Here is a 72,089-nt window from a genome sequence, read left to right on the forward strand (position 1 = left end):
ATATATTCATTCTTCTTAATAATCTTTTTGTTATGCTATTTCCAGTATCATGGAATATTGAACATATCCCTGAGCTATACAGTAGGATCTTGTTTATCCATTCCATATATAAAAGCTAACATCTGCTAACCTCAACCTCCCAGCCCATCTTTCTCCCAACCTTCTGCCAGTTGGCAACTACAAGTTTGTTATCTATGTCTGTGAGTCTGTTTCTGTTTTGTTGATAGGTTCTTTTATGTCAGATTTTAGATTCCACATATATAGGTATTTGCCTCTTCAAAATAGAAATTCTTAATGCAACAAAACTCTTATTTTTAATGTAGAGCACTACTTCTTGTCTTCAAAAAATCTAGGAAAAACATACTGAGTATTGACTGTAAAGTCAATCTAAGTTTAATTCTGCATGAAAGTGATTGAAAACCATGTTATGATGCTACAGGAAATGTCCGCTGCATTTTAAAATGTCTTTAAGAAGGTAAAAAACTGTCCTTGGGACATAGGTACAGTATGGTTGAATGGTTGAATACATATTTTGTTGAAACCAAGCCACTTACTTCCTATTTTAACTAGGAAGATTTTGTTTCAGCTTTAGTGTATTTTTAAATATGGTCTTGAAAAATGCAGTTGTTCATAGGCATTATTTATGTTTGAGCTGATGACCTCCTTAAGTGGGTGCCTTAGGAAAGCAAGTAGGCTATGAATCTAATTAACGTGGATATGAATTGAAGAGTTTTAAGGGTTTACTAGTTCAAATGTATAGAAATCATGCAACAATGGAAACTAGACAGAAATTACCCAGGGATAAAAATGTAGCAGGGAGGACAATACTGGCTGAATTAAAAACTCTTTCTACCAATCACATCACTTTTCACAAGACTTTTCAAACTTTGAAGATGCCAAGCAATTATCTAAGTTTTCAGACCCTGGACTGAACTGGTGGACTGTCATTTAGCTTTGGGCATTGCTAGGGCCTGAATGGATGAGGGAGACATGTTTCGATTGTACTCAAGACCAGTCATATGTTTTGTACAAAAAAAAAAAAAATTGTCTTTTTTTTTTTCTTTCTCATGAGACTACATTTTGGAAGAGCAGATCTTGACTTTACTGAGTCTTATACTCTAGCGATCTAAGTGAGTAAATGCTAAAGCTCCCTTACTTCCCTCCATACATTCTGAGTAATTGTTTTAACTTCTTTTTTAGCCCTATACAAGGAAACTTTCAAATACTAACCACTAAAATCCCAATAAAGTAAATAGATAATAAAAACAAATGAAAATGTTTCCATCTGGAATCTCTTAGATTTCAAGGTGAATAAATTGGCACATACTTGGTGGAGCTCTGGGGCCAAAATATGAGCTTATTCTGTTCTGTTTTCATTCCTTCCTTTCCCCCCTTGTCAGTTTACTACCCTCTGCTGATTTTCTGGGGACCCAAGTCTTCCTGATGGCCATTTGTCACCTCCTCAGCTTCCGTGGCTGTTGGCTATGGATACCCCAAAAGCATCAAGGTGAAGAAAAAAAAAATCAGGAAAGAACGATTAGCTGAATGTTGTCTTCCAGAATTTCAACTAAATTTGGAAACAGAAGCCAAGTGGCAAAGTAAAGATTTTCTTCCCATGGATCTTCTAATTGCCCCCCAGAGGCAGCCCTTGGGATCACTGAGGATGTTAAGCATTCAAGGTGTGTTGACTGCAGGCTGATAGTCTTCAGGCAGATGGCAAGGAATCTGCGGGAAGGCTGAATTTTCTCTGAGGAGGGCTGACTGAACAGTAGTTAAGTGGGGGTAGCTGTCAAGGAAAGACGCTTTCCCTCCCCTACAGGGACAATTGAACCACACACTTCCCAGTTTCCAGTTGCCCTGGGCGTTTTTCTCTGTTACAGCATTTCACTCCTGAAATGAATGACACTTAGCAGGGAAGGTGTCTTTGGTAAGTATTTTACAACAGTGCAGGAGTTAACAGTTTCTTTTTTCATTAAAAGTGAGTTTTGGTGGCTTTGTGACTGGCAGCCTAGAAACTTCTTACTTCCTTTTGATGCAGTGATCTCATAAAGGGTCTCCTTTTCCCAGACATCTGCCAAAGGGAAGGTTATGCTTCTTTCTTCTCTTCCTTCTGCCTTTGTTCCCTGTTTCTCTTCCCTCCCAAGTGTCATAAGAGGGATTTTGGCAACACTGATAGATACTAGATAATACCATAAACACAGCCAACAAATGATTTATTTACTAAGATATGTGTGTGTGTGTAAGAGAGAGAGAAAGTTTCAAAAAGAGCTTGGGTGACATGTGAGGTAAAAATTATAGCTCATTGAAAAAGATAACATAAAGGAGAGGAGAAGAAAAAGAATAGTATTCAGTTACAACACCAGTGAACATACCAATTGTCATTTTAAAAAACGTAGATCTGCTGCTCTTACTATTCCACTCATAGAGAAGTCTCTCAGTTGTGTCCAACTCTTCGCGACCCCATGGACTGCAGCCTACCAGGCCCCTCCATCCATGGGATTTCCCAGGCAAGAGTACTGGAGTGGGGTGCCATTTCCTTCTCCAGGGGATGTTTCCAACCCAGGGATAGAACTTGGGTCTACTACATTGCAGACAGAATTTTTACCGTCTGAGCCACCAGGGAAGCCTCAGAGTTAATTAAATTAAATATTGTCAAGGTAATTCTGTTGCAAGCGCCAAGGTAATTCTGTTGCAAGGAGGATAATACAGTGTTCCAAATTCAGAATGAGTCCTCCTTAAGAACCGACACTATATCACTCTTACGGCTGCCCAGAGCTTACCTTGGGACTTGGCACAAAGAAAGCACTAGATGAGGATTTGTTAACTGGTGTTGAATAAAAGTTAGCAGATTGCTACATCATGAACTCTGCAAAAGTATCTGTGAGAATTAGGGTAATGATTATGTGTAAGTGGAAGCTGATCTATATGTTATTCTTCTGACCTACACTTCATTAGCACAATCACTCTTCTGTTGGATGATGCACCTGAGACGTTACCAGTACGTAAAGGATCATCTCAAGCATCCAAGAAAAATTTGATTATGTTCTGCATAATTTAAGTATTTTTAATCTTGAGGATATTTCTGTACTTTAATTCTTTGAAAACTGGCAATCTATTAAGGATCCAGAGGATAAATTGCTAGAATCAGAATCTTTAATTAACCAAAGCACCGAATATGCATCAGTTAAAAAATTATTATGAGGTGGACAGAGTGGGGCTGGAAGGCTGATTTCGCAGTTGCTAGATTTGTGATCTTGCGGAGGTCCTTGACTCTATCTAAACTTTGGATTCCTCATCTCTATAAAAAGAGAAGAGTAGCATTTCCTCCCTCCAGGAGCTGTGGGGAGGATGGAAGGAGGTAACGACTGTGCTCAGCACAGTGACAGGTACTCGATAACTACTTCAGTAAGTAGCAGGAGTAGGCGTCCGTAGCCGCCCTGGTGTCTGTACCGGGTTTCACATTGGCTGTGCCCTGTGATTATTTTGTAGAAGATATACTCAGAGAGAGGAAAGCCTGGGTGTGTACCAGCAGGCTTTCTGTGTTTCTGCTCTAGGGTTTGAAACTTCATACTAAAGAGGAAAGTGATAGGTAGAGGGAAAGCTTTCCCAGTGTTTGGCAGCATGTTATTAGTATCAGGGGTGGAATTAGTCTGGATGTATATTTTTCCAAATATAATATGTTACTTTCGAAGGTGGATCTATACACACCTCTGTGTTTTCCCTCCAGTCCCACAAGCAGTTTGAGATCAGTTCACTGAAAATGCTATCTGCTCTTTGTAGTCAGAAATGAAAAGAAACTGAGTTTTCAGTCTCACTCAGAGATTTGCATTTGAATAATAGGTGTCAGGTTTATATTGGTACCCACTTCTTCGAAGTGTGAAGTTAAATGCCTGTGGCTTCACTCAGTATTGGAAGCAAGGCATTAATATCATAATTATCTTTTTCCTTTATGAGATGATACTGAGAAGCAGCTTTAGGAAAACTTATTGAATAAGATGTTGAAAATGAAGAAAAGATGAGTTGACTGCCTTTTCTTTCTCTCTCCTTGTAGGCCTTAAGTTGGAAAGAGGAAGAAGAATCCACATGTTGTTGCTTGAAAGCTTAGGCTACTTTGCTTGGATGCCTAGATGCTTTTCTGTGAGCTAGATAAAGGCTGAAAGTCCGAGGGGCTCTGTCTTCTGACGACAGTTGGCATTGTAGGGCTGGACCACTGAAAAAAGTCACTGCAGAATTTCTAAAGTATTGAAGATTCTCCCCATCCCCCCAGCCTTCTTCACCTACAATTTCAGGGGTCTGTAAGACTGTCCTTAGGTTCAATAATTCACTGGAAAGACTTGGAGAAGTCAGAATAGCTGTGATATTCGTGGTCTGCATTTGTCACAAGGAAGGGTGCAGATGTGGTCAGCAGAGGGAAGAGCTGCAGACAAGGGGGTCCAGGACTCAAGAGCTGGAGTGTCCAGTGGTCCTCTCCTGGTAGGGCTGTGTGGACAGGGCCTATTTCTCTCAACACTGTGTCTCGACAAATGTGCTCCGCCAACAGTGATGCTTACCCAGTCTTTAACGTCCAGAGTGTTGCTGGGACTCAGTTATGTGACAGATGACCATCCCTGTGGCTCACCTTTGTCTCCAGCCCATCCAGAAGTTGAGCTGACGCCACGTGGACAAGGTTCCCCACCACAAGTCATTTTGTTAGTGTAGATCACCTAGCATGGCCCTACACCCTGTCCTCACCCCCAACAAAGATACTCTCATCAGTGGATATTCCTAAGGCTTACAAATTACCTCCTGGTGCTGAGGTCAATGGCCAAACCTAAATCTGGGCAGAGTTAATCCTGTCCTGCATACCACACTCTGACTGCTTCCAAAACAGAAGCATACTTTTGATGCTGATACAGAATTAAATGAAGTGGCTCCACAGGGCGAGCTGAGAAGCAGCATATCCAGGGTAGGTTCAACTTATTTCTGGCCCCTTGATTTTCTGAAGGAACTTGCAGTTGTCAGTGATGCTTTCTATGTAAGATTCTGCTGGAATTAAGGATATGGACAAATTGTAATCTCACTGCCCTATGTACTCAGGCATTACTTCACCATACCATAAAAGTGCCTGATAACCTACACAATTTTACTTAAGAGATTTCTTATAAACATTATTTTCCTGATCCTGAAACCAAAGTTAGTGATGGAAAGCAATATCCCCATGTTTGGAAGAAAGTTCTTATTCCCGCCAGCTTCAGCTGCATGAGAATTCTTTGCAGACCCACTCATCCCAAACACTGCATAAGGCTCTTTTGGGACTTATCAAGAAAATAGTAATTTTTCACTCATATGAAGAAGTTGTGGGAAAGTGAGCCCTAATCAAAGTTTACATTTCCCCACGACATTTCAGGCAAACCTGTTGTTAGGGTGTATTGAGCTATTAATTATCAAAAGTTCATGTCCCTCCACATCTCACCTCCCTTTTTATACTCAGTTATGAATTATAAATAAAAATGCCTATGGAACTAGGTGAGTTATGTGTGAAATAGGGCAGTAGATGACTGGATATTACTGGAGAGAATGGCAAAGTGGCAATTACCAGTCTGCTATAGAATTCATGTTCAGATTTTGCAAATATTTTACAGGCAAGTGAAACACATTTTTTGACAGACATGGCTCATGAACTACTAGTTTGGGACCCCTATAACAAAGGGATACAGGAGCAAATGCCCATATATTAGTAGGGCAGAAGATAGAGTTTACTTTTTGGCTTAGCAATTCAGATATTCTCAGATTATGCAATCTGACTTGATGTTGGCTGTAAAAAATCAATTTACCAACTTTCCTGCAAAATGTAAAAATAAAAGCTCAACAAAGAATTGTGCTACATGATGGATGGAGGCATCAAGCAAAAAGAATTATGATTTCATCCTATTCATTTTTCACTCTTTGTGGTAGGGACTTGACCAGGAAAGGAAGAAACTGAAACCAGGCAGGACCCTGTGGAACTCGTGGGTCAAATCCTTTCTGTGTCCCATTTCTTATTTGTAGGAAATAGGCTTTATTTAGCTTCCTTGACTTGATCTTGATCTTCCTTGATCTTCCAAAGGGCAGGTTCAAATAGTTATTAATCGTGGAAGGGAGGGGATGCAGAGACAAGGGAGGAACAGTCAAGAAAGAGTGCTGCTTTGGGCTGGGTTCTGATGCCACCCAGGGGAGTATGTAATATATACCCACCCGGGGGAGTATTATTATATACCCGAGAAAGTATATAATAACACTTCTGAGTTATTTTGTAGACCTAAGGCCCTCATCCAGGTGGAGGAGGACAACTTCAGGCTGAGCACAGGATTCCTGGGATACTTCTCTACTACCTCACCACCAGCCAATCAGAAGAAAGTCACACACTCTGCACCCCACACCCCACACCCCACATTTTGCCCATAAAAGCTTCTCCCTCACAAAGCATCAGAGAGGTAGGTGTTTTTGAGCATTAACTACCTGTTCTCCTTGCTTTGTCCCACAATAAGGCTTCCTGTGCTCTAAATTCCTATGTTTCAGATAATTTGGAATATTGTATGTTAGGCACACAAACTGTGTTTGGTAACAGAATGAGGGAAAACTTTAGATTTAAAAGTACCTAAGCTGCTGTGTACTCTCTAACACCCTCAAAAGATGTCCTTTTCATTATAGGGGACTGGAATGCAAAAGTAGGAAGTCAAGAAACACCTGGAGTAACAGGCAAATTTGGCCTTGGAATGTGGAATGAAGCAGGGCAAAGACTAATAGAGTTTTGCCAAGAAAATGCACTGGTCATAGCAAACACCCTCTTCCAACAACACAAGAGAAGACTCTACACATGGACATTACCAGATGGTCAACACCAAAATCAGATTAATTATATTCTTTGCAGCCAAAGATAGAGAAGCTCTATACAGTCAACAAAAACAAGACCGGGAGCTGACTGTGGCTCAGATCATGAACTCCTTATTACTAAATTCAGACTCAAATTGAAGAAAGTAGGGAAAACCGCTAGACCATTCAGGTATGACCTAAATCAAATCCCTTATGATTATACAGTGGAAGTGAGAAATAGATTTAAGGGCCTAGATCTGATAGATAGATGCCTGAAAGCTATGGAATGAGGTTCATGACATTGTACAGGAGAAGGGATCAAGACCACCCCATGGAAAAGAAATGCAAAAAAGCAAAACGATTGTCTGGGGAGGCCATACAAATAGCTGTGAAAAGAAGAGAAGGGAAAAGCAAAGGAGAAAAGGAAAGATATAAGCATCTGAATGCAGAGTTCCAGAGAATAGCAAGAAGAGATAAGAAAACCTTCTTCAGCAATCAATGCAAAGAAATAGAGGAAAACAACAGAATGGGAAAGACTAAAGATCTCTTAAAGGAAATCTGAGATACCAAGGGAACACTTCATGCAAAGATGGGCTCGATAAAGGACAGGAATGGTCTGGACCTAACAGAAGCAGAAGATATTAAGAAGAGGTGGCAAGAATACACAGAAGAACTGTACAAAAAAGATCTTCATGACCAAGATAATCATGATGGTGTGATCACTAACCTAGAGCCAGACATCCTGGAATGTGAAGTCAAGTGGGCCTTAGAAAGCATCACTACAAACAAAGCTAGTGGAGGTGAAGGAATTCCAGTTGAGCTGCTTCAGATCCTGAAAGATGATGCTGTGAAAGTGCTGCACTCAATATGCCAGCAAATTTGGAAAACTCAGCAGTGGCCACAGGACTGGAAAAGGTCAGTTTTCATTCCAATTCCAAAGAAAGGAAATGCCAAAGAATGCTCAAACTACCACAGAATTGCACTCATCTCACATTCTATTAAAGTAATGCTCAAGATTCTCCAAGTCAGGCATCAGCAACACGTGAACTGTGAACTTCCTGATGTTCAAGCTGGTTTTAGAAAAGACAGAGGAAACAGAGATCAAATTGCTAACATCCGCTGGATCATGGAAAAAGGAAGAGAGTTCCAGAAAAACATCTATTTCTGCTTTATTGACTATGCCAAAGCCTTTGACTGTGTGGATCACAATAAACTGTGGAAAATTCTCAAAGAGATGGGAATACCAGACCACCTGACCTGCCTCTTGAGAAATCTGTATGCAGCTCAGGAAGCAACAGTTAGAACTGGACATGTAACAACAGACTGGTTCCAAATAGGAAAAGGAGTACATCAAGGCTGTATATTGTCACCCTGTTTATTTAACTTATATGCAGAGTACATCATGAAAAACGCTGGGCTGGAAGAAGCACAAGCTCGAATCAAGATTGCCGGGAGAAATATCAATAACCTCAGATATCCAGATGACACCACCCTTATGGCAGAAAGTGAAGAGGAACTCAGAAGCCTCTTGATGAAAGTGAAAGAGGAGAGTGAAAAAGTTGGCTTAAAGCTCAACATTCAGAAAATGAAGATCATGGCATTCGGTCCCATCACTTCATGGGAAATAGATGGGGAAACAGTAGAAACAGTGTCAGAGTTTATTTTTTAGGGCTCTAAAATCACTGCAGATGGTGACTGCAGCCATGAAATTAAAAGATACTTACTCCTTGGAAGAAAAATTATGACCAACCTAGATAGCATATTCAAAAGCAGAGACATTACTTTGCTGACTAATGTCCATCAAGCCAAGGCTATGGTTTTTCCTGTGGTCATGTATAGATGCGAGAGTTGGATTGTGAAAAAAGCTGAGTGCTGAAAAATTGATGTGTTTGAACTGTGGTGTTGGAGAAGACTCTTGAGAGTCCCTTGGACTGCAAGGAGATCCAACCCATCCATTCTGAAGGAGATCAGCCCTGGGATTTCTTTGGAGGGAATGATGCTAAAGCTGAAACTCCAGTACTTTGGCCACCTCATGGGAAGAGCTGACTCATTGGAAAAGACTGTGATGCTGGGAGGGATTAGGGGCAGGAGGAGAAGGGGACGACCGAGGATGAGATGGCTGGATGGCATCACTGACTCAATGGAGGTGAGTCTGAGTGAACTCCGGGAGTTAGTGATGGACAGGGAGGCCTGGTGTGCTGTGATTCATGGGGTTGCAAAGAGTCAGACACAACTGAGCGACTGAACTGAACTGAACTGAACTGAAGCTGCTCTGTGATAAGGATAATGGAAATATGTATTTTAAGGTGACAGTGACCTGGGAATCCAAATTCCTATTTGTGGAGCTGAGGAATGAACATCATGGACACACAAAGGCTCATGGTAGCAAGTGATTAGGATTTACTAGAGAGCAGGAAAGTACAAAGGTCTCAGCATAGACACTGTGAGGGGGTAAAGAGTCCCCCAAAAGTCAGGGATTGCAGAAATTTCATATCGTTACCAGTTTTAATCTGTACATTTTTGGTTGGCTTCTACCCTTAAAATATGTCATTTTTAACCCATCAGTTTAAAGGTCAAGATGCTTAATTTTACATCTTTATGGCTTCTTTTGATCCTCAGATTAAGTCACCACCCTTTTTCATTTTACAGTGAACCAGATGTATGGACTTAAGATTAATGATCACCAGTTGTTTTTCCCTCAGGCATATGGTACAGAAGTGAATTACTCCCCTTCCCTGGATCTGAGTGCTGATCATTTATCAGACCAAGGACACATTCCAGGAATTTGGGACAAAGGGTATAGTTTTAGGTTAATGGAGCTGAATGTTTACTGAAAACAAGACCGAGGTCTCAGAGTTCAACACTGACTACTTAGCAATTCCTACTTCAACAGAAAGTAAATAACAATGGTGGTGATAGTTTCGTCACTAAGTTGTGTCTGACTCCTGAGACCCCCATGGGCTGTACACTGCAGGGTTCCTCTGTCCATGGGATTTCCCTGGCAAGAACACTGGAGTAGGTTTCTTTCTCTAGGGCATCTTCCCAGCCCAGGTATCAAACCGGGTCTCCTGCATTAAGTTGTCTCCTGCATTGCAGGCAGATTCTTTACCACTGAGCCATCAGGGAAGCCCATAAATAACAATATCTAATTTTTAAATTCTGGACATTGAAATAAGAGTGGTAGGGAGAAATGGTGTAATATTTATTACATTTCCTATATAATTCATGGTTACAATATATACAGTTTATAAAATGTATTTATGGAAAGTCAATCTATGATTATTTCATTGAGATTGAAGTATAGCTTTGTGCATTTCTAGCATGTACGGTGGAGCCTGGTGGGCTGCCGTCTATGGAGTCACACAGAGTCGGACAAGACTGAAGCAACTTAGCAGCAGCAGCATGTAGTAGGCGTTTAATAAACCTATATTGAATGAATCTAAAAAAGTGCTTGCTTGGGTTCCTTCTCAGCACCCTTCAAGGTTTTCTAATCTTGTATAGAGCCCATGTCCAAAGAAGGATGATACACCATGCACAGTGAACAACGGGCACCTTCTTGTCTTTGTACCCAGAATTAGAAGCAGAAAGGCTGGTATTTGAGGGGAAACTATTCTCTTGATAAAATTCTGAGTACATGAACTTTTATAACGCTGACCTTCCCAGTGAGATTTTTAGATCCAGAGTTTTAGTAAAGAATTGGCATAAGCACTCACAAGTTTGGGTGCTTATCCAAACTGAAATTAATCTCTGAACTGTTAAAGGTATTCTGAGTTCTAAAGCAAGCAGAGAAAGCCAGAGAGGGCAAAGAAATCAGAGAAAAATCAAGGAAAGCGATCACAGCAAAATCTTCTCGGGTCAGAAAGATCACAAGAGTGATTGGAGGGCAGGGGGGGAAAGGGAGCCCACCGAAAGGGTTACTGAAGTAGAAGAGGATAACGGAGGAGCAGGGCAGCTTAGAGGGAGCCACGGGGGGCAGAGTAATCAGAGCAGAGGTGCGGAGGGCAGGCAGAGCACCAGGAAGACCGAGCTGAGGGAAGCAATTACGGCGAGGAGAGCAGGGGTGAAACCGTGCACAGAGCAATCAGCATGGAGCAGGAGGGGCCAGAAACACGCTCTCAAGACAGGCTAGCCTCTCAGCGTCCTGTGTTTACAGGGAAGGAGGTTTGTAAGCACTTTATTTTGATTGTGATAGTTCAAAGTCTGGAAAAGCGTTGTTTCTACTTTCCTTGTTTCTCCTCCCCTCCCTCTGTTACATTTCTTCTAACAGAAGGGTAGAGGAGAAAAGAGGGGTAATTTGATTTTTTCCTAGATACTTTGCAGTTTGATGATCAATACATCATGTGAGACTTAAAATGCCATGTATTGCAAGCCTTAAAAGATGAAACTGACTTGAAACAGAATATAAGCTATGTTTATTCCTTCTGAAAATTCAATGTGAAGAAACTACTATATTTGATGACAAGGAAAAAAACATTTTTAAAATATAAATAAAATGCAAGTAATGATACAGCAAAAATAAATGTGAGTTCAAGTATTAAACAATAGTATTATTTTCTGGAGAGAATCTCTTTATCACACAATGAGAGAAGAGCTGGCTGAAGCATGCTCAGTTCAGTTCAGTCACTCAGTCATGTCTGACTCTTTGCGACCCCATGAATCACAGCACACCAGGCCTCCCTGTCCATCACCATCTCCTGGAGCTCACTCAGACTCACATTCATCGAGTCCGTGATGCCATCCAGCCATCTCATCCTCTGTCGTTCCCTTTTCCTCCTGCCCTCAATGCCTCCCAGCATCACAGTCTTTTCCAGTGAGTCAACTCTTCGCATGAGGTGGCCAAACTACTGGAGCTTCAGCTTTAGTTAGCATCATTCCTTCCAAAGAAATCCCAGGGCTGATCTCCTTCAGAATGGACTGGTTGGATCTCCTTGCAGTCCAAGGGACTCTCAAGAGTCTTCTCCAATACCACAGTTCAAACACATCAATTCTTCAGCGTTCAGCCTTCTTCACAGTCCAACTCTCATATCCATACATGACCACAGGAAAAACCATAGCCTTGACTAGACGGACCTTAGTCGGCAAAGTAATGTCTCTGCTTTTGAATATGCTATCTAGGTTGGTCATAACTTTTCTTCCAAGGAGTAAGCGTCTTGTAATTTCATGGCTGCAATCACCATCTGCAGTGATTTTGGAGCCCCCAAAATAGTCTGACACTGTTTCTACTGTTTCCCCATCTATTTCCCAGGAAGTGATGGGACCAGATGCCATGATCTTCGTTTTCTGAATGTTGAGCTTTAAACCAACGTTTTACTCTCCTCTTTCACTTTCATCAAGAGGCTTCTGAGTTCCTCTTCACTTTCTGCCTTAAGGGTGGTGTCATCTGCATATCTGAGGTTATTGAAATTTCTCCTGGCAATCTTGAATCCAGCTTGTGTTTCTTCCAGTCCAGTGTGTCTCATGATGTACTCTGCATATAAGTTAAATAAGCAGGGTGACAATATACAGCCTTGACGTACTCCTTTTCCTATTTGGAACCAGTCTGTGGTTCCATGTCCAGTTCTAACTGTTGCTTCCTGACCTGCATACAGATTTCTCAAGAGGCAGGTTAGGTGGTCTGGTATTCCCATCTCTTTCAGAATTTTCCACAGTTTCTTGTGATCCACACAGTCAAAGGCTTTGGCATAGTCAATAAAGCAGAAATAGATGTTTTTCTGGAACTCTCTTGCTTTTTCCATGATCCAGCGGATGTTGGCAATTTGATCTCTGTTTCCTCTGTCTTTTCTAAAACCAGCTTGAACATCAGGAAGTTCACGGTTCACGTGTTGCTGAAGCCTGACTTGGAGAATTTTGAGCATTACTTTACTAGTTTGTGAGATGAGGGCAATTGTGTGGTAGTTTGAGCATTCTTTGGCATTTCCTTTCTTTGGAATTGGAATGAAAACTGACCTTTTCCAGTCCTGTGGCCACTGCTGAGTTTTCCAAATTTGCTGGCATATTGAGTGCAGCACTTTCACAGCATCATCTTTCAGGATTTGAAATAGCTCCACTGGAATCCCATCACCTCCACTAGCTTTGTTTGTAGTGATGCTTTCTAAGGCCCACATGACTTCACATTCCAGGATGTCTGGCTCTAGATGAGTGATCACACCATCGTGATTATCTTGGTCATGAAGATCTTTCTTGTAAAGTTCTTCTGTGTATTCTTGCCACCTCTTCTTAATATCTTCTGCTTCTGTTAGGTCCAGACCATTCCTGTCCTTTATCAAGCCCATCTTTGCATGCGATGTTCCCTTGGTATCTCTAATTATCTTGAAGAGATCTCTAGTCTTTCCCATTCTGTTGTTTTCCTCTATTTCTTTGCATTGATCACTGAAGAAGGCTTTCTTATCTCTTCCTGCTATTCTTTGGAACTCTGCATTCAGATGCTTATATCTTTCCTTTTCTCCTTTGCTTTTTGCTTCTCTTCCTTTCACAGCTATTTGTATGGCCTCCCCAGACAATCGTTTTGCCTTTTTGGATTTCTTTTCCCTGGGGATGGTCTTGATCCCTGTCTCCTGTACAATGTCACGAACCTCATTCCATAGTTCATCAGGCACTCTATCTATCCAATCTAGGCCCTTAAATCTATTTCTCACTTCCACTGTATAATCATAAGGGATTTGATTTAGGTCATCCCTGAATGGTCTAGCAGTTATCCCTACTTTCTTCAATTTAAGTCTGAATTTGGCAATAAAGAATTCATGATCTGAGCCACAGTAAGCTCCTGGTCTTGTTTTTGCTGACTGTATAGAGCTTCTCCATCTTTGGCTGCAGAGAATATAATCAATCTGATTTTGGTGTTGACCATCTGGTAATGTCCATGTGTAGAGTCTTCTCTTGTGTTGTTGGGAGAGGGTGTTTGCTATGACCAGTGCATTTTCTTGGCAAAACTCTATTAGTCTTTGCCCTGCTTCATTCCACATTCCAAGGCCAAATTTGCCTGTTACTCCAGGTGTTTCTTGACTTCCTACTTTTGCATTCCAGTCCCCTATAATGAAAAGGACATCTTTTTTGGGTGTTAGTTCTAAAAGGTCTTGTAGGTCTTCATAAAACCATTCAACTTCAGCTTCTTCAGCGTTACTGGTTGGGGCATAGACTTGGATAACTGTGATATTGAATGGTTTGCTTTGGAGATGAACAGAGATCATTCTGTCGTTTTTGAGATTGCATCCAAGTACTGCATTTCGGACTCTTTTGTTGACCATGATGGCTACTCCATTTCTTCTGAGGGATTCCTGCTCGCGGTAGTAGATATAACGGTCATCTGAGTTAAATTCTCCCATTCCAGTCCATTTTAATTCGCTGATTCCTAGAATGTTGACGTTCACCCTTGCCATCTCTTGTTTTACCACTTCCACTTTGCCTTGATTCATGGACCTGACATTCCAGGTTGCTATGCAATATTGCTCTTTCAGCATCGGATCTTGCTTCTATCACCAGTCACATCCACAGCTGGGTATTGTTTTTGCTTTGGCTCCATCCCTTCATTCTTTCTGGAGTTATTTCTCCACTGATCTCCAGTAGCATATTGGGCACCTACTGACCTTGGGAGTTCCTCTTTCAGTATCCTATCATTTTGCCTTTTCATACTGTTCATGGGGTTCTCAAGGCAAGAATACTGAAGTGGCTTGCCATTCCCTTCTCCAGTGGACCACATTCTGTCAGGCCTCACCACCATGACCCGCCCGTCTTGGGTTGCCCCGCAGGCATGGCTTGGTTTCATTGAGTTAGACAAGACTGTGGTCCTAGTGTGATTAGATTGACTAGTTTTTTGTGAGTATGGTTTCAGTGTGTCTGCCCTCTGATGCCCTCTTGCAACACTTACCATCTTACTTGGATTTCTCTTACCTTGGTGTGGGGTATCTCTTCACGGCTGCTCCAGCAAATCGCAGACACTGCTCCTTACCTTGGACGAGGGGTATCTCCTTACCCACACTGTTCATGACCTTCAATGTGGGATAGCTCCTCTAGGCCCCCCTGTGCTGAGCAGCCACCACTCCTCAGGTTGCTCCTCCCGGCCCTGGCCCTGGCCTCAGGCGTGGGTGGCTCCTCCCAGCTGCCGCCCCTGGCCTCGGGCACGAGGTGGCTTCTCCTGGCCGCCCCTGATCTCGGATGCGGGGTGTTTCCTCCCAGCCGCCACTGGCCTTAGATGCGGGGTAGCTCCTCTCGGCCGCCGCCCCTGACCTCGGATTCGGGGTGTCTCCTCCCGGCTGTTCTTGCACTGTCACAGCCTGGCGCTCTAGGCCATTGCCCCTGACCTCGGACGTGGGGTAGGTCCTCTCGGCCGTGCTTAGGGAGCCGGCTCGCAGCCGCCTGCACTTGCTAAGGTAACACAATGTGTTGAAAGATCATTTCTGCATGTCATATGCCTAGAAGTGCAGTTTTAGCTGATTTGGGAGTTTATATCTTTTCCCAGTTCAATCCCATCCTTTACAGATAAAGAAATAGACATTCAGAGAAATTGGCATAGTGTTTTAAGGCCATACACTGCTTAACAGTAAGACTATAAGGCTTGTAGTAAACAAAATTCTGACAAGATGTGTAACATTTTATACCTTCTCAGGTTCTAAATTTATCTGTAGGTTATGTTGAGGTAAACTGTCATATGTAATTGGAATTAAAAGCAGAAATGCAGCTGTTTTGGTGTGACCTCGAAATAATTCCTGGGTCTAGCTCCTGGGTATTTGTGGTATGTCTGCCCGGTTCTGTCGTAACACACTGATAAGAATTGGCTCTTTCTTTTCCCCAGTCAGCTCTCACATGTACACCTTGACCCAGTCCACTGGAATTTGTTTTACTTCATTATCATAAATGTGTGAAGTTTATTGCGAGTAGGAGGGTAGGAGGGAGGGGTCAAATAAGAGAGACGAATAAGCTATGTCTTTCGAGGGCTTCCCTGGTAGCTCAGTTGGTAAAGAATCTTTTGCAAGCCTGCAATACAGGAGACCCTGCTTTGATTCCTGTGTTGGAAAGATCCCCTAGAGAAGAGATAAGTTACCCATCCCAGTATTCATGGGCTTCCCTGGTGTCTCAGAGGGTAAAGAATCCACCTGCAATTTGGAAGACCTGGATTCAATCCCTGAGTTGGGAAGATACCTTGCAGGAAAGCTTAGCAATACACTCCAGTATTTTGGCCTGGAGAATCCCCATGGACAGAGAAGCCTGGTGGGCTCTAGTCCATGGGGTCACAAAGAGTTGAAGCAATGAGCAACTCAGCACAGCACAACAACAGTCAAAAACATGCAACCAAGTTCACAACAGGTAAAGGCAGTAATCTTCAAATTTGAAATAGAGTATAGAATTTTTATCATCATAAAACTCCTTTTATGCAACACAACCTTACTGCCGAACAAGAAATCAAGAGTGCAGTGCTTACTCTTCCTACATGCTACCCTCAAGATCCATCATTTCCTGCATTTCAGATCTCAGTCCTGAATTCACGCAATACAAACTTTTATTAAAGTGACTCCTGACTTCCAGCAGCAAGCAAGTTACAACAGCTCCTCTACCCATCAACGTTAAATCCTCTCCATCCTTTCGAGAATCTTACCCAGTGGTTTCACTGAGCTATTTATTCTTCCCTCAATAATAGCTTTAACAATTATCCTGTAAATAATCTAGTGGATATTTGATGAGCAGACAGGCACTTTTTTCAAGTATTTTATCAGGAGATAAAATGGAGCTGTGTTGGGAATTCCCTGGAAGTCCAGTGGTTAGGACTCTGTGCTTCCAGGTCTGGGGACATGATTGAGGAACTAAGATCCCAAAAGCTGTGAAGTATTAAAAAAAGAAAGAGAGAGAGATGGAGCTGTGTTAAATATTTTTCTTCTTTACATGGACTTAAGTGTGTATCTCTTCAAATTATAAGTCTTTGAAGATTAAAGTTTGGTTTCTCCTTACATAACCACAGCCCATGGAATGGTATTCAGAACACAATAGTCTTAATGGGCTTACAGACTTCTGCCTAGCCTCCCTAGTATCTTAAGCAGTTTATCTGACTTATTTAACAGTTGTTATGGGCAAACCAACTTCATTAATCACTACATCCATCATTTTCCTTCTTGTATTTCTTGGAACTAATCTGATTGATTATTGTCTTTGATCTTTGCTTTTCACTCTGAGAAAATAACACCTGTGTTACTTCATGAACTTGCTGTGAGGACCAAATGAAATGCTCTACACATTTGAACAGTAGGTATAGGATACATTACAGGCAGATGTTACTTTCAGAGAGTTCTTTCCTTTAGTGTGAAAGTATATAGGCAATTTACTTGTGAAACAGGGTATAAATATATTATCTATAAATTTGGCATGGGAAATGTTATAAATTCCATACTTTATAACAATTAGAAACCCATTTTTATCAGGCCAACTATCAGCAGCAATAGTCATGAAAAACAACAAGTAATAGAAAAGCAATTTTGTTTCACTGTTCCACTGGCCAGAGATATACAATTAAATGTAAGCACTACTTACAGGGTCACGTGCTGCCCACTCGGGCTCAGTGTGGACTCTGGAGCAAGATTGCCTAGGTCAGAATCCAGCTCTTTTACTAAGTAGATGAGACTTCTTTCTGTCCCTTGTTCCCCATCTGTGAGAGGGGAGAGGTGGAAATGAGCCCCTAACGTTTGTGATGATGATTAGATGAGCTGTCTGTAAGGTGCGTAGGAAAGTGCCTCACATAGAGAAAACTTTATCTAGTTGTTAGCTGGTGGTGGTGGTGGAGGTTTCGTCCCTAAGTTGTGTCCAACTCTTGCAACCCCATGGACGGTAGCCCATTAGGCTCCTCTATCCATGGGTTTTCCCAGGCAAGAATACTGGAGTGGGTTGCCGTTTCCTTCTCCGGGGGAATCTTCCCAACTGAAAGACTGAACCAGCGTTTCCTGCATTGCAAGCCAATTCTTTACCATTGAGCCACCAGGGAAGCCCCTGTTAGCTGGTTTTACTCTGTTATATCAAAATGTATGATTGAAAGGTGAGAAGTATAACCAGCTGCTCTGGGCTTTGTTGTCCCCGAGATCTAACACCAGGCTTTGTTTGTGAAGATGTATACGGTGGGCAGTGCTTCTCGCTCACTTCCAACTCTGCCAAGTTTTTTTGGTGAACACCTCAGCATCTGCTCAATGAAGAGGGCAAAGAAGATAGCAGATAAGTCACAAGGAATCAGACACAACTGAGCGACTCAGCATAGCACAGCTCAGCAAGTGAATATAAGATGGAGTCAAATTAGATCACCGGCCATCACCAGATGGCGAGAGCACAGTCATGGGAGTCACTCTGGGGTCCTTACCCCAGCTCTGCCTTCGACCAGCCGGGTGGGTGATGAGTTCCAAGCTGGGAGGCTGTATCATGACACCGAGCTGAGTGCTGGGATGGCCGGTGACTCGCTCTGCACTGATGTTAGTTTCTGTTCAGTTCGACACATGGTTCTGTTTTATTTAGGCTCTCTGGCTTTGCTTTAATGACTTGTGAGAAACAGCAGATTTTCATTCCGTTTTGCAAATATTTTAACACTTCAAGATTGTCATTCGCACAGTTTTACATCAGTAACAAAGCAAGCCTGAGCTGGGGCAGGGTGGGTTCCTGGGAAATCGCCTGTCTGTTTCTTCTTTGCCTCATCTGCCATGTATATTTTAGTTGTTAACTGGAGATGGAAATGTTTCCAAGTTTTCTTCTTCCAGAAGTATTGATCTCTTGGGCAGAACATAAAGTCTTCACCCCTTAAGCTTTATCGCCATGCTTTCTCTACCTTATCAATTCAAATGGATTTAGCATGCATTATCAGTAGTTAGATCTTGACTTTCTTTCTACTTCTTTCTCCTTTTAAGCAATCTGTCTAGTTGCAAATCTCTTGTTAGAAGAGATTATATGATTGTTTTTGGGTCTGTAATCTGTTTGAAGAACTAGTAGCATACTTGAGGATTTAAAATAATGTCTTAACAGGAAACAGCTTCTCTGCTGAAAACCTGATTTCTCACAGAACTGCTTTTACTTGCTTTACAAAAATTTTTCTACATTTGATCATCTTGCTACCAGGATATTTGGCTTTATTTAAATGTAGCAACACAAATATCACTAATCTGATTTAGGCAAATTCATTTGTGCACTCCCTGTCAACAATGGCTTTATCAGCCATCAGAATCTAAATGAAATGGTAGTGCTGCTTGTAGTCATCCAATAATTAGAAAATAAACAGATTGAAAATTCAGAGGCATTTGAACAAAAGCCATCAAAGTAACATAAACAGGAGAAAAGGTAATTAAAGAGCTTCCTCTCTTCACCGTTCAGCATTACAGGTTTATTTAAATGCAGCTGTAGCAGGAGACCTGAGCTGGATTGATTGGCCAAATTTGTTGGCTAATGCTGTTCTGAAATATGCCCCCATTGAAAATGTGGCAAAGAAATTAAACAAAGCATGATAATCATGGCACCTCAAAGCACACTTTATTTGCCCTCTGAGAACCTCCATGGCAATGCACACATTTGACAGTTAATAGATGACCAAAGGCACTGCGCTTTATCATCTAAACACCACATCTTCAGAGACTTGGGGAAAAAGAGCAGTCTGGTCCCTGACTATAAAATTGTGACGTCAGAAGGTTGCTCTACACAGGCTACAAACCTCCACTTGGGCTTTTCTCCTGCTGGAGAAAAGGAAGCTCTCTGATTATCACAGGCGGTAATGCACGAATGCAAGCAGTTTAGCAATAAGCAATTCAAACTTTTGAAAGGGAGGTAACAAAGCCCGAAGAATAAGCCCTGGTCATGAATGTATATATGGTCCCAGGGCTGGTTGGCATAGCAACTATTTCTGAGAACCCTGGTGCTGCTTAAGCAAACAGCTGAAGCACAGAGTATGCCTCAGCTAAGCTGGGTCCATCTGTAGTATTAGTATGCAAGGGTCAGAACAGGAACATTTTCTCCCACGAATCAATGATATTTTGGTATTTCCTCCTAATAACTCTACTATTCTCAGTGTCTCATGGCAAGGCTATAGTTCTCTTTGTTTTTTCATACAGGCATTTTGTTGAACAGTCTCAGTATAGGTGAATCTGACTGAATCGGTTTGGGAATGACTAAAAGAGTCTGGGGCACCCCTGGTGGCTCAGATGGCAAAGAAACCACCTGCAGTGCAGGAGACTCCAGGTTTGATCCTTGATTCAGGAATATTCTCTGGAGAAGGGAATCTTCAGTATTCTTGCCTTGAGAATTTCGTGGACAGAGGAGCCTGGTGGGCTACAGTCCATTGGGTCGCAAAGAGTTTGACACAACTGAGTGACTAACACACACTCACTCAAAAGTGTCCAAGATCAATATCTTTCACCTGCTATTTGCTAAGAACCCCAAAGAAATGGAATCAATGATTCAACAGCAACTCATTATGATGATCCAACAAAAACCACATCTACTGAAGGTTTTACTGCAAACTTCAGCACACAAGGTAATTGCAAAGGTTTTGGAATCAGAAAAACTTAGGTATAGTTTCTGGCTCCACTATGAAAAATGATGTGACATTGGGCATATCACTGATCTTTTAGGAATATTGATGATTTTTCCCACAACTGTCATATCATGGATAAAATGAGAATAGTAATAAACACCTCATGGGTATTTGATGATTAAATAAAACATTGTATTAACATGCTAAGTGCAGTACTCAGGAAATGACACTGCTAACAGACCCTGCTGGGTTCCTACCCAATGGCCGTTTTAGAACTTAAAATGTGTGCCCTGCCAACCCCTTCACACATGATTCAGCAAAAAGTCCTGACTTGTCTAAGCCAAGTGCGCTTGTCTAATGCCCCTCACCAGTGACTAGAAGTGTCACCAGAAGTGAGTGTGTCACTATTACTCAGTTCAAGCTCATTCTGCTGGCTCCATGACAGGCCAGTAAATCAGGAAATGAGGTGTTGGGGAAAGGAATAACGACTTTATTTGGAGAGCTGGAAGTCTGAGAAGATGGCCAGCTAGTGTCCTAGAGAACCATCTTACCCAAGTCAGAACTCAGGCTTCTATGCTAAAGAGAGATGGTGTTTGTTTGTTTGGTTTGTTATTGCAAACCTCTTAGTGTCAGAATTCTTTGTTCTTACAGCTGTCCAAGTAGGTCAGGTCATGAGGTTCCTGTAAACCTGCAATAAGACAAAAATGATTCTCTATTTTGCAATTTTGTATCTCTATATGAATGCATAAGTGTTATATCCTTAAAGGTCAGAAGCTTGAGAATGGGCTATCCTGTATATTTGAGGATATAGGCAATATTCTTAAAGTAAAAGCAATATGGTACAAAGGTTAAAGTAAAAGAAATAGATGTAATATGGAGTCAGATTTGTTCTTTCCTATTATCTGGCCACTGATATAGGAGGAGTAAACAGCTGAGTGGTAAGAGAGTACATGCACTCGGACTAGGGTACTGGAAGGTTTCCAGGAGTTTCAAGGTTACAGAGTAGGCAAGTGAACACATGATGACAACTTTTTTGCATTTGTAAGTGGATACTGTTAAATATTTGGGATTTGTAAGTAATGAGTGGAAATTTATGTTTGGGATGGACTTCATTAGTATCAATTCTTTGGGAACTGTGCTATGCAGACTATTGCTTCATAAGCATTTAAAAAGTGTACACACTGTGGTGCTTTGAAAAAATAGAGTAATTCACTGGTCTTGTTTCTGTGGAGAAAAGACACAAAAGAAAAGCTCTGTCTCTTGGAAACGTTTGAGGTCTTCGTGGAAAACCCTTTTCAGCATTTGAGAGAATGTGAACAAGGGTTTTAACTGACAGACATTTTCCTTCCTTGGGGGTCTGCTCTACCACCCTTTCTGAAGATGGAAGGGATTTTAATGAGAAAGACTCAGTTGTGGGGCCAATTTGAGTCTCTTTTATTGATATCAAAAGCAGGGTGCTTCCTGAAAAAAAGGAATTGAGAATCATTGAGAACTTCTGAAGTCTGGAAAAGAACTCTGAATGTTTTATAGTCAGACTCCCACTCCTCGATACCCCTTATAAATCTTTGCCCCCAAAGTAGTCCTTCTAAGTTCAAACTGATTTATTTTTATCTTGCTTTTACTCCTGATAACTTTAAAGTTTTGTGTTTCCAAGAACTTGCAGTGTTTTCATGAATCATGTCTTTTTCTGATTATTTTAAGTTTTTTTCTTACTCTGTGAAACTCAGGACTTTACAAAGAAGGATGAGTTAACAAAGGATGAAACCTAGCATCTGTCTGTGAGCTGAGAGTTCCTTTCCTTGGGAGTTTCACTGAATAATCTGCCAGTAATATGATGCATGAGATTGTCTTGGCAGTTTATTATTTTGAGGCAATAGAACACAACACATTGGAAGGAGTTATTCTGATCTATCATATCAAGAATCTACAATTTATAGCTCTGTCTATTTGGTAGTAAAAAGACACTCCCTGAGAGCTAGAAGGATTGTGTGTATATGTAGCAATAAGACTATGGTCCTTTAAAAATATTTTGATATCATTCCATTTATGTAATATCTGTGACTAGGGTGAAAATTAATTTGTTAACAAGTATATATTTAATGTAAGCATGAAATATGTGTATTTGTTAAATATACATTATTATATTTAATCTCTACCACAGTCTTATGAGGTGAATTATATGAATTCTCAATGCACAGTACAGAGGAAGTTAAATAAATTGTCTAAGGCCACATAACAAATGAGTGACAGAGACTCAACCCCAGGCTTTTTGATTCTTGATGGTGTTATTGTTTTCATTTATTCACAGCTGCTTCTGTGTGTACCTGTGGTTTTGATGCAGGATAATAATTTTTTTCATTACCACTTGTAACAAATATTTCAGAGGTGGTTTGCTCACTCAACTTTAAGGCTATGGTTAAAGGCTGGTGAGTTTCCCTTCTCAGAACAATTGGCAAAGTCCACATCCTATTTCCCTTAGAGAGCTCCCACACTCCAGGATTATTATTGTTGTTCAGTTGCTAAGTCATGTCCGATTCCTTGCAACTGCATAAACTGCAGCACCTAGCCTTCCCTGTCCTTCACTGTTTCCCTGAGCTTGCCCAAACTCATGTCCATTGAGTCAGTGATGCCATCCAACCATTTCATCCTCTGTTGTCCCCTTCTCCTCCTGCCCTCAATCTTTCCCTGCATTAGGATCTTTTCCAGTGAGTCAGCTCTTCATATCAGGTGGCCAAATTATTGGGGCTTCAGTTTCAGCCTCAGTCTTTCCAATGAATAATAAGGATTCATTCCCATTAGGATCGACTGGTTTGATCTCCTTGGAGTCCAAGGGACTCTCACGAGTCTTCTCCAGCATCACAACTTGAAAGCATCAGTTCTTTGGCACTCAGCCTTCTTTATGGTCCAGCTCTCACATCTGTACATGACCACTGGAAAAATGGTAGCTTTCCCTGGCTATTAGGCACCCACCTTAATTTCCCGAGAGCCAGATGGCACAAGGGCAGCCCCTATGTCCTGGAACCTGTTAATTCAAATTCACTGATCCACAGGTGGCTTGAGAAACCTAGCTCAGCCACCCCACTCGCTATACTTTCGGCCTCCAGTCCAGCTGGTTGTGGTTCTTCATCCGTCCAGCCCTGACCATGGCATTCTGTCATTTGGAGCTGAAGTGATAGGATTTGTTTTTCCTCTCATCTGTGATGGTTGGTTGGCATCACCAATTCAATGGACATGAGTTTGGGTAAACTCCGGGGGTTGGTGATGGACAGGGAGGCCTGGTGTGCTGCAGTCCACGGGTCGCAAAGAGTTGGACACGACTGAGTGACTAAACTGAACTGAACTGATCCAAGTTTCATTGCCTTATGCCTCACCTTCAAAAGATTCTTTACATCTTACACAGGACCACTTTGCAGTTTAAATTTGTCTATCACCTTCTTAGTTGAACTGTGGTGTAGCTGGAAGAGATTTGGATGGAGACACAGGTGACTGCAGGCTTTGACTGGCCTTGAGCAGGCTTGTCTGACCTCTCTCAGTCTCAGCTCTCTCACCTGTAAAATAAGTAGCAACTCTCAATGCAGTAGTTCCTGTTTTGGGTAGGATCCTAATGTTTTGTGGTAAAAATCAGGGTTGCAAAAGTACAAGGGTATCTGGGAACAAATTGAAAGAGAAATATTCAACCAGAAGGCAATGCCTACATCCTGTAAATGCTTTCAGTATGGCTCATCCACACTTAAGTCATGATAAGAATTTCTTTTGTCAAAATGACAGGATGGCACACAAAACTGGACTGTAGCTAATAAAGCAATCATGGCCAGTATCTCCTCAGTATCTCCTCCTGGTTGGTAGCCCATCTTTAGAGTACCAGATGCTTGTTGTAGGGTTCTGAGAGTCTCCTTTCCACAATGCAACCTATGAATTTTAAGACAACTTGTTGTAGTTCCTTTGCATCTGTGTTTTTTTCATTCTCTCTGTTTTATTTTTTTCTGGTTAGGAGCTTTAGAAGCTGCTGAAGCTGCAGATTTTGGTATCATTGACCTGCCTTTCTCTTTGTTTGGCAGTTGATGAATCCTTGGGGAGAAGTGTCTGCAATCCTGCTGGAAAGCCAGAAAATAGAGCTTCTGTGAACAGCATCCCCTGGATGCCTGATTTTTCTGAAAGATAAGCTCTTGATCAGGCAAGCAGGGGCTTAATGATTTATGCCTTCATGCCCAACTCCAGATAAAGTTAGACTATATCCTAGAATGTATATAGAAGGAAAAGCTATTGGAACACTTTACTAGTTGGTGATACATTCTAAAAAAAAAAAAAAAGAGAGAGAGAGAGACATATTATTAAACAGCTTGTATTTGAAATGGTTTCCAAATTTCAGCAGCCCAGGGATAATGATAATAATAGAAGAGGGAGTCTTAAAACACTTTAGGGAGTCTCATCCTCTTTCACCAGGCTTTCTTTTTATTTAAGATTTAGCTTAAAGCTTTGTTCTGTATTTGTATTTTAGAAACAGAATGGGTGAAAATATAGCATTGCTAAGGTTTAGAAGAAACATGAGATTTTTTTTTTAAACCTCTCCCTACCTTTTTGCTAAAGAACATGATTGTATTTTAATAACCTAAATAAGAGATAGGCTTAAGATCCCACCTTGGAATTAAAAATAAGGTGAAAAATAAATAAAGTCAAGAGTCTAAGTTATAATACCAAATCATTCTAGAGTGCCTGAGAGGTTTTGCCTCTTTTGTCATTGATTAGTTGTCATACTTAGATCCAACTCTTTGCGACCCAATGAACTGTAGCCCACCAAACTCCTCTGTCTATGGAATTCTCAGGCAAGAATACTGGAGTGGATAGCTGTTCCCTTCTCCAGGAGATCTTCTTGACTCAGGGATAGAACTTTGATCACCCGCACCATGCATTGCAAGTGGATTCTTTACCATCTGAGTCGCCAAGCAAGTATTTTACCAGTAAGATTCTGTAATGCTTTCTCCTTCATGTCTGTCCCAATTCGATGTATTCCATGAGGTTCCTTACAGGTCATGAGCCACTCCTTGAATGGAATTTTCCCTAACAGAACAGACCTTGATCCTCCAGGCAGTTGCCCTCAGATCGCTTCAATGTTTCTGTGTCCTCGTTTGGTTTCAGCGTGCTCTTTCTTTGGACCACTGACAGCTTCTGGGTCTCTGGAGGACTTCCCTCAAGCTGCTGCAGCCCCTTTGCCTGCGTGTTCAAGGGGCCCTAAGAGTGGGTGTGCTGGGAGCGTCCCTGTCCTTCAGAGGCCCTGGGCCAGTGGGTGACCGGTAGAGAAGCATGGGAGCTCAGGACTCTTTCTGAAGTGTTCTCACATTCCAGCCTTCTCATGAAGGACCTGGTTGGAGTCATCTTCCAGGAGACTTTGAAATAGTTTCTTCCTCTTCCCTGTCCTAGTTTCCTCATGTCCTTAGCAGTTTATTTTGAGAGCTTTTTCATAATGCACATCCTATCTCAAAGTCTGCTCCTGGGGAACTTGACTGAAAATACAACTTTCCTGGTATCCCTTTAATTCTAACAGCAATCTTTGGTTGAACACTAGGTGTACTGTGCCACATTGCTTGATTACTTTTCACTCCAGTGAGATTGTGATCCCTCTGAGAGTGCTTGGAACCCTATCTTAATATCTACTGTTCTTGCTTGGCTGTTTTACCATGTGTCTATATCCAAAAAGATTTTAGGAGCTTTACAATAAATGAGTAAGAAGGATAAACTAAAAGCCAGTGGGCAGAGGACAGAGGATAGGAAACAAAAAATAAAAGGAGGTGAAAAGAAGGTAAATCAACAAGTATTGACTGAGAAAAGCAACCACAATCAGAAATAACATTTAGCTTATATCTCTTAGCAGCTAGGACAAAAATGGAAACACGATTCCCTTGCTTAGTTTTCAGCGTTTAGTAGTATAAAGTTGCTTTGGTTATCTATTGCTGTGTAACAAATTACCCCCAAATTTAGCAGCTTGAAACAGCAAACATTTATTCTCTCTCACAGCTTCTCAGGGGCAGGAAGCAGGGAGCTGCTTAAGTGGCGAGGGGGTTCAGGCTCACAGTCTCCAGCTGCAGTCAGGCTGTTGGCAGCAGCGGCCGTACAGCAGGGCTTGACTGGAACCAGATAATCCAGTTCTAAGCTCACCGGTGTAGTCGTCAGCGGGCCTCAGCTCCTCGCTGGCTGTTGTCCAGAGGCTTCCCTTCCACTCCAGGTACTTCTTCACAGGTGGCCTGAACGCACTCATGACACAGCAGCTGGTTTCTCCCAGAGTGAGTGATCTGAGGAAGGAGAGAAAGCCAAAACGGAAGACGCCGTTTTTTATGCGTCCTCTGGGAAATGCTAAGCCGTCAGTTCTGCCCTGGTCACTGGTTTCCCAGTCCATCCCCAGCGCGACAGGGAGGGGCCTACACAGTGCGTGAACTGGCGGAGCAGGAGATCGTGGGGGTCATCGTGGAGGATCATGACCACAGACGTATATCACATGCATGCATTTCTCCTGAAAGCGAGGAGTAAAACTGATAGTGCGAGAGAGGATTACATATGTACGTTTTTTGTATGCTCCATGTACTTGTCATATGAAGGGTTTTCAATCAATATTTGTGGATACGTAAAGCCTACTAGTCTTCCAGGATGCCTTTTCTACAAAGAAGAGTAAGTCAAATGAAGCTATTCCGAATAAAACACTCTGTGCCTATCCTACCTGGATGCTGATTTAGGCACGTGTAAATCGATCTTCTTTCATAAAATGTGGTAGGTATGTCACTTCCTCTTTAATTCTAATGCTGACACTCTAAAGCACGTGCTTAGATTTCTTCATCAGTTTCTCAATGAACCTGCCTTTGTCTAAATTCTCTTCATCCTATGTCTCCTTTTCATCATGTCACTGTTGCTTAATGACTCATTACTAATAGAATAAAGTCCAATCTCCTTGACTTTTTCAAAAGCAGAATTCATCTATCCAAGTTTTTATTCCATTGCTTCCATCATGAGCCCTTTATTTCAACCTGGAAGTATTATCACTGTATTCTAGATATTCATGCCTTTTTTCCACTCAACTAATTTTTGTAGCTGTTTAATCCCCTGGGAATTTCTTATTCTAATATATGTTACCGCCAAGTGCTTGTTGAGTTGCCCTCCTCAGTATTTCTTTTCTCTATCCCTCTGTCTTAGTTTGAGATCTCAGTGTTTCTTAGCTAGATTATTAATTTTTTTTTTTTTTAAGCTTTCTGGCTTCTTTTTTAACCAATCCATCCTCCCTATTGCTCTATTATTTTTATAACACGTCACACCAGTCATACCATTTCCTTGCTTAAAATGAGCTCACTTAGATCTTTCGCTCTTTTGAAGCTCTGTGATCATCTATATTGTCTGGGTTACTCATTTTGATGTTCTGTAACATGTTTCCTCCTATTATCACTTAACTTTTCTCTTTCAGTTACTTATTCATTTATTAATTAACATATCCTTTGAATAGATATGATATACCACATACCGTGCTAAATCCTGGGGGATATAAAGATTAAGAAAAACAGACCCACTTTCTGCTTTCATGGTCTTTAGAGTCTTGTGACGAATAGGGACAAAATTACATTAATCACATTAAAGAGAAAGTGTTATAAAGGGAGGACACATGGTTGTAAAAGATACATACGCAGAAACCAGCCTGAGACCGACTTCAGAGAGGTTCCTCTGAGGACTTCTGAAGTGGGATCTGAACAGTGGACTGAAAGCACATAGTGAAGAGGGCTGGGGGGAGAGTGAGGGTAAGAGAATGTTTTACGTGATGCAGTGACATGGGTAAAGGCCATATGATGGGGCAAGCACATAGAAGAAGGGTGGGGTGATTGGACCCACGAACAGAAAAAGGACATTAGTAGAAAAACTGGTGAAATCTAAATAACGTATGGAGTTTAGTTGATAGACAGGGAGGCCTGGCATGCTGGGATTCATGGGGTCGCAAAGAGTCGGACACGACTGAGCGACTGAACTGAACTGAACATACTAATGTCAGTTTCTAAGTTGTGAGAAACATATCACAGTAACAGAAGATGGTAACATTAGGGGGAAGTGAAACTGAAGGGGCTGGGTATGGAAACTCTCCACTACCTATTCAACTTTTCTGCAAATCTAAGATTATTCCAAATTAAAAGATTATTTAAAGAAGAAAGAAAGATGGAAATTCCCAGGGACCTTGTGCACCATCTTAAGAGTGTTGGTCTTTATCTTGCAGTGAGTGTAAAGCTGTGATGGTTTTAGACAGTGGATGACACAGCAGAGCTGCATTTGAAAATATCACTGGTATGGGGGCAGTGTGAATGGATTAGAAGGGTAATTGGGTGGGCAAAAGAGGCCAGGTGGGACACTGTTACAGTCATTCGACAAGAACTAGATGAAAGTGGGACAGACTCTCTTTGGTGATGTGCATGTTCATCAGACATATTTCGTGGATGAATAAATGAATAGACAAATAGATGAACTAGTGAAAAAGGATCAGATCAGGTGAAGTCAGCCTTGCAGGAGCGTGGGGACACTGTCCCAGGCTTGAGGACCGGGACCTGTGAATTCTGACAGAATCAACAGACTCTTCCTCAGGGTTTTTCCTCTTACTTGGCAGGACCTTACTCCAGAAATGGGTGGTTCCTTGTCTTATTTTCGGAATGCACAGTGCTTGCCCAGAGGTTCTGGGAGGAGCACTGAAAGTAAAGGCAGAGCTTCAAGACACACTTGGAAAGATTTGAAAGTGATCAATACCAGAAAATGTAAGTAAGTCAAGGTGTGGCGAGACATCTGCACAGCGGCTCCTTTGGAGCAAGTTCATTCTGCAGATAATCTGTATTTTGCTCTTTTGGCAATAGAAGCGATCTTAGCTTTCTTAGAGCACCTGTGATTACAAGATCTTCATCTCCTGAGGGAGTTTCTAATTTCCCTACGGAGAAAGGAAGCCGGGGGAAGGGCCGTGTATAGGGAAAGTGCCATACCAAGAGTTCTGTTTTCTCCCTTTGGTGAGATCCAGCAGTTTGGGCAGGGGCAGGTCTGCCTTTTCTGCAAACTTTTCTCATTTGAAAAGACAGTTTATGGTTTTTAAAGAATTATCTCTTGAACTAATTAGCTTGAAGATCAGGAGGAGACTGCTGAGCTGCTTTCAATCTAGAGGAAGAAGGAACTAAGAATGATTAATATTCCAAGATTATTTCAGCCAGGCAACCCTGAAGATCCCAGTTTCTCTCCTAGAACCTTTCTTCTAACATCTGAGCTCAGGGTATAGAGAGAGTTATCGCTATCTGTGTTTGTTTTCTAACACATGACCAGTTTTAGCCAATGGAGTATATATCATGGATCTCAGAGGTTAATCTTTCCCCTTTCTTGTCTCCTCTCTGCCCCAGACATGCATTCATTTGACTGGCAGCCTGGAAAATTGAAAAATGCCACCGGGGTTATTAAGGTTGAAATCGTTTCTGCTCCTTGAAGCTCTGCAAGCTTGTTATTGCTGCACCTCTAATATTCAGGCATCAGAACAGCACGTATTGTTCTTAGCTTGCTTGACACAGGCCCATCTCAGCTGTAACACCCAGATAGAATGAAGGGGTCTCAAGATGTCATTTCTCTACTCTGAAATAGATCCTTTTAGTCGATTAAAACAGAGTCCCCAAAGTTATTAGAATATATTCTGTGTCTTTGTGCATACACATTTGATTTACTTTTGTTCTTATTAAAAGGGTAAACCTGGAGAAAAGGAAAAAAGAGAATCTTCCATAATCCATATTTTAATAATTGCCTGTGCACACACTGAGTCTACAGAGACTTTTCCTGTTTCTGTAACTGTTTACTTGGCTCCTTTATGAAATGCATATTCCTTACCTGGCCTGGTGGACCATGACACAGCTTCATGCCTCTCCTGAATTTGAATTTGGCTCCCTGTGAGCCATTTCCACGTGTTGAGTCTGTCTGTAAGATGGAGATATTATTTTAGTGGCTCTTTTTTTCACAATAATGGCTCCAAGTTGTATAATTTCTTTTGAGTCATTATAATGTTAATATATAAATATTAAGAAAACCATTGGGAAAAAGTTACCTTGCAATTGAGAAAGCCTATTTTCCACTGTTAATAACTTCTTCATTCATTTTTTTCCTCATAAAAATATTGAAGGACCTTAATCTATTAAAAAAAAACCTACAAACTTTTATTTAAAAAGAAGAAAGCATTTCTCACCCCACGTTAGAAACAGGAAACAATACCACCCCTCCACTGGAAAACTTCCATGTGTGGTTTAAACACAACAAAGAAACAAAATAAAAACACTCCAAAGCCAGAGTACCCCATGGTAACAAGAAACTTCAGAGAGATTCTTCAGGAGAGAGAATTTGCTTCTATTTAGCTTTAGGGCAATAACATTTTTATCATGTTGCCCCAGGCAAACAATTCAATATTAACAGTACTGTCTGTTTATGACTAAGAATAGGATGGAATATAATCTACAATAACAAAAAACCCTGATCATAAAACTGAACTTAAATCTATGTCCTTCAAAAATTTCAGCATGTAGTTGGCTTACTACTACGTTGGTGTATCAATCAGGGTTCCTGCAGAATTCATTACTGATGGTTCAAATGAGAAAACTTTAATAAAAGGAATGCTTAAAGGAATGTGCAGGCTGGGATCAAAGGAGAATGAATGAAGGGTGAGCAGGTGGTCCACTCAGGACTGAAGCAGGAAGTCATTACCTCACCCTGACTGGGAGGCTGAGGAAAGGAAATACATAAACCAGACCCCAGTGAGCCCTGAATCTGTGGAAGGAGAGGGTTGCTGTCAGAATGAATGGATACAGTTGCCACCATAGAAAACAGAATGAGTGTGGAAGAAACATGCCCAGCTTCTTCTCCCGCCAACCATCTCCTGCGTCTCTCTGTTGGCCAGCCTTGCTCAGAAGGCAGCCAGCAAGACAGCCCAGGAGTGTGGTGGGCATGGACCACATTCTGAGCCCAGAGCAAGAAAGGCAGGGGGGAAAAGGAAGCATATCCAGAACAGTTGATCTCTGGGTCGCTAAAGGATTAGCATTACTGATGTCTACAGAACTAAATTATTATACAACCCACTCCAGTATTCTTGCCTAGAATATTCCAAGGATATAGGTGCTGGGCAAGCTGCAACTCTATGAGGTCACAAAGAGTTGAACATAACTCAGCAACTAACACTTAACACTTATGCTTTTTACCCTTCATGAAAAAGAAGCTAAGCATTCCATATTTTGTTTCATATGAGATGAAGATTTCAAAATTATCATAGGCTGGTTTTTCTCTTTTGCTTTGCAAAAATATCTCAAATTTTATCTAATACTCCAATATCTATATGTGAAAGTGAAAGTTGCTCAGTTTTGTCCGACTCTTTGCAGCCCCATGGACTGTATAGTCCCTGGAATTCTCCAGGCCAGAATACTGGAGTCAGAATATCAGAATACTGGAGTGGGTAGCCTATCCCTTCTCCAGCGGATCTTCCCAACCCAGGAATCGAACCAGGGTCTCCTGCATTGCAGGTGGATTCTTTACCAACTGAACTATGAGGGAAGTCCTATATAGGAAATTATGATCTCAAAAGGACTTCTTACAGACGGTGTCTCATTTAACCCAAACTAATGTCCTAAGAGGTAGGCATTATTTGATTTATTTTATAGATGAGGAGACAAGGTCAGAGCATAAAATGACTTTCCCAATATTCTGAGTCAGAATTAGAAGCATCAAGATGCAAACCTAAGTCACTTGACTCCAGCCCCCAGGTTGTTTGTCTTATATCACTCTGGCTTTTTCAGAATAATAATGTCATAAATTTGTTTTAGCAGCTATACTAAAGAACAGAACTGTCTGTACCTTGCAGAAAATTACATTTTCAGGGGAACTAGAATCTTCAGATCAGGCAAGCTCAGTTTCAGGAAGTAAAGGACAGTCCAAACTATCAAGTCCAGCTGAAGGAAATGAGGCAGGGAGAGAGAGATTCAAGGAGATTCGAGAAGCAGAGACTGGAAAGACACCTCGAGGAAATGATAGGAAGAAAGCAGGAATCATTTAAGAGGAATGTGCATTCCTGAGAGTGTTTGGTAGAGAGTTATTAAGGATGTGAGCAAGGCTTGCTGAAAGCCAGCCAGAATGCTGCAACATTCCTTTCTCTTTCGGATCTTTGTCTCTTTTGGCAGTGCAGCCTGCAGCATCTTAATTCCCCAAACACGGATCCAACCCCTCCCTGCTGCAGCGGAAGCTTGGAGTCTTAACCACTAGATCACCAGGGAAGTCCAAACAGCATTTCTTCATGTAAGCGTCATTCATGGGCCACCTACAGCAGAATCACCTGGGTTACTCATTACACAGGTCTACACAAGATCCCCTCTGCCTTAGAGTCAGATCTGTTTGAGAGGAGCTATACAGTTGAGCTGGAGAAGGCAATGGCACCCCACTCCAATACTCTTACTTGGAAAATCCCATGGGAGGAGCCTGGTAGGCTGCAGTCCAAGGGGTCGCTAAGAGTCAGACATGACTGAGCGACTTCGCTTTCACTTTTCACTTTCATGCATAGGAGAAGCAAATTGCAACCCACTCCAGTGTTCTTGCCTGGAGAATCCCAGGATGGGGGAGCCTGGTGGGCTGCTGTCTATGGGGTCGCAGATAGTCGGACACGATTGAAGTGACTTAGCAGCAGCAGCATGCAGTTGGGCATTTGACATGTCCTGTTCATTAGTCCCTACCCTGCCCCCACATCCTCTCTCCTCCTGCACACTGAGGTGGAGAATCATTGATGGAGAGCAAATTTAAGCAGCTTGACTAAAAAGAGCTCTGTCACAGAACTGTAAATATTTGGTCACTGTTCCGTTTTCTGGCATGGCTGAATATAAGCCATCTGATTACATCTCTATCTTCCCAACTTCTGTTTCTTTGCCGCAATCATACCTTCTGAATACGTTTTTGAAAACGTATTTTCTAATTTTATGCTTTAATAAACAAGGCATATTAAACACAAATTGACTTTTCAGACTCTTACAGGGCCTTGAGTTAAATATTTTAAACATCAATTATGGTGAACATTAGAGATGTGAATGCAGTAAGTTGGGAAAGTGGGTTGAAACTCTATGGATGATAAGATTGATTTTAAAAAGGAATCCTTAATACCAGCATATGTTCTTGTTATTTAGTCTCATTTTCATAAAAGTAATGTGGCAAATGAACAACTTGCAAGACCTCTAAGGTGAAATAATATGGCTGGCTTTTTTTGTTTTTGCAAAATTACCAACAGATGAAGTCATTTCCAAGATACTTCCTAATCAACACCAAAAGCTTCTTTTCTGTTTTTATCATCATCTTTTTGCAGCATTCAAAACATTATGTATTGTCCATTTGCTTTAAGATTCAAGTGTTTGGGTGCCAGATATCTATGGTTATAGTATGTTTATTGTATAGAATGAAATATTGATTTTCACTGTTTTTCAATAAAGGTTTTGTTGGTCATTTGGAACTTCGTTCTGTAGAATATGGATGCTCTACCTCCCTACACTGTTACAACTTTCTTTCCATTTGGAACTCTATAATCTGAGTCATCTCTCAACAAATGGGATTTCAAATCCTGTTTAATAATGGCTTTAAACAATTGACTGAGGCTGGCTATAACTTAACTGTGACTCTATAAGCCATGTGTGCTGATTGGCCTTGCTGATTTATAGGGAGGTAGAGATATTTTGTGGCTCAGTGAGGAATCTGCCTGCAAAGCAGGAGATTCAGGAGACACAGGTTTGATCCCTGGGTGTGGAAGATCCCCTCAGGAGGGCATGGCAACCCACTTCAGTATTCTTGCCTGGAAAATCCCATGGACAGTGGATCCTGGTGGGCCTAGATCACAAAAGGGTTCACAGGACTGAACCAGAAAAGATGCTTTGTAACTAGTAATCTGAGGTTGAGTTAGAGCCACATGCAGAATTTTCCTTCCTTTAGTGTAATTTAAAATGGCAACTATATTGCTTCCCCTCCATGCAAACAAACAACAATAGCATTATTGATTAATCATAAGAACTAGGCCTGTTGGTTGTTTTTTTCCCCATTACTGGATCATGTTTTAGGGTAGGTATATTTTGAGTTGTTTTTCCAGTAACGGTCATGGGCTTGAATTAATTCATTAATCCAAGAGAGCAGTCTTGGATTAACATCTGCGGTTTTGATTTGGCTGACTTGGGTGGAAGCTGCAATCTATAGTCATGGAACAAAACCAAAATAAACAGCTTATTTCAGAATTAACTCAAGAGTCTGACCTCATTTGCAACATGCTCTACACCAGAGTTTATTGGTTTTAACCTATGGATATTTTTAAAATTAAAGTCCTTATCTTTGGGAACTTTTCCAGAAAGTCCAGCAATTACTTTTTCAAATATCCATTATTTCTTTGGGGGCATATTTGATAAGAGAAAGAAAAAAATATAAGCATTATATATTTTGGTATAAAGATAACACAGCAATCGCTGTAGTAATTTCCTGTAAGTTCTTATCAAAGCAATTTAAAGCAAACAATTGGAAAGTGAAAATTAAATGTGATCACCTTTTTTGGAGAGTGTGCTCACAATGCCAAATAATCAATTGTATTGATTTCCCTCCTTCTGAGCTGACCAGTCGTTTTGTTTCCATGTAGCATCACTTCAGCATGTACTACAGAGCACTGTCTAGAAAGAGAACTTAACAGGTGTTGTCACCGGGCTAGGCCATTATAGTTAAGATGGTGCTTTTATAAGACCTGACACTGACTTGAACGTTATTAATTCCTAGACTGATATTAAAAGAAAAAAATCACTTAGCTATTCTTTTAAGGTTTAATTACATATATGCATGCATATATGTCATTTCTCACACCCAATTTTCTTTGCCGTCTGTTACACTATTACTGGAAAGCAGATGTTTATTATAAATTATATTTTTTTAATATGTGACTATGTGAAGATATGGGGTTGAATTATTTAGTTTTTGAACTTATGTGTAAAACATTAAACTATGCTAATATCAACTCTGTAGAAACTGTTTAAAAATAGGAGCAACTGGGGTGCAGTATTTCATGACTGAATTCTAAAGCTTTCATACTGAAAGCAAACCAGGAGGTAAGAACAACTGAAAGACTCCAAATGCACCACACCTGAAAAAACAAAAGATAAGCTGAAGGTATCAGGGACTTCTTGTCGTATTCATTTCTTCTTGCTGTCCACACTACTATAAGCCAACTGAGTTTTTTCAAAATTCTTGGTTGGAAATTTGCTTTCAAGCTAATATGAAGTTTTCTATTCTGTAAATATAGATTATTAATATTTATTATTAGTTTGGTCATATTCTGAAATTCAATAAAATTAAAGTACAGTTCAAGGTTCCCCCCAGTTGTCTTTACTTGCACTACTGCACAGAAAAATAGCAACAAAGAACTGCTGATTCCCATCCTTTCAAGTTGACAGTCATTGCAATTTTTCCTTTTCCTGTTTACCATTTGAAATTTTGGCATTTGTCCTCCATATTGATATGAAACAGAAAAGCTTGACATGACAAGAAATTGAAACTATTTATATATTTTGTTTCTTTGTGGCTTGAAACATACCCTGGTCTCTGCATTGGAAAGCAGTGTTTTTCAACTGAGTGATTTCTGCAGCCCCTTCCTTTCTCTGTTCCCCACACACCAAGGGCAGGTGGTGAAGTGTGGAGACATTTTTGATTGCCAAGACTTGGAGGTGGGAGGGCTACAGGCATCCAGTGAGTAGAGGCCAGAGATACTGCCAAACATTCTGCAATGCTCAGAACAGCCCAACAACTAAGAATTATTTAGCCCAAACATCAGTCATGACAAGGTTAAGAAACTCTGTTCTGAAATAACCCCCTCCAGGTTAGAGTGGGATGGTTTGAGAGAATAGCACTGAAAAGTGTATATTATCATATGTGAAACAGATCCCCAGTCCAGGTTCAATGCATGAGACAGGGTGCTCGGGGCTGGTGCACTGGGATGACTCTGAGGGATGGGATGGGGGGGAGGGGGAGAGGGGTTCAGGATAGGGAACACATGTACACCCATAGCTGACTCATGTCAATGTATGGCAAAAAACACCACAATATTGTAAAGTAATTAACCTCCAATCAAAATAAATAAATAAATAATACAAACAAACAAACAAAACCCAAAATAACCCCCTCCAAAACCTGGCTTTACCACTAAATCCATCCTAATGCATCTCTTTGGAAGGAATGATGCTAAGGCTGAAGCTCCAGTACTTTGGCCACCTCATGCGAAGAGTTGACTCATTGGAAAAGACTCTGATGCTGGGAGGGATTGGGGGCAGGAGGAGAAGGGGACGACAGAGGATGAGATGGCTGGATGGTGTCACGGACTCGATGGACGTGAGTCTGGGTGAACTCCGGGAGGTGGTGATGGACAGGGAGACCTGGCGTGCTGTGATTCATGGGGTCGCAAAAGTTCGGACACGACTGAGCGACTGAACTGAACTGAACTAAACTGAACTGAATGCATCTCTGGCTTTCAACTGCCAGGTTTCCACGGCTTGTTCACCCATTTCCTAGTTCACACTAACAATTCCACTCCACTCCACTCTGCTGTTGAGAGTAACATAACTTTGTATGATTCTAAGGCTTTAAAAAGATCTTAACACCTCATCTTCTTCGACTGGGGAGCATTTGATCTTCCTGGCTTATCTATTTTGTTCGTTTTCAGCATACTGTTCTAAGTGCTTCTTCACATTTACTAACTCACTTTATGCTCAAAACATCCCTATGAGGAAGATATTATTAACATTAACCCTGTTTTACAGACGAGGAAACCAAACCAAGGTAACTTGGTCGATGCAGTTAGCAAGACTTATGTTCCTGGAGAAGGCAATGGCAACCCACTGCGGTACTGTTGCCTGGGAAATCCCATGGATGGAGGAGCCTGGTAGGCTGCAGTCCATGAAGTCGCTAAGGGTTTGACATGACTGAGAGACTTCACTTTCACTTTCATGCATTGGAGAAGGAAATGGCAACCTACTCCAGTGTTCTTGCCTGGAAAATCCCAGGGATGGCGGAGCCTGTGGGCTGCCATCTGTGGGGTTGCACAGAGTCGGACATGACTGAAGTGACTTAGCAGCAGCAGCATGTTCCCTTGAGTCTCCCTTTCACCTCTCCTCCTCTCAACAGCCTTAATCTTTTGCTCTTTCTACCACATTCTGGGCTTAGACTCTCCTGACGCCATGGTAATGTGCTGTTCAGGTAGCACTGAGCCTTGGACTGTGCTGTCCTGGGCTGGCCAGGTGGAGAGAACTGTCCTGCTGACTCAGTTTCCCTCATTCCACTTTGGGGGGTCTCACCTTGAAAGGTCCTTAGCCTTTCAAGCCTTTTAACCTTTTAGCCTTTCAATCTTTCAACCTTTCAACCTTTTAGCCTTTCAACCTTTTAGCCTTGAAATGTCCTAAACCATGTGGAGACCATGGTGCTACTGGAGGACTCAAGCATTCAAGCCTGCTCTCCTTCTAGAGTATTGGCTGTCTGCATCAAGCACTGTCAAGGTGCTTTGCACGTATTATCTCAACTGGGTAGACACTGGGAAACCTACTGCACACAAGAGGAGATGAAGACTGAGAACTCAGCTGCTAACTGTGGGTGTTGACTGGTGATGAACAGAGTGAGGCGCTGCATTCAGGGCCGTATGATTTAAAGCCCCCACTCTTTCCATGGGATCCTGTTAACTCATGTCTTGCCAATAGTCAGGGATTTCACTAGCATGGCTAGGTTTTTCCGTGGTAGAGCCTGGTTACTTTCCATGGAGCACACAACGGCTTTCAGTTGACCACAATGGCTTGATTCATACTGGCCTGGTGTTCTCAAAGTCGGAAAATATTTAATTTATTTTTACTCTCTCCTTTGAGGCCACAGTAGAATTGGTCTCGTCCATTTATTCAGCATCTAACATAATCCAGCAGTTTTGCTAGTTGCTGCAGTTCTGGGCTAGGCTCTTAGACTTCTGGAGTCGCGGGTGCCCAGGAGAAACCGCAGCAGGGTCTATGGTCTGACAGGCTTTGTTTGGTGCCAGGCCACTCCTCCATGATATTCCTTCTCAGTCAGCTAACTCCTCTAACCTTCAAGTTGCCCACCCTTCAAACTGCGATAGTAATAATTTAAATCACAGGTTGTAGGGAGTCTCAAAATTCCCAATGCACGAAGACTTCACTGACATGGAGCAAACAGAGAGCAAAACCCCCGACAATTTCTCCTCATTTTAGGTATAGGACATAGGTTCCCAGCAGGATGTGCCTGAAAGCAAATAAAACATCCCCAAACAAAGTGCTTGGACATTACAAAAGACAGATGTCACCTGTCTGATAACAGATGGGAGGAGAGAGAAGGTGAAATGTGGAACTTCCGCGGGAGATTCTTTAAGCTGATATATTCTGGTATTACAACTCTTTTCGTAGTTTTGCTCTGGGGAAAGTGGTTTCCCTTTGCTTGCTTAACCTGTGTTGTAGAATTCCTGTGTGCAGCCTGGCAAATTACTGCCATATCCTGTTTCAGAGATGGCCGCTCTTCTGTCACGGGTCGAAATTTTCGAGTGCATAAAAGTGTGAAAGTGTCTTATGAGGGTGTGAATGTTTTTGTAAGCAAGATATGCTAGATGTTATTTCTACCCACAATTTACTTTTGTGCTTTTTTGGAGGGCTTTGTAAAATCTCTCAAAATACCATCTAGATGGTTTCAGTCCCTCAAGTGAATCTCCATCACCTGTGTGTTCTCTTATTTGTCCGTCCAGTCATGGCAGGCAGCAAGTTTTGGTAGATCGTTAGACATTCCTCAGCTCTTTCTGCCAGCCATTCTGGAGACTAGAAAAACTCAAGACTCACCTTGTCAGAATCCCTTTATTGTTCTGAGAAATAGTTCTACCCAATAAAATACACACTGAAGTCCAGAAGGGAGTCAGGGAAAACTTTTACTTCTTCCTAGTAAAAGTGACATATATTGCATACACCGTAAGTACTACTCAGCCCTTCTTTTCTCTCCTCCCATCCTCTGTCATCTTTTCATCCTTTCATTCTTGTTGTCATTGTTGTTGTTGCCTTGAATGAAGTTATGATGACTGGAACTGCAGCAGCCGTCTTGTGATAGCCAGGGAAGATCCCCCAAATCACAGAAATTCCAGCTTTTATCTTCTGAAGTTGCAGAACTAATACCAGCAGCTGCCTACCTCTAGGCTTTTTGTTACATGAATCAAGAAAATCCCATTGCTTTGAATTGCTGTCCCTAACTTATTATTATTATTATTTTTTTGGTTACTTGTGACTGATTTAATTCTGGGTATGGTAACTTTGACCAACATATTCCATTCACCTGTGAATTCTCATAGATTTCCATTTCTGGTCTGCTAAAAACTCTGCTCTTTCAGGAAAACATAAATGTTTGAACCAACAACTGCATCAGAAGTATATTTTCTTTTTATGATGATTATTAAACACTGTATTGGACATCCCTTTTACTTCCTGACTTTGCACTGTTAATGTGATATATTTTGCAATATGAATACCTTCCATTTGTTGCTATGCTATCCTGTAGAGAGATGTTCTTAGCGATATTCCTATGTTTTGCTTTGTGTCATTGAGTCATAAAGTCTAGTTATTTTTTATTCCCTTAAGATGAGTAATACAGAGCTCTCTTCTCATTAGACACTTCCGCAGGTATTTCTGATGGATGGACGCATCGCATATTGAATTCTGCCAGCTGCTACTAGGCAACCAGAGAGGGTGTCAGTGTGTGGTGGTATTCACACACACAGAGCTGGGCTAGATGTGCTCTCATAGTGTCGCTTACTTCAACTGAGAAAGAGCCAGACTTGCAACTGGATTGGCCCCCGCCCCCACCTCTTTACCTTAGAACTGCTTTTCTCAATAGCTTCCCACCACAGGATTCCTTTCAGAGCTCAAGCCCTGACCATTTATGTGGCATGTACATTAAGAGAGTTCTTTTTTTGAAAGTGCAGATCTTTTCTCCTTGATTTGGTATCTGACTGTGGTTATTTCTATTATTAAACATCAATGATTCATATTATATAACAGTAGTTATTCAGAATGAGAAGGTATAATATAAAGTAATAAGGTACCTTCAGCGGTGCATTGCTTTATGGCACTTGGGTGATTTAGTTTTTTTCATATTTTATTTCTAGCCATCCCTATCATTTCATTGAATTGCACACATAGTATTTCCTTTACATAAAAGTTTACCTTCTTTTTCCTTAAAGGATAACATTTAAAAGGGCAATGATTTCAACCTTTTGAAAAGTCAACTTCTTTTTTATACACAAATGCTTGAAAACCATTATTAATTAGAAACAAAACAGCACCGCCCACATTCCTTTTGCTTCTCTGTGTCATCTCTGACAGTTACGAGAGACAAATATGTTTTCTCTCATTACTACCACTGTTCAAGCAGTAAAACTCAGAGAGAAGAAGTGCAAACTAAATGCCAGAACATAGACATCAGCTCGACATGGACATGGGCTGACATAAACATGATTCAATCCTAGAGACAGAAAACACCTAACACCATCTATTTTTCCATATTATCAAGAATCTGAAGTTTTAAATAGCTCTCCAATGTCATTTCTTCAGGCACTGATTTAATATCCTTATTTCTGATTTGAGAGCATTAAGGGGAAGACAGAGAAAGCCTACCTTTCCCTCTTTGAAATTCAGAAGGAATGGTAGCTGGGAAAGACTGGTTGAGTGGAATGAGTTGTTTAAGAACAAGATGAAGACTATAACACATGTTTAAAGACTCTGCAGTCATCTTTGTGCTTGGCACAGGGCTGGCCCACTCTTGTCCCTCTGGCATGTATGCAGAATCTAACTTCTGGACGGTTTCTGTTTTGCCGTCTTCCAGCTAGATTCCCGCCTGAAAGGCAGGGAAGCTGCTGGTAAATGCATTTGCTGCACCAGAGTCCTCTGAGATGAAAGTGTTGGGATGTAGAGCTGTTATCACACCCCTTGTAGTCTCATTTTCACTTGCACCTCAGCCATACACTCATGGCTTCCTGACAACCCACTTGATTACAGTGTGGAAATGTCTAGGTTCAAAGCCAGGATGACGTCCTGATCGACTCATGGAGCTTGTTTTCCCTTCCTTTCTCTATACTGCTTTGTTTCAACCTCTTCTAATGAAAGAAGTAGAGTCTTTTGACTTCTGGATTCTATATTCCACTCACTTTTGTTGTTGATAAATGGAAATGTCATAGCAAGGCTGTCTGGAGGTGTGGTTGTTGAAGAGAAGAGACCTCTGGCTGGAAGCCCCGCCTGGGCCTGTCTGCCTGACACCTGTCCAGAGATGTGAGTATCACAACCCCCCACAGCTGAGCCAGATGCCCCCCATCCCCTTTTCCCGCCCGAGCAATAGTTATTTGAGCCACTCCTCTGCTGCTGCTTCTTCCTCTCTCCACTCAGCCATCCGCATCCCTGTAAACATCCCAGGGGTGCACATTGTGGGCACTGAAACTCCCTACTGAGCTTACCTGACCGGTGGCTCTTGAAGGGAGATGTTCCCTGAGAGCATGTTTCCTTGGAGTGGAAGACGTTGGAAAAAGCACTAATGATAACATCTGTCACTAACACTTTTTACAATTGGAGTACCGCTTCATACAGCATCTCAGTAGACTCTGTCACAGTCTCTCACAGGAAATGATGTCATTAAGCTGGAGTTATTATCTACACTTTAAAGATGAGATGATACCTTTAAAAGAGTCACCCAGCTCGTGAAGTCAGGATCAAATTCAAGTCTGTGGTTGCTACCTAATTTTGACGTGCCATCCCACCTCATTTAGAATACTCATTAATGACCTTTCTGAGGCCATCAATGCCTGTGAAAATCTGGTAAAAGCTATGAATGTTTTCAAAGAAACATGCACAAATATTTCTACACAGAGTATGTTCACATAAGCTTAAGAAGGCCAGCTATGCCCTAGTTCTTGAGCCCTGACCAGGAGATGAATAGCTGCACTTGGTGGCGGAAAGGTAGAAGCAGCGATGGGACAGCGCAGGCCACCCATCAGCCTGTCAGGACAGGGGAGCCATGCCAAAGTAAGCCAGCTGCCTACATAATTCAATAATGATTACATTTACGTAACTACATATTGTGTTCATTGTATGCTTATTTGTGCCAGACGTCTTGCTAAGTGCTTTTTCAACAGTTGCTTCATCCATGCTCATTGCAACTCTCTGAGTTAGGTACCTGTACTGTCTCATTTTCCAAAAAATGAACTGAGATTTAAACAGTGTATCCAATGTCAAGAACACCGAGCTGGTCAGTGATTGAGGTGGGATTTGACCATAGGCTGTTTACTTCCAGATCCTGACTCATATCTATTATACAAACATTCATCTTCATTTGTGATATGAAGCCAACAACATGGGTTTTCTGAGGCCTGTCTTCATTATGATTTAAAGGCAGGTAGAAGGCAATGGCACCCCACTCCAGTACTCTTGCCTGGAAAATCCCATGGACGGAGGAGTCTGGTAGGCTGCAGTCCATGGCATCGCTAAGAGTCAGACACAATTGAGCGACTTCACTTTCACTCTTCACTTTCATGCATTGGAGAAGGAAATGGCAATCCACTCCAGTGTTCTTGCCTGGAGAATCCCAGGGATGTGGGAGCCTGATGGGCTGCCATCTATGGGGTCTCACAGAGTCAGACACGACTGAAGCGACTTAGCAGCAGCAGCAGCAGCAGTAGCAGCAGTAGCAGCAGTAGCAGCATGCCAGGCAGGGAGCTCACTACCAGTCTTTTAAACACAGCACCTGTATGGAGGGCTCTGTGTCCTCTGCCTAAGAAGCCCTCCTTGAAATACTGCATTATGTTCTTCTCTATGATTTTTGGGCTTCCCTAGTGGCTCAGATGGTAAAGCGTCTGCTCGCAATGCGGGAGACCCGGCTTCGATCCCTGGGTTGGGAAGATCCCTGGAGAAGGAAATGGCAACCCACTCCAGTATTCTTGCCTGGAAAATCCCATGGACAGAAGGGCCTGGTAGATTACAGTCCATGGGGTCACAAAGAGTCAGACACAACTGAGCGACCTCACTTCACTTATGACTTTTGATTTATAACAGTGCTGTTCTTCCTTTGCATTAATGTTTTTTCATGGAGCTATTCTACTATATTTTATGACTGGGAGAACTTTTCTCTATAACTTAAATTGCAAATTCCTTGGGTGGGATCCACCTCTCCATATGCATTGTATATTCTAGAGTAGTGTTTCTGAAACTTCACCACATACACTGGGCACTTGGGCATCTTGATAAAGTGCAAATTATGGTTTAGTAGGTCTGGTGTGGGGCCTGGGATTCTGTATTTCTGACACATTTCCTGCTGATGCCAATCCTACTGGCCTATGAATCACAATATGAATAAAGCACACTTTATAGGTTGCTAACTGTCAACCTATGTGAGGAGTCAGCAGCTACCCATATGTCAGGACCAGGTTTATTTATTCAATAAACTTTTACTGTACTCCTACTGTGTGCCAGATTTAAGAAACAGTAGATATTAATGCTGGATAAGACTTAATTTGAAGTCTTATTTAAAATTTGAATTTTAAATTCAGACTTAAATTGAAGAAAGTAGGGAAAACCACTAGACAATTCAGGTATGACCTGAATCAAATCCCTTATGATTATACAGTGGAAGTGAGAAATAAATTCAAGGGATTAGATCTGATAGAGTGCCTGAAGAACTATGGATGAAGGTTTGTGACATTGTACAGGAGGCAGTGATCAACACCATCCCCAAGAAAAAGAAATGTAAAAAGGCAAAATGGTTATCTGACAAAGCCTTACAAATAGCTGAGAAAAGAAGAGAAGCTAAAGGCAAAGGAGAAAAAGAAAGATATATCCATTTGAATGCAGAGTTCCAAACGGAAGGAGAGATAAGAAAGCCTTCCTCAGTGATCAGTGCAAAGGAATAGAGGAAAATAATAGAATTGGAAAGACTAGAGACCTCTTCCAGCAAATTAGAGATACCAAGGGAACATTTCATGCAAAGATGGGCTCAATAAAGGACAGAAATGATATGGACCTAACAGAAGCAGAAGATATTAAGAAGAGGTGGCAAGAACATACAGAAGAAAAAAAGACTTTTATGGCCCAGATAACCATGATGGTGTGAACACTGGACTAGAGCCAGACATCCTGAAATGGGAAGTCAAGTGGGCCTTAGGAAGCATCACAATGAACAAAGCTAGTGGAGCTGATGGAATTCCAGTTGAGGTATTCAAATCCTAAAAGATGATGCTGTGAAAGTGCTGTACTCAATATGCGAGCAAATATGCAAAACTCAACAGTGGCCACAGGACTGGAAAAGGTCAAGGAAAGGAAAGGAAATGCCAAAGAATGTTCAAACTACCGCACAACTGCACTCATCTCACACGCTAGCAAAGTAACGCTCAAAGTTCTCCAAGTGAGGCTTCAACAGTATATGAATTGTGAACTTCCGGTTGTTCAAGCTGGATTTAGAAAAGGCAAAGGAATCAGAGATCAAATTGCCAACATCTGTTGGATCATCAAAAAAGCATGAGAGTTCTAGAAAAACATCTATTTCTGCTTTATTGACTATGCCAACAACTTTAACTGTGTAGATCACAACAAACTTTGGAAAATTCTTAAAGAGTTGGGAATACCACACCACCTTACCTGCCTTCTGAGAAATCTGTATGCAGGTCAAGAAGCAACAGTCATAAATGAACATGGAATTACAGACTGTTTCCAAATTGGGAAAGGAGTACGTCAAAGCTGTATATTGTCATCCTGCTTATTTAACTTATATGCAGCATCATGAGAAATGCTGGGCCAGACAAGTGCAAGCTGGACTCAAGATTGCAGGGAGAAATATCAATAACCTCAGATATACAGGTGGCACCACCATTATGGCAGAAAGCAAAGAAGAACTAAAGAGCCTCCTGATGAAAGTGCAAGAGGAGAGTGAAAAAGCTGGCTTAAAACTCAACATTCAGAAAACTAAGATCATGGCATCCGGTCCCACCACTTAATGGCAAATAGATGGGGAAACAATGGAAACAGTGACAGACTTTATTTCTTGGGCTCCAAAATCACTGCAGATGGTGACTACAGCCATGATATTAAAAGATGCTTCCTCCTTGGAAGAAACACTATGACCAACCTAGACAGCATATTCAAAAGCAGAGACATTACTTTGCCAACAAAGGTCTATCCAGTCAAAGCTAGGTTTTTCCAGTGGTCATGTATGGATGTGAGAGTTGGACTATAAAAAAAGCTGAGCAATGAAGAATTGATGCTTTTGAACTGTGGTGCTGGAGAAGACCCTTGAGAGTCACTTGGACTGCAAGGCAATCAAACCAGTTAATGCTAAAGGAAATCAGTACTGAATATTCATTGGAAGGACTGATGCTGAAGCTGAAAATCCAATACTTTTGTTACCTTATGTGAATAACTGACTCAATGGAAAAGACCCTGATGCTGGGAAAGATTGAAGGCAGGAGGAAAAAAGGGATGACAGAGGGTGGATGATTGGAAGGTGTCACTGACTGTATGGACATGAGTTTAAGTATGCTCTGGGAATTGATGATGGACAGGGAAGCCCAGGGTGCTGCAGTCCATGGGGTTGCAAAGAGTTGGACATGACTGAGCAACTGAATTGACTGACTCCCACTATTCTAACTCAAGGATGACAGAATGGACAATTTTGTTTTCAATTTATCCACAATTAGCTGGGAGCCAGTATGTACATTGAAGGAAGAGTTATTTGGAAATTAGATGGACCAGTATTTTAGTCTTTCCAGTTCTGGTGATTTCTTAACCATGTAACAATTATTTATTCCTGAATGAGTCAACAATTTTTATTGTTTACCCTCCAGATACCAGGCCTTGGGCTAAATTCTGCAAGTGTCAGGGATCCATGGGCTTTTTCTATACACTGGAGAAAAAACAGTCAAGGTAATGGAGCAGTGAAGGTGGGTGTGACAAGCGTTGTGACAGGAGTGATGAACTATTTCGAGGGTATAGAAAACATCCATATATGCAAATCAATCAATGTGATACACCACATTAACAAATTGAAAGATAAAAACCATATGATCATCTCAATAGATGCAGAAAAAGCCTTTGACAAAATTCAGCACCTATTTATAATTAAAACTCTTCAAAAAATGGGCATAGAGGAATGGATCTCAACATTGTAAAAGCCATATATGATAAGCACACAGCAAACATTGTCCTCAGTGGTGAAAAACTGAAAGCATCCCCCCTAAGATCAGGAACAACACAAAGGTGTCCACTTTCACCACTATTGTTCAACATAGTTTTGGAAGTCCTAGCTATAGCAATCAGAGAAGAAAAAGAAATAAAAGGAATCTATATTAGAAAAGAAGAAGTAAAGCTCTCAATGCTTGCAGATAACATGATACTATACATAGAAAACTCTAAAGATACTATCAGAAAATTACTGGAGATAATCAGTGAATCAATGACACCAACCATGCCTGCAGGGCAACCCAAGATGGTCATGTTGGAGAGGTCTGACAGAATGTGGTCCACTGGAGAAGAGAATGGCAAACCACTTCAGTATTCTTGCCTTGAGAACCCCATGAACAGTATGAAAAGCCAAAATGATAGGATACCAAAAAAGGGTCTCCTCAGGTCATTAGGTGCCCAATATACTACTGGAGATCAGTGGAGAAATAACTCCAGAAAGAATGAAGGGATGGAGACAAAGCAAAAACAATACCCAGTTGTGGATGTGACTGGTGATAGAAGCAAGATCCAATGCTGTAAAGAGCAATATTGCATAGGAACCTGGAATGTCAGGTCCATGAATCAAGGCAAATTGGAAGTGGTCAAATAAGAGATGGCAAAAGTGAATGTGGCATTCTAGGAATCAGAAAACTAAAATGGACTGGAATGGGTGAATTTAACTCAGATGAAAATTATATCTACTACTGCAGGCAGGAATCCCTCAGAAGAAATGGAGTAGCCATCATGGTCAACAGCAGAGTCCGAAATGCAGTACTTGGATGCAATCTCAAAAACGACAGAATGATCTCTGTTCGTCTCCAAGGCAAACCATTCAATATCACAGTTATCCAAGTCTATGCCCCAATCAGTAACGCTGAAGAAGCTGAAGTTGAACGGTTTTATGAAGACCTACAAGATCTTTTAGAACTAACACCCCAAAAAGATGTCCTTTTCATTCTAGGGGACTGGAATGCAAAAGTAGGAAGTCAAGAAACACCTGGAGTAACAGACTAATTTGGCCTTGGAATGTGGAATGAAGCAGGGCAAAGACTAATAGAGTTTTGCCAAGAAAATGCACTGGTCATAGCAAACACCCTCTTCCAACAACACAAGAGAAGACTCTACACATGGACATCACCAGATGGTCAACACCGAAATCAGATTGATTATATTCTATGCAGCCAAAGATGGAGAAGCTCTATACCGTCAACAAAAACAAGACCAGGAGCTGACTGTGGCTCAGATCATGAATTCTTTATTTCCAAATTCAGACTCAAATTGAAGAAAGTAGGGAAAACCGCTAGACCATTCAGGTATGACCTAAGTCAAATCCCTTATGATTACACAGTGGAAGTGAGAAATAGATTTAAGGGTCTAGATCTGATAGATAGAGTGCCTGATGAACTATAGACTGAGGTTCATGACATTGTACAAGAGACAGGGATCAAGACCATCCCCATGGAAAAGAAATGCAGAAAAGCACCATGGCTGTTTGGGGAGGCCTTGCAAATAGCTGTGAAAAGAAGAGAGGTGAAAAGCAAAGGAGAAAAGGAAAGATATAAGCATCTGAATGCAGAGTTCCAAAGAATAGCAAGAAGAGATAAGAAAGCCTTCTTCAGTGATCAATGCAAAGAAATGGAGGAAAACAACAGAATGGGAAAGACTAGAGATCACTTAAAGAAAATTAGAGATACCAAGGGAACATTTCATGCAAAGATGGGCTCGATAAAGGACAGAAATGGTCTGGACCTCACAGAAGCAGAAGATATTAAGAGGTGGCAAGAATACACAGAAGAACTGTACAAAAAGGATCTTCACGACCCAGATAATCATGATGATGTGATCACTAATCTAGAGCCAGACATCTTGGAATGTGAAGTCTAGTAGACCTTAGAAAGCACCACTATGAACAAAGCTAATAGAGGTGATGGAATTCCAGTTGAGCCATTTCAAATCCTGAAAGATGATGCTGTGAAAGTGCTGCACTCAATATGCCAGCAAATTTGGAAAACTCAGCAGTGGCCATAGGACTGGAAAAGGTCAGTTTTCATTCCATTTCCAAAGAAAGGCAATGCCAAAGAATGCTCAGACTACCACACAATTGTACTCATCTCACATGCTAGTAAAGTAATGCTTAAAATTCTCCAATCCAGGCTTCAGCAATACATGAACTGTGAACTTCCTGATGTTCAAGCTGGTTTTAGAAAAGGCAGAGGAACCAGAGATCAAATTGCCAACATCCACTGGATCATGGAAAAAGCAAGAGAGTTCCAGAAAAACATCTATTTCTGCTTTATTGACTATGCCAAAGCCTTTGACTGTGTGGATCACAATAAACTGTGGAAAATTCTGAAAGAGATGGGAATACCAGACCACCTGACCTGCCTCTTTAGAAATCTGTGTGCAAGTCAGGAAGCAACAGTTAGAACTGGACATGTAACAACAGACTGGTTCCAAACAGGAAAAGGAGTACTTCAAGGCTGTAAATAGTCACCCTGCTTATTTAACTTCTATGCAGAGGACATCATGAGAAACACTGGACTGGAAGAAACACAAGTTGGAATCAAGATTGCCGGGAGAAATATCAATAACCTCAGATACACAGATGACACCACCCTTATGGCAGAAAGTGAAGAGGAGCTAAAAAGCCTCTGATGAAACTGAAAGAGGAGAGCGAAAAAGTTCGCCTAAAGCTCAACATTCAGAAAATGAAGATCATGGCATCTGGTCCCATCAGTTCATGGGCAATAGAAGGGGAAACAGTGAAAACAGTGTCAGACTTTATTTTGGGGGGCTCCAAAATCACTGAAGATGGTGATTGCAGCCATGAAATTAAAAGTTGCTTACTCCTTGGAAGAAAAGTTACGATGAACCTAGATAGTATATTCAGAAGCAGAGACATTACTTTGCCACCTAAGGTCCATCTAGTCAAGGCTATGGTTTTTCTTGTGGTCATGTATGGATGTGAGAGTTGGACTGTGAAGAAGGCTGAGTGCCGAAGTATTGATGCTTTTGAACTGTGTTGTTGGAGAAGAGTTTTAGAGTCCCTTGGACTTCAAGGAGATCCAACCAGTCTGTTCTGAAGGAGATCAACCCTGGGATTTCTTTGGAAGGAATGATGCTAAAGCTGAAGCTCCAGTACTTTGGCCACCTCATGCGAAGGGTTGACTCATTGGAAAAGACTCTGATGCTGGGAGGGATTGGGGGCAGGAGTAGAAGGGGACGACCAAAGATGAGATGGCTGGATGGCTCACGGAGTTGATTGACGGGAGTCTGAGTGAGCTCCAGGAGATGGTGATGGACAGGGAGGCCTGGCATGCTGCGATTCATGGGGTCACAAAGAGTCGGACACGTTGAGTGACTGAACTGAATCAGTGATATTAGCAAAGTGGCAGGATACAAAACCAGTACACAGAAATTACTTGCATTTCTATATACTAACAATGAAAATCAGAATTCACAATTGCAACAAAAAGAATAAAATACCTGGGAATACCTTTAGCTAAGGAGGCAAAAGAACTGTATATAGAAAATTATCAGACACTGGTGAAAGAAATCAAAGACGACAAAACAAATGGAGAGACATTCCAGGTTCCTGGGTAGGAAGAATCAATACTGTGAAAACGGCTATACTACCAAATGCAATCTACAGATTCAATGCGATCCCTATCAAAATACCAACGACACTTTTCACAGAGCTAGAACAAAAATGTCACAATTTATATGGAAATGCAAAAGACCTCAAATAGCCAAAATAGTCTTGAGAAAGAAGAATGGAGCTGGAGAAATCAACCTTCCCGATTTCAGATTATACTACAAAGCTACAGTCATCAAGACAGTATGGTACTGGCACAAAAACAGAAATATAGACCAATGGAGCAAGATAGAAAGCCCAGAAACAAACCCATGTACCTATGGGTACCTTATTTTGACAAAGGAGGCAAGAATATACAATGGGGCAAAGACAGCCTCTTCAATAAGTGGTGCTGGGAAAACTGGAAAGATACATGTAACAGAATGAAATTTGAACACTTCCGAATACCATACACTAAGGTAAACTCAAAATAGATTAAAGACCTAAATGTAAGACCAGAAATTATAAAACTCTTATTGGAAAACATAGGCAGAACACTTGATGAAATAAATAAAAGCAAGATCCTTTATGATCCTCTTCCTAGAGTAAGGGAAATAAAAACAAAAGTAAACAAGTGGGACCTGATTAAACTTGAAAGCTTTTGCATGGCAAAGGAAACTATAAGCAAGGTGAAGAGACAACCCTCAGAATGGGAGAAAATAAGATCAAATGAAACAACTGACAAAGGATCAATTTCCAAAATATACAAGCAGCTCATACAACTCAACACCAGAAAAACAAACAACCCAATCAAAATTGGGAAAAAGACCTAAACAAACATTTCTCCAAAGAAGACATACAGATGGCTACCAAACACATGAAAAGATGCTCAACATCGTTCATTATTAGAGAAATGCAAATCAAAACTACAATGAAACATCACCTCACACCAGTCAGAATGGCCATTATCAAAAAGTCTACAAACAATAAGTGCTGGCAAGGGTGCAGAGAAAAGGGAACGCTTTTGCACTGTTGGTGGGAATGTAAAATTGATACAGACACTATGGAAGACAGTATGGATATTCCCTAAAAAAATTAGGAATAAAGCCACCTTGTGATGCAGAAATCCCACTTCTAGGCATATACACTGAGGGAACCAAAACTGAAAAAGACACATGTATCCCTTATTCATTCCAGCACTATTTACAATAGCTAGAACATGGAAGCAACCTAGATGTCAATGGACAAACGAATGGATAAAGAAGTTGTGGTACATATACACAATGGAATATTACTTAGCCATAAGGGGGAACACATTTGAGTCAGTTCTAATGAGGTGGATGAACCTAGAGCCTATTATATATAGTGAAATAAGTCAGGAAGAGAAAGATGAATATCTTATACTAACGTATATATATGGAATCTAGAAAGATGGTACTGAAGAATTTATTTGCAGGGCAGTAGTGGAGAAACAGACATAGAGAACAGGCATATGGACATGGGGGGGGGGAGAAGAGGCTGAGATGTGTGGAGAGAGTAACATGAAAACTTACATTACAATATGTAAAATTGCCAGGGTCCAGCCCCAGGGGATCCAGGGAATTTGAAGTGGGGACGGAGTTGGTGTCCTAAGAAAGAACTATTTAATTAGAAATATAAAGAGAGATTAGGAAAGAATAGTGTAGTAGGAAAATAAGTGGAGAAAAGAGGCTGAATAACTTGGTTTACGCGGAAAACCAATAAAACTCCAAGACAAGGAGTTTGCACCACTTATGTAGGCCACTGGCGCCCGCTTGAATAGTGAAAGGTGCCCCGCCTTGGGCTCCCTCTCCTGTGGGTCTTAGAAGCCAGGGCAAGTAAGTAGACATGGCGAGCCTCCACACTCCAGATGGGAATTCAGCCAGAAAAGAAGAGAACGAGAAAAGACCACACGGGGGAAACCAGTCTTTCCAGGAACTGGTCTGTTTCTTTATTTTCCAGGTCCACTTTTATACTTTTAGTCGTACATAGAGATAAATGTGTTCTCAGCATATCTTTGTTCTTACAAGGGTCTTACATTTGTTTTACAATATCTTCTGGTCTGGAGACAAATTAACATTTTATGGCCCCACGTTTCTTTCTATTGATAAAGGTTAATCGATCAGAAAACTTGTTTCCCCTTAAGATCTATTTAGTCTTAAGATAGTGATAAAGTTACATTTTTACATAGCAAGGACACAATGATTTATAACAAAGAAAGAGGAGTACAGTGATCTATAACAAAAGGGAAAATTCATTAACTCAAAAAGTCTAGTATTGCTAACATCAAAACTACTATATTTCTTTTTCTACATTCCAGTTACCTTGATTAACATACTCCCAGGTGCCTAAGGATATGGAGGCCTGGCGGCAATCATTAACTCAGCAATGAAACTCCTCACCAACATAATTTCTAATTAACTCGCTAATACTATACTAATAATTTTCTAACTTCTCAAAAGAATCTGTTTTTAGAAAGTTTAAAGCATCTCTTGCCTCTCACGGTTGGGAGGCTGTAAACAATCACATGTGGCCAGATAATCCTGTCAGGCAGGCTAGAGAGCCATCAGAGGAGTTTTTGGACTGAAACACGCCCAGGAGATTTATTAACTGGAGTCCTAAGTTAACTCCTTTACAGACAGAGGTGGTGGGGGATAGCCCCCCATAATGTCAGAAGTATAGGTGAAAGGCATAATGCAGCAAGGCAGGCAAACTCTGGTTTTGGGGGCAGATGCACGAGCAGATCCAGCGAGGCTCCCTTAAGGACCGACTCGCCTTTGCCTGTCGGGCCCCTTAACCTCATGACTTTTGCCACGGGCGGGACTCCTCATGCCGGCTCCCGGCATAAAATAGCCAACAGGAATTTGCTGTATAAGGAAAGTCAAACAAGGGCTCTGTATCAGCCTAGAGGGGTGACATGGGGAGGGAGATGGGAGGGGGGTTCAAAGAGAGGGGATATATGCATACCTATGGCTGATTCATGTTGAGGTTTGACAGAAAACAGCAAAATTCTTCAAAGCAATTATCCTTCAATAAAAAATAAATAAATTAAAAAAATAGAAAACAACGTCCAAGTCAAGTAATGGTGTGCAGGAGTTTCTCTGGGATAGGAATTAGTTGTTAAGGCAAAGGTGATCTGATTCATGATAATATTGATTTGGAGGCAGGTTTTAAGGCTTTGGACCTCAATTCAACTTATAGCTGTGAATTGTGTAAGTTAGTTAACTCTTCAGGTCCCAGTTTCCTTGTCTGGGAGAGAGTAATAAGTACTGTAGCTTCTTCCTGGGAATTATACAAGTAGTTCACATTGAGCACTTGGCATGATACCTAGCATGTGTGAGCACTTGTCACATGGAGGCTCTGGTAGAAGCGTGTAAGTGTGAAAGAGCGTGTTGCACATGCAGATCTGAAATTGGTTTCCTCAACTGTGTGAAGAGGGTGTGTCTTTTTGAAAAAGAGGTATTTTTGTATTAAAATGCAGGGGTTTGGGGACTTTCCTGGTGGTCCAGTGGTTAAGAATCTGCCTGCCAATGCAGGGGACACAGGTTCGATCCCTGGTCCCAAAACCCACATCCCCCATCCTGCAGGGTAACTAAGCCCCCATGCCACAACTACTGAGCCCACACTATAGAGCCCGTGCTCTGCAATGAGAGAACCCACTGCAAGGAGAAGCCTGCTCATTGCAACTAAATAGTAGCTTCTGCTAGCTGCAGTGAAGAGTATGTGCACCACAAAAAACCCAGCATGACTGAAAATAAATAAATAAATTTAAAACAATTAGACGGTTTGAGCAGAAATGTACAAAGACAGAAGTGATGGTAAGGGTGAGAGTAGGTGCTGCGGAGACTGATGGGGAAAGAGAGAGGACTGTATAGGATTTGGGTCAGCTTTAGTTTCCCCATCTGTGGTATGAGAGCCTTCCTGAATTGAGACTCAGTACCTCTCTACTAGGGCTTCCTGGGAGGCTCAGTGGTAAAGAATCTGCTTGCACTATAGGAGACGCAAGAGACTTAGGTTTGATCCTTGGGTTGGGAAGATCCCCTGGAGAAGGAAATGGCAACCCACTCCAGTATTCTTGCCTGGAGAATCCCATGGACAGAGGAGCCTGGTGGACTACAGTCCAAGAGGTCACAAGGAGTTGGACATTACTGAAGCAAGTAAACACACACACACACACACACACACACACAGATCTGCTAAGCAAGATGGATCCACCAGGCTGGGGTTCCAGGTTCTCTTGGTTTCATTCGTTTGGTCAGGTATCTGATCCTTCTTTTTGTTGTCTATAGCCTGAATTTCTGATCCCTGTTGCCTGATTGCCAGAAGTGTCACCATTGGCCACATGGACAAGATTATCTGTGAACTCACTGAAAGCAAAGGTTAAATTTGGAAAGTTGTATGTGCTTAATAAACATTTATGAGTGGTGAATGGATGAAGAGTGGATATTTAGTAAATTCTTGCTGAACTTGTCTGCACCTTGTCTTAACTGATGTTCCTAAATTTGACTAGTGCTTAATTTATTTGATCACCTCTAATTCAACTAGGCTCATATAGAGTCTTATTCCGAAAGACTTTTCCCCAGTTCTAACCTGAAAAGGGAATATTTTAATTTAGATATTTCTAAGTACTTGAACATTGCAAAAGATGAGCAAAACCCTTTTTTCATCTCCTTTACATTCTTTCTGGGTTTTGTTACAGTTCTATCTCTCTGTTTCTCTCCCTCTGTTTGTCTCACTGTCTGTCTGTTTGTCTCTCTCTCACACACACATACACATGCATGCATATGCACACGTGTTTATGTCAGAATTTGTTAATTTGTGTGTCTGAGTGTGTGTGTCTCTGTGTGTGAGTGTATGTGTCTCTGTGTGATGTCCAATATATTTCCAAAATGTACTGGCACAAATTCATAATTTATTTGATTTGGTTTCAGTGCACTCTCGAGTTTTGTCTTCTCCAGGTTTTCAGAGTGACTTACTCCCAAGGCTTTAACTATCTTGTAAAGATTGATTGTAAACTTTGCTCACTTGAATTGTGATAACAGAGAGATGTCAGAGATGAAGTTAGAGTACGGATGTAGTGAGGAGTTTGTGGAAAATGAGAAGCCCTGGAGAAAGGAAATCATTCTGATTCTCAGTTTATCTTTCTGGCTGTTTGCCTGATGGCAGTTCCTGGGGACCAGTTTGCCTCCTACACTTCCCTTGCCTGACCTGTCTACATCTCCCCTCCAACGAGGAAAAAGAAACCTCTTGCTGTTTATATTTGATAGTCTCTGCTAACTCAACAGCCTGAGTTTTCTTTTCCATTTTCTCAATAAGAAAAGATCGGGTAAAAGTTACTGTTCTAGCTGGCTGTTGAAATCTTGGGGAATTACGCCAGTCATAGAGCTTCAGACTGGGTTTATGAATGAAAAAAAGAAGAAGGCTGTAGGCAAGTCTAAGAAAGTTAACATTAGACCCTAACACAGAAATGATTTCAGTGGTCAAGTAATCCAAAGTTGGCCATCAATTATCTGTTTCCTTTTTGGGTTCATCACAGAGAGTCCTGTCTGCTATGTAGCTGCTTCTTACTGATCATACAAATATTCAATGAGAAATTAGACTGTTAAGGTGACATATTTAGCTCTGGTTATTTATATTTTTAACTTTTCATATTATTTCTGAGTTGTTAGCAATTTCTAAAACATACATGTTGGATAACTTTATGGTGAATGAGTTCTTAGTCTACTCCCTATTTTATTCCTTTCCATAAGTCATTCCTCAAATCTGAGAGTTTTTTACTAGATAGAAAAAAAGAATAATTGAAATTTATATTATTTTAAAATTCCATACAAAAACTATGTAAAAATAAATTGTTCATAAGGAAAATATAGATTCTTTTTTCTACATTAACTGTCAGCTCCACTTGGGATATTTTTTTTCTAAATACAAGACCAACTCACATATCAGCACCTGAGTGTCCACTGAGAGTGCCCTGGTGTGTATATATGTGTGTGTGTGTGTGTGTGTGTGTGTGTGAGAGAGAGAGAGAGAGAGAGTGTGTTGCAATGAGATAATACATTTTATTTCATTCAAAGAAAATAAAGATTTTCAACTTAAAATCAACCTAATTTCTATGTTTAAATTATTTTTTTACAGTTAAACCAAACCATTTAGTTAGCATATGAAATTACTTAGTTTGCTATTTTGTGTGGCAAAACTATAGGGGTCATGTTTATAACATGTCAGTTTAGAATATGCAGAGTCAAGGAAAAAAGATAAAAGGGCTTGTTATATGATTGATCCCACCCTGCCTTGAAACAAAGTCAGATTTCTTCTGTGTCTTTGCTGTTTGAATGAGCACATAAATATGTGTTGGTTGGTAAAGTTGGAGAGGAGGGGAGAATCATGTCTAATTTTAATGCTTTCCCTTCATTTACCAAAATGGGTTTCAAATTTTTCTAAAAATGCTTTTACTTTTCTAAATTGTAATTGCTAATGCTTATGCAAATATTGCATAAACCTTAATTTCTTTTTTGAATACTTTCCACATCTGGTCTTTGCCCTTCCTTTTATCATTTTACTTCACAAAGCTTAACCTCGCCACAGACAATATTTCCCCCCAAAATTGCTGCGCTGAGCTAGACTGATTATCATTGCATAAATATCATCTCCAGATAAGATTTATTGACTGCCCACCCGTGGAAGGCACTGAATGAGGCCTCTCAGTAAATGTTATTGAATAGCTTCCACCTCTGTTCATAAGATCTGTGCTGCTCAAAAAGGTAAGGCAGAAATTACCTCATATCCTATTTCCTTTGTCATACTCTGAATATAGATTTATAGTTGGATTTCTTCTTTCTACTTTGTGATCTGGAAACTCATTATGAAGTAGCTGTTCTTTCCATAAACTTTTTAGATCTGTGTGAGCTCTCTTTTATTACTTTTTCATGCTGATATGCTCTGGCATCAAAGAATCCTTACAAAGGGATATCTCTAGACCTATTCCTTGGTCATAACAGAAAACAAGACTTTTTTTTTTTCCCATAAAGTAAGAATTTGGTCCAAATGCAAATCATGTGCTAAAGTTCCACTCATTTAGTAGAACATTAATCACTATCCATCTATTTGGTAAGGTTTCAGGTATTTTGATTTTAAAAATTAGTATTGTGCATCAAATACATGATTAGACTTTTAAACCAGTAACATAAATTGGGTTGAAAAGAACAAAAGTGGAAACATGGGTTTGATAACATTAAATGTTTGCTTGACTTTAGCATCATTTGTGTGTGAAAGTCATTCAGTTGTGTCCAACTCTTTGTGACCCAATGGACCGTACAGTCCATGGAATTCTCCAGGCCCAAACAGTGGAGTGGGTAGCCTTTCCCTTCTCCAGGGCATCTTACCAACCCAGGGATCGAACCCAGGTCTCCTGCATTGCAGGTGGATTCTTTACCAGCTGAGCCACAAGGGAAGCCCAAGAATACTGGAGTGGGTAGCCTGTCCCTTCTTCAGGGGATCTTCTTGACCCAGGAATTGAACTGGAGTCTCTTGGATTGCTGGCAGTTTCTTTACCAACTGAGCTATGAGGAAAGCCTTAGCATCATTTAGGAAATATACTAAATAGTTTGCATGAGGGGGTTTTGGAGATGCATGTAGGGAGTAAAAATGGTCATAAGTTTTTACCTTTGAGGAGGACAGGGGGATATAGTCTCATTCGCTTGGTTGCTTTTGGAGATTGTTGCTTTATGTCACACTCAGGGTGTGGTACTGAACAGACTGGTTCAAATCACAGCTTTGTTTTGCTTTATTACCTGACTTTAGACAACTCAACTCTTCTGACCCTCAATTTCCTTACATGTAAAACTGGAGCAGAGATATCTGTTTAGCTTGGTGGATGTTATGAGTATTATAGATAACTTAATGTAAAGTGCCTTACACCTAGTCAATATTAGAAATATAGTCACTATTAGTATAGCTTTTAGCAGGTCTTGCAAATGTATTTAAAAAATCATTTAGGTCCCCAAACTGTATTTGACTTGCAAATCTTATTAACCCTACCGTGTTTAGAGTGGCGTTCTTCCTGCACCTCTCTCAGTTTTCTTATTACCTTATATTGCTTTCCTTAACCAATTAGTTTATGGAAAATATGCAATGTGTAATCACAAATGAATTTTTAAAAAGCCTACCTAGAAGGACTTAGATATCTCAATGAGTCCTTTAAAACGTTCCCATAGGGAGGCTCTCTATTACATCGGCATTACTGCCATTGTTTAAGATCATTTTAGAGCTTCCCTTTGAAAATTGCCTTCAAAGTCCATATGCAAGCCGTCTAGGAAAATTGATCACATTGCTGAGAGTCACTCCTTATTTGTATTGAAAAGAAAAAGTGTCATCTAGCTTGGCTCTTAACTTTATTAAGAAAATATTTATCCTGAATTATGTTTCGTTCTCCTTTCCTTTCCTTTTTCGTTTCCCTCCCTCCATCCCTTTCCTCTTCATTTCTTTTCATTTTTTCTTGCCTACCCAGTTCTATTGGATTCAGCAAGTATTTATTAAGCGCCTAGTGTAAGTAGCATCTGGCTTCTCTGGTGGCTCAGATGTAAAGAATCCACCTGCAATGCAGGAGATGCAGGAGACATGGGTTCGAGCCCTGGGTCTGGAAGACCCCCTGAAGTAGGAAATGGCAACACCCTCCAGTGCTCTTGCCTGGAAAGTTCCATGGACAGAGGGATCACAGAGAGTCAGGCATGACTGAGCACACACACACACGTGCAGCATCCTGAGGGATCTGTGCTCAGTCGTGTCCGACTCTGTGTGACCCCACAGACTACAGCCCGCCAGGCTCCTCTGTCCGTGGGATTCTCCAGGCAAGAACACTGGAGTGGGCTGCCATCTCCTTCTCCATGTGTAGCATCAGCGGACAATAACAAGATCCTTGAGTAGTATCGGGACTCCCGTAGAGGAATTCCCTCTCCTAAGGTTAGTTCACGTGCCGGCTCATTCCGGATTCTTCTCCTCACCTCCAGCACTGTCAAGGGCAGCTTGCTCAGTCGGACACACTCTCCAAAAAGAATTGAGCCTTGAATGTGATGACGTAAGAAGAAATAGATTTTTAAAATTCTAGTCACAGCGATCCCAAGGCAAAACTTCCAGCGTTTTCCCGTCACAGGGACCCGTGCAACTGCCTTCTGTCTGTTCCTGTGTTGACTACCTTCCGGTCCTGTGAAAGCCCTTGTGTTTCTCCAGCCTTTTTTCCCCTTATTTTGGGGAGCTGAAGTTGATCGCTGCTGGTATATACAGATGAAATATCAGCTACCATTTTATTTTCGATGTTTGGTGCTGACAGGTTTGTGTTAACAGCAATGTATGTATAATTATTCGAATATCTCATTGAACTGTCCTATTTCAAAAAAATATATTGGAAAACATAAAAAGGAAAGTGTTGGTACAAGTGATCAGATGTAAATCTCTCAAACGAATATAGCTGAGATAAAAATGAAAATTTAGCATGTCAACAATTCAGAAACATTAGAACCACAGGATCAAGGTAATTGACTGCATATTCAGTTATGAGCAAAAAGAAGAAAATCAAAATAGGTATTAAGTACTAAAATTATACAATCAAATCTTTAAGGAGAAGGATGATAGAACAGATTTAAAAAAATAAGAAATGATATTTTAACTGTTTAAGAATTTCCCTATAATACATATTTCAGTCAGCCACCCCACTCCAGTACTCTTGCCTGGAAAATCCCATGGACAGAGGAGCCTGGTGGGCTGCAGTCCATGGGGTCGCTAAGAATCAGACACGACTGAGCGACTTCACTTTCACTTTTCACTTTAATGCACTGGAGAAAGAAATGGCAACCCACTCCAGTGTTCTTGACCGGAGAATCCCAGGGATGGGGGAGCCTGGTGGGCTGCCGTCTCTGGGGTCGCACAGAGTCGGACACGACTGAAGTGATTTAGCAGCAGCAGCAGCAGCAGCAGCAACAGCAGCAGCAGCATTCTATTGATACACAAAGGTTTTCAAGTATTAATTGGGTTGTTATGTAGTAATAAACACTCAGAAAACTTAAATACTCCAGCATAGTATAATGGTTAAATGTTAGAAATATTTATACAATGAAATATTATATAAACATTTAAAAACTTTTTTTCATGAGTCTTTATAGGTTTGAAAACATGTCCACAAAATGAAGTTACCTATGAAATAAAAGAATTCTAAACTAGATGAAAAACATAATCCAAAATTAAAACAGTAAACTTTTTCAGTTTACTTCAGTTCAGTCGCTCAGTCATGTCCAACTCTTTGCTACCCCATGAATCACAGCACGCCAGGCCTCCCTGTCCATCACCAACTCCCGGAGTTCACTCAAACTCATGTCTATCGAGTCGGTGATGCCATCCAGCCTTATATACATGCAAAAAAAAAAAAAAAAAAAAGGAAAAAGAAAAAGAAAACCCTGGAAATAAATACAACAAAATATTGACTCTGAGTAATAAATATATGGGAAGCTTTTATTTTCTTTTTGAAACACTTATTTTTTCCCCAATTTTGCAAAAAAGGAATTTGCAAAATGTGCAAGAATAAAAAAAAATGAAATAAACATTTATATTAAAGTTGAAGATTTGGAAATAAGCTAATAAAATATTTAAATATAAGGCCAGGTGAATTGGACAAAAATGACAGGACTGCTATTCTTCAATATGTTATCTTTGCTTTTCTCTTAAGTTCTACAAAATCCCAGGTTCCATTCTTCTGTGGTTAAGTCTTAACAGTTTTCTTTAAATTTTCTTTGCTAGTCTGTCCCCAAAAGATAAAATCTTGGAGAGGAATGAAGAATTACCTAATGAGTTAAACTAATACAGAAAGCTTGGCCAGAAATTTCAGCTGCTTAAACTGATTTTTCTACTTTCATGTTACTACTCCACATCCAGTCAGCCTCATAAATAATCAATTATCAAAGCCAACTAAATTAATTCTACTATCAGAGCAACCCAAAATATCAGCTGCCTTCAGTCATGAAATCCATAAAGAATAAGCACAGTGAAACTCTTGTTATATACTTAGAAATAGCAGTAATCCAATGAGCTCTGTATTATACACAATATTTTAAAATTAATCAGCACAGTTTCATATGTATCTCCAAATTATTCTTAATATTTTAAACTTCTGATGTTATCTCTATCTGGATATGTTCAGTTCAGTTCAGTTCAGTTGCTCAGTCATGTCCGACTCTTAGCGACCCTACGAATTGCAGCACGCCAGGCCTCCCTGTCCATCACCATCTCCCAGAGTTCACTCAAACTCACGTCCATCGAATTGGTGATGCCATCCAGCCATCTCATCCTCTGTCGTCCCCTTCTCCTCCTGACCCCAATCCCTCCCAGCATCAGAGTCTTCTCCAATGAGTCAACTCTTTGCATGAGGTGGCCAAAGTGCTGGAGTTTCAGCTTTAGCAACATTCCTTCCAAAGGACACCCAGGGCTGATCTCCTTTAAAATGGACTGGTTGGATCTCCTTGCAGTCCAAGGGACTTTCAAGAGTCTTCTCCAACACAGAGTTCAAAAGCAGTTAATGGGCTGGAAAACAAAGAATTCAGTACCTTTCACATGCCCATATGTAGCTTCTTCCCTTTGTTTGCCGAGTACTTGCTATTGCCTTGGCTGTGACATATTGGGCAGCTTCATTCTCTCCTATGGCCAGGACTATTGTGTCACAAAATGCATTGGATCAAAATTCTGGATATGTTGTGTTGAATGTTTAAATCAACAGCAGTAATAAAAGACAACATGTACGTTAACAAAATGAGCTTCCAAACATTTTCCTGAATAACATGATATGGAACATAGAATGCCAAAGCTCCCAAAATAACTCACAATTAAATCACAACTCCCGGCTGCGTGGGCGCAGGAGGGCCTAGAGGAGCTATCCCACATTGAAGGTCAGGAAGAGTGGCGGTAAGAAGATACCCCTAGTCCAAGGTAAGGAGCAGAGTCTGCGATTTGCTGAAGCAGCCGTGAAGAGATACTCCACGCCCCAGGAAAGAGAAACCCAAGTAAGATGGTAGGTGTTACAAGAGGGCATCAGGAGGCAGACACACTGAAACCATACTCACAGAAAACTAGTCAATCTAATCACACTAGGACCACAGCCTTATCTAACTCAATGAAACCAAGCCATGGCTGCAGGGCAACCCAAGATGGGTGGGTCATGGTGGTGAGGCCTGACAGAATGTGGTCCACTGGAGAAGGGAATGGCAAGCCACTTCAGTATTCTTGCCTTAAGAACCCCACAGTATGAAAAAGCAAAATGATAGGATACTGAAAGAGGAACTCCCAAGGTCAGTAGGTGCCCAATATGCTACTGGAGATCAGTGGAGAAATAACTCCAGAAAGAATGAAGGGATGGAGCCAAAGCAAAAACAATACCCAGTTGTGGATGTGACTGGTGATAGAAGCAAGATCCGATGCTGTAAAGAGCAATATTGCACAGGAACCTGGAATGTCAGGTCCATGAATCAAGGCAAATTGGAAGGGGTCAAACAAGAGATGGCAAGAGTGAACGTCGACATTCTAGGAGTCAGTGAACTAAAATGGACTGGAATGGGAGAATTTAACTCAGATGACCATTACATCTACTACTGTGGGCAGGAATTCCTCAGAAGAAATGGAGTAGTCATCATGGTCAACAAAAGAGTCCGAAATGCAGTACTTGGATGCAATCTCGAAAACGACAGAATGATCTCTGTTCGTCTCCAAGGCAAACCATTCAATATCACAGTTATCCAAGTCTATGCCCCAACCAGTGATGCTGAAGAAGCTGAAGTTGAACGGTTTTATGAAGACCTACAAGACCTTTTAGAACTAACACCCCAAAAAGATGTCCTTTTCATTATAGGAGACTGGAATGCAAAAGTAGGAAGTCAAGAAACACCTGGAGTAACAGGCTAATTTGGCCTTGGAATGTGGAATGAAGCAGGGCAAAGATTAATAGAATTTTTCCAAGAAAATGCACTGGTCATAGCAAAACCCTCTTCCAACAACACAAGAGAAGACTCTACACATGGACATCACCAGATGGTCAACACCAAAATCAGATTGATTCTATTCTTTGCAGCCAAAGATGGAGAAGCTCTATACAGTCAACAAAAACAAGACCAGGAGCTGACTGTGCCTCAGATCATGAACTCCTTATTACCAAATTCAGACTCAAATTGAAGAAAGTAGGGAAAACTGCTAGACCATTCAGGTATGACCTAAATCAAATCCCTTACAGTCGAAGTGAGAAATAGATTTAAGGGCCTAGATTGGATAGACAGAGTGCCTGATGAACTATGGAATGAGGTTCATGACATTGTACAGGAGATAGGGATCAAGACCATCCCCATGGAAAAGAAATGCAAAAAAAGTAAAATGGCTGTCTGGGGAGGCCTTACAAATAGCTGTGAAAAGGAGAGAAGCAAAAAGCAAAGGAGAAAAGGAAAGATATAAGCATCTGAATGCAGAGTTCCAAAGAATAGCAAGAAGAGATAAGAAAGCCTTCTTCAGTGATCAATGCAAAGAAATAGAGGAAAACAACAGAATGGGAAAGACTAGAGATCTCTTCAAGAAAATTAGAGATACCAAGGGAACATTTCATGCAAAGATGGGCTCGATAAAGGACAGAAATCGTCTGGACCTAACAGAAGCAGAAGATATTAAGAAGAGGTGGCACGAATACATGGAAGAACTGTACAAAAAGGATCTTCACGACCCAGATAATCATGATGGTGTGATCACTAACCTAGAGCCAGACATCCTGGAATGTGAAGTCAAGTGGGCCTTAGAAAACATCACTACGAGCAAAGCTAGTGGAGGTGATGGAATTCCAGTTGAGTTATTTCAAATCCTGAAAGGTGATGATATGAAAGTGCTGCACTCAATATGCCAGCAAATGTGGAAAACTCAACAGTGGCCACAGGACTGGAAGAGGTCAGTTGTCATTCCAATCCCAAAGAAAGGAAATGCCAAAGAATGCTCAAACTACCACACAATTGCACTCATCTCACATGCCAGTAAAGTAATGCTCAAAATTCTCCAAGTCAGGCTTCAGCAACACGTGAACCATGAACTCCCTGATGTTCAAGCTGGTTTTAGAAAAGGCAGAGGAACCAGAGATGAAATTGCCAACATCCACTGGATCATGGAAAAAGCAAGAGAGTTCCAGAAAAACATCTATTTCTGCTTTATTGATGATGCCAAAGCCTTCGAATGTGTGGATCACAATAAACTGTGGAAAATTCTGAAAGAGATGGGAATACCAGACCACCTAACCTGCCTCTTGAGAAATCTGTGTGCAAGTCAGGAAGAACAGTTAGAACTGGACATGAAACAACAGACTGGTTCCAAATAGGAAAAGGAGTACGTCAAGGCTGTATATTGTCACCCTGCTTATTTAACTTCTATGCAGAGGACATCATGAGAAACACTGGACTGGAAGAAACACAAGCTGGAATCAAGATTGCCGGGAGAAATATCAAGAACCTCAGATATGCAGATGACACCACCCTTATGGCAGAAAGTGAAGAGGAACTAAAAAGCCTCTTGATGAAAGTGAAAGTGGAGAGTGAAAAAGTTGGCCTAAAGCTCAACATTCGGAAAATGAATATCACGGCATCTGTTCCCATCAGTTCATGGGAAATAGATGGGGAAACAATGGAAACACTGTCAGACTTTATTTTTTAGGGCTCTAAAATCACTGCAGATGGTGACTGCAGCCATGAAATTAAAAGACGTACTCCTTGGAAGAAAAGTTATGACCAACCTAGATAGCATATTCAAAAGCAGAGACATTACTTTGCTGACTAATGTCCGTCTAGTCATGTCTATGGTTTTTCCTGTGGGCACGTATGGATGTGAGAGTTGGACTGTGAAGAAGGCTGAGCGCCGAAGAATTGATGCTTTTGAACTGTGTTGTTGGAGAAGACTCTTGAGAGTCCCTTGGTCTTCAAGGAGATCCAACCAGTCTCTTCTGAAGATCAGCCCTCAGTGTTCTTTGGAAGAAATGATGCTAAAGCTGAAACTCCAGTACTTTGGCCACCTCATGCGAAGAGTTGACTCATTGGAAAAGACTCTGATGCTGGGAGGGATTGGGGCCAGGAGGAGAAGGGGACCAAAGAGGATGAGATGGCTGGATGGCATCAGTGACTCGATGGATGTGAGTCTGAGTGAACTCCAGGAGTTGGTGATGGACAGGGAGGCCTGGCTTGCTGTGATTCATGGGGCCACAAAGAGTCGGACACGACTGAGCGACTGAACTGAACTGAATATTAGGAATATCCAGAAATCTAGGCTTGGAAATTTTAAGTAGTACATTTAATTTCTTTAGTTCTCAGAAATTTGCTTGACTGGACAGTAGACACTCAACTTCTTCCTTTTTCATCAGAGCAAGCTATTACAAGTATATTTGTTGATGCCTTCAGGTACAGAAAAAAATGTTCAGTAGTTAACTCGCTTTTAAGGGATAATAGTCAATTTATTAAAGTTAGAGATTGAAAAATTGAGTTGTTCCTTAAGCTTTTAGGTTTATTTTACAAAATTTGCTCTAAAAGTCTATAGTAACTCTTAAAGGCATTTGATTAACGGTTGGGTCTATTTGCAAGTGTGTTGTTGCTGTTGTTTACTGGCTAAGTCGTGTCTGCCTCTTTTGTGACCCAGTGGACTGCAGCCTGCCAGGCTCCTCTGTCCATAGGATTTCCCAGGCAAGAACGTTTTAGTGGGTTACCATTCCTTCTCCAGAGAATCTTCCCAACCCATGGATTGGACACTCTTCTCCTGCATTGTAGGGGGATTCTTTACCACTGAGCCACCTACACCTTTAAATCATTTAAACTTCATTAGTAGATTTAATATTTTCTTTTTAACTGTGTTGATGATATCACTGGCAAGTCTCAAAATTTTATCATTTCTTATGCATCTAACAAATTAAAACTACAAATATGAAAAAGCTTTTTTTTTAAATTATCTGATATATAAACCCCAAAATTTCCATTTAGAAACATCAATGTATTTAAATTCTGGTTATACATTTTAATTCAGAATTAGAAGCCTGATGTATTATTTCAATAATCTAAGTTTTCTTAAATGCAACACATACTTAAAATACCAAATGCTTCTGACTCATTGCTCAGTGAACATAATAATGCAATGAATATGATTCTAGAGCTTTGCCATAATGCTAGAAATCTCAAACTTCACTTGACTATCTAAAATCTCTTAAACTTAACATATTCAAAACTGAACTCTTGATCTTCTACCCAATCCATGCTCCAGTGACAAGCTTCCTATAAGTGCCAACTTTGTCCTTACAGTTGTTGAAACCCACAAATTTGGAGTCATCTCTGACTCTTCACACTGACATTTGGTCCTGAAATTGTCTAGACTCTACCTGCAAAATATGTCCAGAATCATACAATTCTCACTAGCCTCACTAGACTAGACCAGCCTTCTGGTCCAAGCCATCATCATTTCTTACATATATTTTCCCCCTTTTACTTTTTAAAAATTGAGATAAAATTAACATAACATAAAATTAACCATTTAAAGGGAATAATTTAGTGGCATTTGGCATATTCACAATGTTGTTCACCACCACCTTTATCTAGTTTCAGAGTAGCTTCATCATCTCAAAGTAAAATGGCATACCCATTAAGAAGTTACTTCCTAAGTCATCTTCCCCCCAACCCCTGGAAACTACTATGAATCTTTATGAATTTTCCTAATCTAGATATTTCTTATAAATGGAATCATGCAGTACATAGCCTTTTGTGTCTAGCATTTTTAAACTTAACATAATTGTTTTGAGGTACATGCTACTTCGTAGCATGTATCATGCCGTTTTATGGCCGAATAATATTTCATTGTATGTGAATACCACAGTTTATATATCCATTCATCTTGTGTGTAATTTTGTAATAGATGTCCAACTGTTCTCTCTGCTTCTATCTTTGACCCCCTACAGTCTTTTCTCAACATAGTAACTAAAGAGAAGCTTTTAGAATGTGTCACTTTATGTCACTCCCCTCCTCAAATCTTCCATATATATCACATTGTCACTTGGGCTAACATCCAAAGTCTTTACAAGACCTTGTAGAATCTGAAATCCCTCCCCACATCTGTTCCCTCACTCGTAGTCCACACTCGACTCCCCCCTCCACGTGCTGCACTGCAGTCACAGTGGTCTCCAAAGTCCTGAAGGCAGCACGCATCCTCCTACTCCAGGGCCTCTGGAAGGACCTTCTTCCCTGTATTCCCATGGTTTACCTTTTCACCTCCTCAAGTCTTTGTCCAAAAACCTTTCACCATCTTGCCCCTTGCCTTTTAGTTTAGATCCTTCTTACTATGTTCTGTCTTTTCTATAGCATGTATCTTTTTTTAATGTACTATTAAGGTAATTGTTGCCTAGAATACATCCTGAGACAAAATTTGAGTGTAAGTAGTTTGTTTGGGATGTGACCCCCAAGAAAAACAGATAGGGGTGTAAGGAAGCTGGTCAAGCCAAGGCAGGTTATTGAGCAGATTATCGTGGTGGACCGCTGAGGCTCAACTGCTTCTTGCCAAGAAGTTAGGAGCTGGGGTGTGTATCCCCCAGCACCACTTCTGTCTTTGGATGAGGGCTCTTTTCAGGACTTCAAAGCTCGTTTCTGCTGTTCCCGGAGTGTGAGAAGACTGTGCGCCTGCTGCTCAGGCAGACTTGCAGTTATTTATTCACAATTAATAGCCTTCAACACAGGAGTGTGGAGAAAAAGTAAGCAGGGCACTGGCATCATCGGTGCTGCTCATTTATTATATTTATTCCCTGATGAGAAGGCAAGATTTATACAGGGAGACTTTTTCTGTTTTGCTCATTAATGTACCCACAGTTCTCAGAAGAGTGCCTGGCTCTAGCACACAGGCAGTAGATACTTTAGAATGAATGAATGGATAAATAAAGAGCATACATGATTATCTGGAAGACCCTATATTTAATCCTAAATATGCATGGCTTGAACAACGTTTTCTTTGGGGGATGTAATATTATTGCCTCATTGTTTAGAGTGGTTCATGAGGGATGTTTTTGGTTGCCTTCTCAATTTGCTGCAGTAATTAACAATCAGAAGTTCTGATCAGGAAGCAACAGATTTTGTCTGTAATGAGGATAAAGTGGATTGATCCTTATATATTTTATTTGACAGAGACTTCATAACTTAAAGCTACAGCTAATCATACACCATAAGTCGGATTACTCTATAATCCTCTTTTAGATGGCTATACCTCTTGATTGAATTTTGCTTATCTTTGACTCTTAAAATATATCGAATGTTTTTCCTTCAAACACTGGAGACCCCGAATTTGGCAATATTGTTGATTTTTTCATATACTTAAAAATTGTTTAGTATTTCAACTCAAGAATTAAAAAAAACGTTTGAATTCTGAACATCTCACATAACGTCCTAGGTTATTTTACTAAAATAAAATTAAAGAAAAATAAAACCTTATAGGAAGCCCAGTCCACAAAACAAATTCTGAGATTATCTGATGAAAGAAGAGTGGGATTTGGGGATCTGTCTTCTTAAAACCACTTGATCATTTTAGAAGTCTTGGAGGCACAAAGTAGGTCCACAGAAATGGAAGATTGTGAGAAACCCTTTTAATTCTATTTTTCAGATTTTCTGTACAAAAATCTGCTGCCTTTGGGAAAACTCTTTAGCTTTCTAATGCACTTTTGCATGTAATTAGACTATAAACATAATATTAAAAGCTACCATTCATTATGTATCTGGCAATTGCAAGATATCGTGGTAATTTGATTTGGATTTCTAAGTAAAGTAGTAAAGTTATTCCCACTGAAAATGAAAGTGAAAGTTGTTTGGTGGTCTGTGACTCCTTGCAATCCCGTGGACTATACAGTCCATGGAATTCTCCAGGCCAGAATATTGGATTGGGTAGCCTTTCCCTTCTCCAGGGGATCTTCCCAACCCAGGGATCGAACCCAGGTCTCCCACATTGCAGGTGGATTCTTTACCAGCTGAGCCACAAGGGAAGCCCAAGAATACTGGAATGGTAGCCTATCCCTGCTCCAGCGGATCTTCCTGACCCAGGAATTGAACCTGGGTCTCCTGCATTGCAGGTGGATTCTTTACCAACTGAGCTATAAGGGAAGCCGAAAGTTATTACCATTATTAAACATACAGAAATTGGTGCAGAGTTGTTAACTGATACAGCTGGTAAGTCATAGAACCAATATTTGAAGCAATCCTATCTGTCCTATATCCACATAGGTATAAACGACGTTTTGTCACTTAGTGAATATTCAGTGAAGAACAGTGGAGAAGCAGCATTTTATGTGGAGAATGCTGCTGATTCTTCATATAATGCTTCATATAATGCTGAGATTCTTCAAGTCTCAGGATTTAGGATCGAGAGAAAGCATGCTATTTTTGACTGTAGTGTTCAATTCATAAATTCACCACTACGATATGTGAGAATTAAAATTTATATTGGACAAAAAGTGTTAATCACCAGCATAGGAATTTTAGTGAGAAAATTCCTTAAGCAGACAGAGAATGCTCAGTTGTGCAATTTTATCCACAATGGACAGATGAATGAACCCATTACAAAAGAAAAGATGTTGTTCTAAATGCCTTTTAAAGACCCTTAGACAGTTGTGAAGAACGGAGTAATAGCACAGTGGGGAGCTCCTCAGAAGAACTGGTGCTACTGCGTACATGTTCAGGGTGGTAATGGAGATGTGAATTGGAGGAAGAAGTCTTGCATCACCTGCAGACTCATTGTTTCGACCAAAATTGAAGTATGCTTTCAATGAGACCAGTTCAGGGAAGGGGATGAAAAGAAAAGCAGCATAATACCAATGCATATTGAAATACCTGGAAGATATTAATACAAGGCAAGAGGCAGCTAGTTACAATCATTGGATTTTTATTAAAAAACAACATGAATACAATGTCTGTTGTACAGCTAGACTTTCCTTCTTATGTCATGAATACATTTTTGAAGAATGCTTCTAAATTGGGTTTGCTTGTATTATAAGTGATGCAATTTAGGTAATTGTCATAATCATAAGTATGTTCTAGATAGCTTTTCTATTCCCATTTTTAACTGCCTGTTCTTTCAACGGGGCCCAAGAGATGCAAAATTTGGAAATATGATTATGTAGCCAGCTGCCTCTATTAATGAGATTAATCTATATTAGATTGAAATTAAATATTAAATTAATCTATATTAGACAGAAATTAAATATTCCTTTAGAAGTCCTCTTGCGTGATGTTTCTAAGCAATGTTATGATTTATGTAAATTGTATGCTATAAAAGAGTTTGGGAGGACTTAATGTAATATTCTACATGCAAAAGAAATCTTACTAAATCATCACTAAAAGAAAATCTAAACTACTTAAAATTTTAGAGAGATTAGAGAGAATATTCCTTTTAAATGTGTGTTCTAATCTTAATGTCATCCGTTAAGTGTAAATTTTTGAATAATCCTGATTTAAATGCATTCCTCTTGTTATTTCTTTAGTCTCTAACCATTATTACCTGTTGATACTGTCATCCCAGTATTAACACAATCCCATCTATTAACACTGAATTACTTTTGAGTCTGTGGTATATTCTGAGTTAACTGAAGGGCAGATAGCCCTCTAGGCCCTGCAGCTACACTGCTGAAGATCAAAATTCTGACTGTGGGACTTTGTGGACAAAATCATCTAATTTCCTTATACCCCAGTTTCTCATTTGTAAATGGAGATAATAATAGTAAATAGCTCTCAGATTGTTTGTGACTATATGAGATTTTATAAAATAAAGGGCAGTGCTTGGTATATAGTAAGATTTCAATAAAATTATCTAAATATTTTCTTTATCTTTTTATTCTGAGATTACTTTTGACAAAGTGGGAATTCAGTAATCCCTGGAGTGTGTACTTTAGGTTGAACTTCCTCACCTGTTTCTTTCCATTTTGCTCTTTTAGTAAAGTAATCTGACTAGATGTCACTTTACATAGACCACAGAACAACTCTAAACGTTTAAAGGTGTCTTCAGTTATTAGTCAGATCACTTTTGAATGGTTGAATATCTTGATTATTTTAAATACTTCTGGTGACTGGGACCAAGGCATACCATTGAGTCATCGCATGCCTGTCTATGTGTTAGGGATTTTTCTTTCTGTTTAATGTGAATCATTGTCTGAAACAACTGGAATTTTTTTTGTTAGTGGTTGTATCACTGCCTAATAAAAGCAGCGACTACCTTTTTTTTTTTTTTAATCTTGTTCCCTTTATTCATTTGGTTTCATGATAATTATGTCCTCCCTTAGCTGATTTTAGCTTTGCTTTCAATTGAACATTGACTTAATTCTCTTGTTCTTTGAAAGCAAGCCTGGTTTTCTAAACTCTGTGTTTGATAGCTTATCTATACATCTACCTACCAATCTGTATCAATTCATTTATTTTTGTGTGTGTGTGTCTTTTGTTCTCCTATGAACTCTATACAATATTTCATGAGATGATTGTGCCCCAAAGAACAGATGCTCTTCTAATTTTGGCCTAACCAATAATATTGAGAGCTACTGCTGCTGAAAAATTACCTAGCTTGTTTTACATGATATGTCTATTAATGCAATCCAATATAGCATTTGCCTTTCGGTGACAATGTTACACTGCTGAATCATATTTAATTTTTCATCCATTATTTCTTCCCTGGTGGATCACAGAACATTTTTCTTTATTAGTTCCCACACTATTGATTTTTGGCCTTTCCTTCTTCTGTTGAGATCAAACCACATTTTAATCACATCTTCCAAACTAGATTTTTGTGTCTTAACATAAAAAAATGTCCAAGTGGGAAAATTTTTTTTAATGAATTTAAGCAAGCAGTG

Source organism: Capricornis sumatraensis, chromosome 12 (assembly GCF_032405125.1).
Source record: "Capricornis sumatraensis isolate serow.1 chromosome 12, serow.2, whole genome shotgun sequence".
NCBI lineage: Eukaryota > Metazoa > Chordata > Mammalia > Artiodactyla > Bovidae > Capricornis > Capricornis sumatraensis.